Genomic DNA, 72,089 nt, shown 5'->3' on the forward strand with positions numbered 1-72,089 from the left:
TTGTTATTGAGATATTTGATTATGTTTAATAAAAAAGAGTTCTACGAGCTATTCTTTGTTCATATTATTTTAAAGAGAATGTGAAATAGTTTTTTATATAAATTAATTAAAAAAAAACCGATAATACAAGAAACTAACTATAGATTTATAAACGACTTCATCTATTACATTTATCTTAAAAGATTTTTAATACTTTGTAGATCGTTTCTCGGAAAATAAATAAAAGAAAATAGCGCAGATACGTAAAAAAAATTATAACCTATATTGATAAATGAAACATTTTTGCAATAGTAATTACAAAAACGTACCGTACGTTATCCACATCTTGGGAGCAAATAAACAAAAAGAAATAAATATATTTAATATCTATATATTTCATAGTGTAAGATTGGAAAGGCACATTTAAATATTTTATAGTAAACCAAAGAGATACTTGAGATACGAAGGTCTGGTTATTGGGAAGAATATTGGCAATTTTCTCACGTGTACAGACAGAATGAAAGAGCTCGGGCTTGTATCGGCTTATTCCGGTCACCATAAACTTGCTCTGACCCCTCGTAAACTCAACATGCTTCCCTTATTTTTATCTAGACCCATTTTCTTTTTCTCGAACGTAGTCGAAGATGTTTCCATTTCCTACTAAATTGTTATCTCGAAAATATATATGGGAGAAAGTACTTATTTAATTACGTATACGTTGTTTTGTTTCTATATTTAAATTTGTTTTCTTTTGGATTATTTATAAATACATGCTAGTAATTATTTACCTAAAGAAAGGCAGATTTGTATTTTAATTTCTTACTAAAACTTATTCCAGAGCTAGTTTAAAATCATCAAGTCTTATTGATTATTCTATGTAGAAGTACGTGCTGTTAGTCCGAAGGCTTTTACAGCTTCATCTGAACTGAGTTCACAGAGCGGAAGGGTCTGTGAATTTCAATCATCGACCAAAGCTTTACGTGTACAATCTCGTATTTATCTAGTTACGTATTTGTATATTTATGTATTACAATATTGTGACATATAATTATCTAATTGATATGTTATGAGAAATATAAGTCATTTACGCAACCTTACTATTAACGCAATATTTTAAATTAGGATTGATTATAATACTAATAAAAAATTATGTAGTTTCAAACAGTTACGTACATTCGTACCGTAATTATATAATTTGTTATTCCGAAGGACACTAATAACATGTGTTCACAAGGATATTTTTTTAAACTCTTAAATATTTAGTACTAAAACTACACATATATCTTCAGTATTTTACTTGTCATCTTTATAAACTATCTGATTTTCAAAACAACGTTTTTTTTTAATTTCAAAATCAATCTAACAGAGACTGTCTGAAGTTAGTTGGAGTTCGGTTCTTTGATAACGTACTGGCAGTGGTCCAGCGCTTGGCGAAACCAATTTTCCGCTGGTTGGCAAAAATTCCAACGTCATTTAAAACTCATATTATAAATCCTCCGTCGTTACGATAGTTTGTAGTAACCGTCAAGGAACTATGAGGCAAATCACAATTTTAATCTTATTTTTATGTAAAATTTTAAAAACAATGAAAAAAACATTACTTACCTAACATGAAACATAAAACGACATGGCTCTTTGTTATGATGCTTGGAACATAGATTTACAGAATTGCACGGATTCACTGTGTTCGGGTCCATATATTTATATATGTGGCGGGATGTAGGTACTTTGACAGTTTTATTAAATTAAGGCTTTTGAAATTTTTGTTGAGTTTTCTTCTCTTTCACCCATCACATTTCCTTCACAAGCTTTCCTTGTACAGCTTTCCACCCTTCACCAAAATTGTTACACTAATACCTTTTATTTTTGTTGCATTACTTATTCCTATTTTGCATCCATCAGGTATGTAATGCTGGCGCTCTCTTTCCTCCTTACTAGCTGCATCTCACACTCTTTCTCTGTGTACCAAATACGGTACAGCGAACGATGACGTACACCGAGGTTTAGTCCACCACTTAGTCACAGATACACGAGGGACTCTCTTTGAGCTTAAACCTGTGGAGATACTCCAAGAATCTCCTATACCCCGTGAGCATTTGGGCTAAAACTCTGTCCAGCACGATTTTGCAAAGCACGTTTCGGCCTGACGCCCGGGAAAAATGTCCTCATTATCGAAGTCGTGTCACCTTCCACACGCTATGATGTTGTCGGTAGAAGCATCTTTGCAAAGTGTATACAAAAAAATAGATTCGTTAAACAGATCAAATTGGATAAGTATTTTTATAATCACTTTTACTATCATATTTAAGTAATTAAAGCAATTCATTACTTAGCATTATTATCCTTCAAAATATATTACGATGTAATAGAACATTATATCACGTCCATATTTAATAACATTGCACCTGAGTGTAATGTAAAACCGTTTATTTTTCCTACACATACAGTTACTAAATGTACATTATACTTTATTAAATTATACCATATATACATTATTTTCCTTAAAGTTCTTAATATAATTATTTATATACATCAAGATTGCAGCCTTACAACTAAAACAAGTAAAAATAATTCAGAATCTAAAATAAAATGTGAAATTGAGGTACATAAGATCGATACCTCAACGTCTTTCATTCCCGCGTACTTGCTTTTTTAAATTTACAGTTCATTGACTCACTTCTAAAGTCTCTCAGCGGAGTATTGTTTATTTATTTATCGAGCCACTCGAGTTCTCTGCCTAATGAAGTGTTAGATTAAATAAAGAAAAAGCGATTGAAAATTAAACTTTATTCAGTATAAATTAGATCGCGTTCGTATTTAATACTAAATAAAAACAAAATTTGATAAAATTATAGAAATTTTTATATTTATGAAAAAACATATATCTTATTACGGTGTCAGCATATAAAAAAGTGGCCTCTTTGGACTTAACTTCAGGTTATAAGATAATTTGTATCACCGGTACGTAGACATTTAAGATATATATAATTTTTAAATATTCGTCTTGTCGTATTGATCTCAGCCAATAAAAGCCCACTGCAACATATAGAAGACCTCTCTCAAAGATATCTATGGGGGTAAATATAATTACCATACTCAGCAGGCTGTTGATGATCGCAGTGTAGTGTATTATTATGGTATACAGGGGACGATGCTGTCCATCATCTGGAAACTTGTTTTAACTATATAATTAATGCACAAATTGTGTTTCGCGGTGATCGAACCCGTCAACTAAGATCACAAGTCTCAGTCCTCTACCACTGGACTACCAATGTTCGTGTATATTTGTAATAATATAACTTTTCAGTGCACTATTTTTTCTACATTTAATATATAAAATCTCATATTATTTTTAGCGATGGAAGTCTTTATAATCCGTTATCATAAAACATTTAACTAAATGTGAATACTTAAATGCATCTAGAAATAAAATCATTTATTAAATATTTTGATAAGCGCTTATTTTCAAAACAGTTAAAACAATTCGGATTTTTTTTATTCTTATATTTGTACGGAACCTATTAGATGAAGAAATAAATTTAAAATATTAATAGGTAAACAGTCAAATTATTATAATCTTATTGTAATGTAAACAAAGAACTTTAATTGAACAAATTTAATAAAATAAAACAAATTTTTATACACTATTGTTAATAATAATAAAGATAAACGACCAAAATGATAGCCGTAGTGCACGCATGCTTAATCTATACAAATAAATAAATTTGTAATATTAAAATAATCATTTAACCGAAATTACTATTTTAATTTTTGTCTGTCTGTTTGTTGCGGCTAATCTATTTATTTACTTTATAGGAGATAGACAGTAACAAAAGGCAGTAAGAAAGTACAAATTTAGAAGCTTAAAAATCTAAAATTAATTACAGTTGTTACCTTATAACTATCTCACTGAGAACACAATGATTTATAGTCAAACAATGAAAAAACAAATAAAAATAAAAACATTACTAGACAGGGATCAAAGACTACGGTTTATACATCTATATTATGTTTGTTTATATATTTATATTATATTTATATTATGGTTTAAATTGCCTTGTATGTACTCAGTAATTTGAAACGAAATTGTTTTTTAAAAGATATGAGAGAGCCCGAGAATATATCAATATCACTAACATATGAATTGTGGAGGTCACACATTCTGTATAAGGGTGCACATTTACCGATATTTGTTCTAGTCCTAGTCCTAGTCCTATTATAATGTAAGTGATATTTTTAATAAATCCCCATAAATTATATTAAAATATTAAGGCGTTTTAGAATTAATCGATAATTTGAAACTCTTAGGTACAATCCGGTATGGTCTAGTGGCTAGGATACCTGGCTCTCACCCAGGAGGCTCGGGTTCGATTCCCGGTACCGGAATGCTTTTTTCATATATTTTTCTTAGCAATACATTTTTAAATGAAAATAAAAATTTGAAAACTTTTTTAATTCTTCTTTTTCACAAAATTTCATTGTTAATTAAAGCAATATTGCATGCATGATATTTTCGTTACAGATTTCGAAGAAATTTTCCAATTGGCTTCACTAGATATATTTGCACGAGAGTATGTCGTACTATTTGTTCATATTAAAAGAAATATATAAAAAGGTTGCTTCAAAATCGAAGTATTAATTATTCATCCTAATTAATATATTTAAATTTTATTTCTAAAGCATTTTTCATTTTCCGACGTACTGTTAAAACATCAAATGATTTAGATATAAAATAATTTTTTTAATTGTAATGTTTGTAAGGTAAATACATTATTAAAAGATATAATTATTCTACATTAAGATAGCTCCGTTAACTTCAGGCTTTACGGATTAAAGAGATACACATTTATCTCGGGATAATGGAAGATAATACTAAATGAAAGCGAATATCGTAATTTTCTATACAATTATGTTAAGCATTAAAATACAATTGAAATAAATTGCGTAGTGATATTGCTTTAATTAAATAAAACTTGCTTTATATTGCTTTATATTTTAACTGTGGACTTTTTTGAATTTAAAAAAGAATGATTTTAATATGACGCTGATGCAGGCCGCTTTCAACCGGTCTGATTAAAAATCTATAAGTTGTGGACGTTCCATGTTCAAAATTATGATATCTTCATCTGTAAAGTGACATAAGGTAAGTTAAATATAACGTTCCTTTATATAGAGCTCCTAGAAAATGGAAATGTTTGTGCAGGAAAGCAAAGATAATCAAATTAGATAGTTTATAAGTGTTAAAAGTAGTTTAAAAACTTATTAGAAATGGACTTGCAGCTTATTTGTAAAAGGCTTTTAGACCCATTACCAATCAATTCATATAAAAAGTTCAGTCTGAAATATGTTACATTGATTTTTTACAAAGACAAATCAACGATCACGTGTATGGACTGGTGCCTATCCACCAACTCAACCAAAAATGAAGCTGTGCGGACAGAATATAACTATGAATTCACGCTAAACGTAACGCTCTGCCTTACGATTATAAGGATGCACTTTACTAACTTAGACTACCCCAGGAATGTTCAAATTAATAATAATAATGATTTTAATTTACAGGTAGGCACTTTGTGCACTACCCTGAATGTTAACGTCCTTATTAATTACGATTTTATATATTGAGCAGCGGTTGCCCAGGAATAAAGGACTGAGATTTGCGATTTTAGATCGCAGGTTCTATTCCGGGAATACAATCTTACGTAATTAACACCGTGTATTAATTATATAGGATTACCACTGCTTACAAACAAGTTTTCAGATGATGGACAGTAGCGTCGTTCTGAATATCATATTATCACATTCCTATCGTCAACTCGCCTTCCAAGCACGTCGATTATGGTATCTTATCCCATAAATATCTTTGAGAGAAGCCTACGACTAGTAGTGGGCGTCTATGGGCTGAAACGACCTATTATAATTGTTGTACTTTATTTTAATATAAAATCAGTTTAATTTTAACTATAATACTTGATACTTATTTCAAATAAGTTCTGATATATATTAAACTATCATTAATTTCGCGAATTCTCTGGATACGGGCAGCGAAGGATCGGTCATCGTAGTGACTCAATGGAGGCCTATGCCTTGAAGTTGGCGTCCTTCAGCTGGAAAGAAGAATAAATAAAATTTTTAGATCGATTTATTTGTTACAAAATCATCACGTTATTTATTACCTAACCATTGATTATTGATCGAGTATATATAAATTCTACAGAAAATGAGCTTCATTAAGGCTTTTAAATCTACAATAAATGACTCTATATTAAATCTTAAATTGTTATGTGGAACATTACTCCTGGGGTGAAGGTGTTTGTCGTAATCCTGTGATCCAGTTTTGCCGCGTCGATGAACAGACGAGTTTAAAGTTACCGCTCCGCTTCTATAAGGGTTACTCGTTTCTATTAATTTTAACATTCATTCTTCCGCAAAAAGATTGTGAAGTGAACACGTAATTTTGAAAATTTATTAATAAAAGATATCGTAAAATAATTTGAAAAGTTTCACGTCAGCACCTGTCAATGCGGTGCTTTGTTGAAATCCAGGAAGTAATAAAGTTCATAAGTATAAAAGTTATTATGAATTCAATTTTTAACTTTTTGTTTTTCGATATCGTCTTTAAAACTTTATATTGTATATTTAGTCGTCGTAACTTCTTTCGAAATTTGGTAACGTTTATGGTTTAAACAAAGTAAAAAAATCTATTAAAATATGGTAATATATTATATTATTGTTGTAATATTCTCACTGTACAGATAATCTGATTGGCGAATGGCCTATATGTTTCGAATTTTAAATTCAAGAATTGATTAGTTTTCTGTTGAATTTTTAGTTTTTTTTACATTATATTTTTATTATTTGATGTATATCTTCAAGCTCTTGTCAAAGCGTAGCTGGTGGCCAAGCTCTAGGGTCTCCGAGAGGAAACTTCGATTTGGACCCTCGCTAAGTACTCGTTTACATTTTGACTCAAAGGCTTTATTAGCTTCATTATTTTTTTCTAGTTTTCTTCAATTTCTCTTTTTACCTTTTCTTTTTATTACTTTTTCTGTGCGTATTTTAAGAATATACAGGAGTAGCCGTGTCAATGACAAAAATACTAGTAGTTATTTTAACTACTGCAGTTAATTACCTACCTATGTTTATGAACATTAATATACCAAAATATTTTATTTTATTTTATTCGCAAATAAAGAGAAAAAAATACGTTCGGAAGCGGGAAAGTTCTTTACTATTTCCCGAACTCAAAAGAGCAAGCAGGAATCCGATAAGAAAATATTGAATTCAATAGTCTCAGCACATCTTGAGATTTATTTGCACAATAAATGGATTGAACCCTGTTTCGTTTCGCGACGGCCCAATATAAATTTGATATTTCCTTTTTTGAAATTCTTTCTTTCTATATATATTTTTGCGTGTTTGGGAATTTCTGAAATGAGCCCGAGATTGTGTTTTAAAGAAATTGAAATAAGTATTGTTTTAGTAGTGGAAGCTTTTAGATTTATTAGTACTTACTTAAATTAATACATTATGATTACGTATTTAAATAATTGTTGTGTGATATAAAAATGTAATTAGGAAAGACATGCTCGGAGTTTCGCCGCTAAATCGCCCTAAAATGACACTGGGCGGAATATAGTGCAACTGTCGGTTGGGACAGAAAGGTTCTCGAATGGCAACCATCAGCCGGTAAACAAGGCGTGGGTAGGCGCTACACTAAGTAGCCTGAAGATATGGTCAAGATCACATTAAGTCGCTCGATGCGGGCAGTACAAAATTGGTCATTGGCGACCTTTAGGCGGAGGTCTATACCTTGCAGTGGGGCGTCTGTCTGCTGTCATGATGTGACGGTTTTTGTTCTGTACTCTCTCACGGCTAAATTATGTAAATACAAACTCGGATATTTACTGAATTAGTTATTATTTTAAAAAATCATTTTTGTATATAGTGTAATTTAGATTAATTGTTAATTGTTCCGTAATGCCTAAATATAAGTTTGTCATTACATAAGTTGCAAATACAGGAATTATAAATAAAAAAATAGTTGTCCACCAATAAGACCTATATTCACCCCTTTGTAGCTTTCACACCTATAACAAATCATCCTGTATATTATTCAAAGATATCATTCTTAGGTAAATATTTTTTTTGTAAGTCTGCCATTAAGCATGTTGTAAATACAGGAATTAACCAAAATATAAATATTGTACAAAAATGAGCCATAAATTCATCGCTTTATAGCTTTTACACCTATAACAAATCATCCTGTATATAATTTAACTTAATCACCGTTTACCAAAGGTTTTTTTCAACATAATATTTAGAGGGAGCACAGAGAGAACATATTTGATATGAGTAAATACATTTCTAAAGTCCTTTTTATTGATGTTTCATGTTTATAACAGTTCATTACCTACCTTGAAACGAAGATTGGAACATGTTAAATTTTTCAGAATGTTCATGTTTTATTTGTTTATTTCGCTTGAGTGTAAGAAAATTAAGTATCGGTGTGTAAACAAATATGTATAATAATTAATGTATTATATTTTACAAAAAAACGATTGATTTTTACCGCTCCGGCGTTGAAAATTTGTATACTATATAGCAAAGGTTGATCATAACGAAGGTGAATATACTGATGATTAGAAATAAATACTTGTTTAAAAATGTAGTCATGTGAGTTTAACTTAAGAAAGCGACATTACTTTCCGGTCCCCCTAATACTTCGGGATTTTTTAATCATTTCTTAAGGAAAAAAATGCTTTTTCACTAGAGGCTGTTTGAGTAGAAATAACTTGCATATTATGGCCATACTACCAGGTTAGTTAGTTACCTTAGTTATTCTATTTTAACTAAGAGAAGTCAACAAAGAATATTAAGTACGCGGTAGACTAAAATATGCAAAGACGAGAAATTACAGAAGAAATTGGATGAATAAATCAAATATGAAGCTACTAAAACAACACACACTTGCACAATTGTCTACCTGCGGGTCTTAACAGATGAAACAATATAAACAAACAGAGTAACTTCGAATACTAATACTTAAAGTTCAACATGAAACCGCGACAAAAAACAAAAAATCAAACGTCGTCTTAACGAGCTATTCATACCATACGTGACTTTAGAAACCCTTCATTCTCGCAAGTGTATTAATAGCTATTTTTAAAATAAAATAATTCGTAATAGCTTTCCATGTGTAACAGTCATGGAATTTACTTCACACAGCAGTTAACACTGTTAACTTTTCACTTTAGATAGAGAACCTATCTCCTAAAGATCTCTATTCCTATAAAAAAATCTCTAAAAACTCAACAATAATTAGCTAACGCTCCGAAACATCTTCTCTTCAAAAATATCACAAAGAGAGAAGAAGATCTTTGAATAGTGTGATTACAGTGATGACTTATGGATTCGAGAGGTGATCATTTGCGGTGGGCCTTATAGAAAGGCTTTTAGTCGGCTTGAAACTTAAATAATTGTAGATATATATGTAAATTAAATGTATGTAAGAAAAGGACCAATATTTAGCCACTTCCGCACATGCAGTGCTAGTTGTGCAGCAAAGTGCACCGCCCGCCAGCCCGCTGATAAATGCGCATGCGGCAAACAATGCGAATTACACAACTGCCACCGTGAAATCACTCAACACGTGTTTCACCCCTCCACGGGGCATCTTCAGGAGTTATCTTACACCGTTTAGTGCCAAACACAGTCACTCTCAAAAATTCAGTGACTACCACTGCATGTGCGGAAGTGGCTAAATATTGGTCCATTTCTTACTTAGGATGGACTTCCACAAGGTAGCGCTTTATTCCATTAAATAATTAAATGTATATTATAACTGTACCAAAATGAATTTTTGACATTCAAGTATTCAATAGTGAAGTGTTCCAACTTGACTCCGTTAAACATTACTTGGCACTTAATCAACACTTGTTCAGCAAAAGTTCCTGTGTGCTTATTATACGCTCATTTGATTTCATAAGTGTTAAAATATAATAGTAAGTATTTTGTTATGGAAACAGGTAAAGACAGAAACACTGTGATTTCGTAAGCTTTTTATAATTATCGTAAGTTTTATATGTCCAGTACCACGACTGAACTAAATCCATGTTTATCTTCATCTAGAGTTATCAATACAGTGTGATTAAGGTGAACAAGCTTTAAAGGAGTTCGTATCAGAAAAAAAGGTTTCTTTTACCTCTCGTAAGCCCTGTTCAAAACCAGATAGGGATGTCCCTATCTGGTTTTGAACAGGGCTTTATATTTTTAATATGCTGTGTATTTCGTTATTTTATAATCGTTGTCACATTTTTTCACTTTATATAAATTTATATATATATGTTTTATTATTATCATCATATTTTGTTTACAATTATTGTATTATTTTTCATTTTCTCCTGTTCTTACATGCTTACCCGACCTGTTGTAGGTTTAGCACTGTTTCTTTTGATTACGTTCTCAACTATGACACTGCAGTATTTGAGAAACACAGGCCTATCTTTATCGTTATTAATAAGTGAGGCGATACTACCCTCACTGATCTTTTTTTCTAGTAGGAGCTCGGAATCTTATCTGAATCCTCCAACTGCGGGACAACTGATATCCCAACCACCCCCAGCTAATAGAACACTTATAATATAATTACTTTGTAATATTCTCTATTAAAAAGCGACATATCGATAACGTTTGATGTCTGCAGGGACAGCAAAAATAACTAAGTTTAATTCATAGTTATCCGACTTTAGAATCTGCTTTTTCTTATTATATTATATTTACGTTATTTTTTTTTAGTCATTTTTAAACTGTTTTATTTAGTTCGACCCGTACGGAATTTGTTTATTTGGGTCAAATTTAGAAATTGAAATTTAAGCACCTTTCCGTTATCAGATTGATCCGAAATTTGGTACACACATCCATAGAAGTCATTATATTATTATTTAATAAAATTTAGGAATTATTTACAATAATAAGAATTAAAATAATTGTTAATAAACTTTTAAGTATGTATTTGTAGAATTTACTTTGTCTTGCACAATCCGGTATGGTCTAGTGGCTAGGATACCTGGCTCTCACCCAGGAGGCTCGGGTTCGATTCCCGGTACCGGAATCTCTTTTTAATAATATTTTTTATTTTATTGTAATGATTTCATTTATAATCTGTGATATATCTTTACCGTGTATATATATATATGGTTTATTCACAAAAAAGTCTCATTACAATTATTTTTATCTAACTGAAATAAACGGCAGGTTTTAATTTACATTTTCGAAAAAATTCGTTATAATTTAAAATTGATTAAATTCAAATTTTTTAATATTTTATTCTTATTGTTATGAATTGTTTACTTTGATTTTAAATCATAATTTATTGGATATTTTTTATGATCGTATATACATTAAATTTTTTACGATACTGTTATATTCAATTATTGTCAAATCTTTAATAATTATAAATTTTCAATAACGTAATTCTTATTTTTTTTACATTGGAATGCGGCAGCTTAATAACTTTTGGCTATACAAAGACTTATAAGAAAATAAACGATAATAAAAGGAAATAAACGACAATTATAAAAAAAAAAAAACAGCGATGTCATAAACGTTACTGACCGGAAAATTATTACGTGTGTAATCCTCGAATTGATCTTCAAAAATTCCGTACAAAGAGGTTTTACGTCATACAAAATTGTTAAGCCGAAAATCGTCTATAATTTTATTAAACAGGTTCATAGATTATAGATGTAAAAGTTTTAAATAGGTGAATGTAAATCTCATTTGTCAATAAAAAACTTCAAAGCTTTTTATTTGAAAGTGAGCGATGGTTTAAATTCTGAAGAGATATATATTCTATAACAATTCGTTTTGACGCTTTTTCCTATTTTATAATCGTAGGTTATTTAATACGCCTAAAACAATTGATTTTTGTATAGGGTGTCGTCGTCATGTTAGCTAATGACGGCAACTGCAAGGCATAAGGCTCCTCCAATATCTATGAGGAGATATACCAAAAACTCCACGCTTAGCAAGCAATGTACGCTGCTCTCTATCCTCTGGAAACTTATTAGCAACGGAAATCCTGTATAATTAATGCACAAATGTATTATTTATTATTGTATCCCGTGAATTGAACTCGCGACTTATAATCGCAAGTCTCACTCTTTCATCGCTGGGCTAACGCTGCTGAATAGGGTGTACCATTTACTAAACAGCATTTGAACTATACATACACCTTATTATTGTTTTTTTCATGTATATTCATTGTGGAAGGATAATGATAGAGGTAGATTTGTACGACATGCGAAAAAATGTTTACTAAATTATTTACGATATTTTATTGCAGTCCTCTTTATATATAAAAATTGTTTTTTATTCTGTTTACTTAATATGTTAATTTTTTATGTTGTATAATTTTAATGTTACTACCTTCATAAACAATTCAGCTACGTTCAAATCAAAGTTTTTACCGGCAATGCACAATATGATTGTACAGTATCATAATTGAAATTAAAAAATTATACAGATTAAAAAAACATTGTTTCCTATATACATAGTTCTTTTCATTACATGCTATATATATGACAATATGTTGAAGCAAAAATATTACATTTTTATGCAGTGTAATCATTTTATTAGGAGTATATATAGTATATTAGGAGTATCAGAACATCATTATTCTTTTCAAAAAAAAATTGTATATATATATATATATATATATATATATATATATATATATATAAGAGTAATTCAAACAATATTGCGATAATTAAAAATCACTTACAAAAAAGTAATGCAAAAAAATTTTGCTAGCCCCTAGGGTAGAATAATATGAATAAAAGAGTGAAACAAACTTTGCCTACTGTTCATAATTATAATTTTCCGCTATAAGTTGCTACTATATAATGTTATTCAATTAAAACTTTTAATTTGGTAGCGAAATTTATTTATCATGTCGTTCGCAGGTAAGTAGGTTAAAACTCGAGATATTTTTGCGAGTCAATTATAATTTTGTTCCTATTAATTATGTCGGCTTCGAATGGCTAATTAAGATATCTTATAAGGCTTCTAAATAAGGCTTACTTCTGATTATTCAAGACGTTTTCATTACCATTTTTAAATTTACGTTTAATGTATTTCAAAAAATAGAAATTAATCTTCGAGGGTGAAACACGAGAACGAATATTCTTGTGAAGAAAAAAAGGTAAGGAATTTCTAGTAAAATACTTAAAACTTTTAAAGAGTTAGTGTCTTATTAAAAGACGTTTGTAACACTTTAACAATTTATTTAACACACGAACAAATTTTTATTAGCGCTTGAGTGCGAGCAAAAAGGACGTGCATTCGTCGTAGGACTCTGGGGCGCAATGTGCTCCGCGACCGAGTGAAAGCGGGCAATAGAACAAAGGTGCAAAAGAAACAAAAGAAACAAAAGTAACAAAAGGTCTGCGCCCGCGTCCGGTGCGTGCATGTGCCCGCTGCACTAATTCGGCACACTAAGTTCGCCCGTCGGCTACGCTCGCTCACAAAATCTTACACCTATTATTCATTCAGACATCACATCAGTGTATATACGACTCCCACACTTTTCAAATAGTCACTTTTCAATTTCCATGTAGGGTCCACTGACCACCATTTGAGATTCTGCTGGAATCCAGCACAATTTTACGTTGCCCTGGCGACACAAGATTGCTTTATGTAATGTTACACTACGAAAGAAACAAAATACTGGTGACTATGCAAGTTAATTCGGATCTACAAATGTTACAATACAGTTTTCATTGCACGCTATATATATGACAATTTGTTAAAGTGAAAATCGTAAATTTTTATGAAGGTGTAATTAGTATTATATAGTATTACGAGTACCAGATTACACGAGACATTATTATACTTTTCATATATATATTTATATATATATATATATATACCGTAGTAAATACCGTTTGTTGTCAAAAATGTTTAGAGTCTACATCGTTAAGAGCTAAATTAATTATTATAAGTATATCAATTTTTCTTTACTTTATTTATTTAAATTCATTGAATTTCATACGAAGTCTCAAGGTTATCAAAGAATTGCTTGTCTGAAGTTTCAATGCACCGGGCACATTGCTCGTGCCACCAATGGCCGATGGTGTCGAAAGGTTCTTGAGTGGCGACCACGAGCCGGTAGACGCAGTGTCGGTAAGCCCCCACTAGGTAGACCGGTAGACAAAATAGTTAAGTCTGGATACAACGAAGACCAACCATCGTGACGATCTTTGGGGGAGGCTTATGCCTTACGTTGGGTGTTCATCGGATCAAAAGTAGGAGAGGAATATCTTTCTTTCTTGTTGTCAACATCATCATCACCATCATTCCCCTAATCTCAATCCACGAGACTTATACTGCTGGAAATAGGGCTCCTAGATTTCCATTCTAGGACCAGTTTTCTCAAGACGTCTATCCACCCGGAGAGTTAATAACCTAAGTTGCGCTTGCCAGTTTGTGGTCTATACTCCAGAACCTGAAGGTATAAAAGGATATCTATCATGCGCAACATGTTGTCAGTCCATTGCCATTTCAACTCGACAATATACTGACCAATGCCCGTTTGCTTTCGTTCTTTTTTTTTACTCTTTTTTGTACGCATACCAATGTACTAACTAGATGTTTTTTGCACATTTTCATTTTCATTTTTTTCTGTAATATGTAATTAATTCTGATCGAAATATTCAATTCAAGATGTTGTATATATATCTTCAAAAGTCGAAATAAATCTGTCGAGCTGTATTCCGTCTCGATTAATTGAATAAAAAATAAAAACTTGAAATCCTTGCACTTAAATAACAAGTACGAGTTAGTATCTCCGTAACTAACTACGAAGCTGTTTTCGCCGTCTCATAACTCCGGCGAGCAAACTAGTTTTGCAAGCTTTGCCCATTATCCGGGACACAGTGTGAAATTTATGAACGCCTTGCGAGACAATACCTTTCAGTTCCGTACTTCTAGACACAGACTTCTAGTTTTAAATTCGTTTAGGATTGCATAGAGACGAAACTTTATGCACTCTCTTATCGTGGTTTATATTTAGTTTTGGTATTGGTTCTCAGTGTCTCTCAAAGAATCGATATGTCATAAGAGATTTTCCGTGATCGTGTAGGTGGGTTATTTAGACAGCCTTCTATGATTTGATATAAGATAAAAGAAAAACCGAATGAAATTAAAAGAAAAAAGAAAGAAAAAATATAGTTAATTGAAATCATCTGAGGTGCGTGAAATGTATTATATTATAATACATTATATATAATATACATACATACATATACATATATATATATATATATATATTAAATATTTATATATATATATATATATATATTAAATTCTCGTTTTAAAGTTTTGTGTAGAAAAGATTCTAACAATATATTATCGATATACTATCTGTGATAAGTGTGAATAAGAATATCAAAAAATATAATATAAATAGTTATGTATATAAGATTAACACTAGAAATATAGACAGACTGGTTATACTGGCATGAATATCTAACTACCTGAAAATATCTAAATTCCTTGGTAAGTAATACCAGTTAGCAGAAAAATTAACTGATGATATTACCAGAAGTTTATTACAGTACGAATGATGTTGTGAAGAAATAAAGCTTTGAAAAAGTTTGCATATAGTTACAACATTCAAAAGGTGGCGCGCAGAAAGCTTTCAATTGGAAAAATATTACGAAAATAATATTTTGCACCCCAGCTCGGATTCGGAGGGGTACGTGCGGATACTGAAATAACTCTATTTGAAATACGTCGGAGCGAAGCGGCGTCCTAACGTGCGGAAATCATATTAAGTTGCAATATACCGTTCCGTGTAAATTTAACGAGCCATCTCACCCAACTCCGTTTAGCGTATTCACTGCGTTTTAATATTCCTATATATATCGGATTTATAACAACAATTTTGTTTATGTTTAACGAAAATATTTTGATAGAACTATTGAAGTTCTTCTCTCCCCCTTTTGGGGTACGTCTTACACTGCACTTTCTGTTCTGCAGTCTCCACTCTACTTGTTCTGTGCGCTATGTTACATGCCCACTGTTACTTCAACATGCCAATCCGCAGGGTCATATCGGCTACTTTCATTCTTCTTGGTGTCATCTAATTGCTGATTCGATCCAGCAGCCATCAGTCTATTTTGTATAAGAATTGATTGTAGTTTAAAACTCAAAATGGGTGACGTTATTGGCAAATTAGGAACGCTTTTGATTTACTCCATAGTCAACGTGTCTTTCTTTATAATTGACAACACGTATTTATTAAAAACAAAAAAAAATGGAACAATCCTTAAACATATTCTTTCATTTATTTTAATTGACAAAAAAACCTCTATTTAATAGGGTTTTTACACGACAACCGAAAAATCGAGTAGTACCTGATGGTAAAGTGACAGGGAGACAAGATTATGTGATACAAGGTTCATCATGGCCTTCTTTGGCGGAGTCCTCCTATGCCTTGCAGAGGGCGTCCATCGGTTGAAAAGTAGAACTTTGGAATAAATTACTTTAAACTCTTTTTAAAGGATATTATAAGTCACCGAAAAACTGATTGAGTTTGTTATGGGTGCTTTTTAGATAAGGGCGCGTAGGGCACTCTTATAGCTTCAAGTTGAAGGAGGCCTTTGAGGGAGTTTAATCTGATCCTATTTTCTATGAAATTAGCTCTTTTGGATTCTCATTATGTCAATCAAAATCAAAATCTCAATAAGTCACTACTATAATTGTTCCCGTGTTGATAATAATATGGATATATGAGAATAATTAAATAATGATGATGACATTTTACATTTTGAGCACATTTTTTTCACATCTCTGTCACATCTATCTTGGGAGGGAGAGGGACTTCCTTTCTTTATTTCTCCTTTTTCATGAATCACGTTTTTCTATCTTTTCGTCACTATTTCTTTCGTACTCTTTTCATTCTTATCCTCCATTCATACCTTATGTCACTGTCTTCTTCACAATTACCACAGTATCACAATTACAATTTTTCGTTAATACACTTTCTTTAGTCTGCTTAGTATATCACTTTATTTATCAAAACTTAAAGTTTTACATTTTTTTTCTAATATATAATTGGTATACTCTGTTACATTATTATATTTATTTCACTTATGTTCGGATTAAATATTAAGTTCCTACCAGATCGTATTTACTTCTATTTATAGCCTCATTGATTATCTTCTCACTGAAACATCTGAGAAAAGCGGGGGCGATGTTCATCATCGCTCATTAGAGAGTCTATGTTGTCAATCTCCATCTTTCTCTTAGTTTCGATTTCTAAACCATTCCAGAGTTTTTTCGGAGTCGGATCCACCTCCGGGTCACAGATCAAGGGAGATTTTCCTCGAGGCGATGAAGGTACTCTGATAATCTCCTGTGCCCCGTGAACATCTGAACCAGTACCGTGTCCATCTCCACTTGAAGAAGTACGCGATAGGCCTGTGTGATTCTCTTGAAAAATATCCGCTTTGATGAAGCCGTTGTTTCGTTTACATACCTCCTATTCCATTCGCCGCGCAACTATAACCTTGGTTGTCGCTTGAGGAATGAGACAAGGCATGTCTCATATACATTTTATGCGTATTAAATACACGTCTATAATAACAAACTTCAGACCAGCATTAGTAATTGGTTCAAACTGTAATTTTCCGGTAATCTGTCACCGGGGGATGGTAATGGGATTTGTAGCATTGCCTGCGGCCATGACACCGCCGTTCCACATTGAATTACGGATGTAATCATCGACACGTCGCGCCGGCGGCCCCGGGCTGTGGCGGACCGAAAATGTTATCTCCAAACTTCTGCCGTACAGCTAAACAAGTTTTATATGAACACGATTTCCTAATTTTGCACATGTGACACTTAATTGAGAAACACTTCTGTTATATCATTGTTTATCAAATTTAAATCGGGTTACATTATGAATTTATACCGTCATTTTTAATTCAAGTGTTTGTTTTTGTGAAGATGATCGTAAAAATGCACGCACAGAGATGGTAAAAAGGTGTAAATCTTTTTTTGCTTTAAAAGTGGTGAATGTACAGCTCATTTATCAGCAAAAAGGTTAAAAGTTTTTACACTTTTGTCCACCATCACCTATTATCATTAATAGGGTCATCAAGTTTTTTTGTAGTACACCGCTTCTGGTTGACTGGTAGAGAATGCCTATACGGTATTAGGTGCCCCATTACACATGTCTAAAAACAGTAAAAAGATATCAACGAGTATCAACTTATTTACAGAACAGGCATCCAAAGCAACACTGGTAGGATCTTGCAAAATTGGGTATGAAAAGGAGTCTGGAAGGAGAAGGTGAAAGAACCAATGCAATTTAGAAAATGCACTTTAAGCTTGCTATACCTGCATGGTGAATCCATGGACAGTCGAGAAGATTGGTCACTGGTAGATAGGGCAGATTTTTAACATCTAAAGAGTACATTGGATCACATATTGGTTTATTTTTCATTGCTTAGGAAAATTTTTAAAAAATGGTACATTAATATACATGTTTAATTATTTAAAAAGGAATTTAATACTAATACGTTTTTGGAGTCATTGTTAAAACTGTGGTTAAAATCGATGATAAAATAAAACCAGGGTGAAAGTTAAGAAATTTATTAGAAATCATATTACAGATAGCGCTTCACCATTCGAAGTAATCTATATGTGCGCACGAGTTGACATTCCCGCAATGCTTTCTGTCGGTTAGAGAGGGACAGTGGCGACCATCTCCTCTCTTCTCGCGTAGGATATGACGCGTTCGGAACTGTTCTCCAAACCCACAGGTGGCCGAACACGGTGTCCATTCACTCCATTCGGATACTAAACAGTCATCAGCTGAAATTAAATAACAAACACTTGCATATAATAACTTTATGTACGTATACATAATGAACAACTAAAAAGTTATTGAGTGTCATATTTACAGCATAAAAGAGATCTTGAAATTGGCGATGAAAGGTCTGTAACAATAGAAGTTCTCAGTGGTGTTAAATCAACCATTTGAACTGCTTGTACTAACATACATACATAAATACACATAAATTTGCACTTGTTCCTCAGGTACGAGTATTCAGGGACATTGCTGCATATACACATTATTATTAAACTGTATTTTGTGGTTTTTGTACAAACGTAGAATAAGGTATAAAATTAGGGATTCAAATTCAATTTCTAATAGCTTTCTTATGTAATAATATCTTAACTTATTTTTACATTATGTGTAGTAAGCTACTACCGGCTCGCAATGTTCATCTGCTAAGAAGACCTGCTAGAAACTCAACGGTTGTTTTTTTTGTTAAAATTAACAACTTTTTGGTGCCTAAATAAATTTAAATGTATGATTATAATAACGACCACGTAAAATAGTATTAATCAACTGTGAACTATTTAATATTAATCTTGTGGAAATTTATTATATAAGATAAGCAAACATTCAGATCTATGATGGTTTTGTTAACTATTTGAAGACACAAATTTAGGCGCCACTGTGTTAAAGTGGCAATCTCAGTTCCGCTGTTATGTCTGATGCTTTGAAAGTGTAAACCGGTTACCGGTCCTGCGCTGCCTACGTCCAACGACTTAACTACCATAACTATGTCATTAGTCCACCTAATGAGGAGTCTTCGCAAGGCGTATACCAGCTTGTGAAGAACCTTTGGATTTCCACGGACGTCGGTTGCATAAACCATGTGCCGAACCCACTGCGACTTCCGCTATGTAGCAGTAGTCGTGCAATAAAGTGCACTGGCCGCCAGCCCGCTGATAAATGCGCATGCGGCAAACAATGCGAATTACACAACTATCACCGTTAAATCACTCAACACGTGTTTCACCCCTGCACGGGGCATCCTCAGGAGTAATGTTACACCGATTAGTGCTAAACAAAAAACAAACCGAGTATGGGGGGCGGGCTGGCGGGCGGGCTGGCGGGCGGTGCACTTTATTGCACGACTACTGCTAAATAGCGGAAATAGCTACATACATATTAGTCCTTTTCTTACTTAGGATGGACTTCCACAAAGTAACGCCTGAATCTATTATATACCACTGCGACATCATATTAGCAATTCCTAGAGCTACGTCAGTGATCTTGGTTTTTCTGAATATATATACATGTATGTATTTATTTACCATATCGAAAGAAATGCGCTCACAAGGTAAACTGACGATCGACCAGAATATTACTGCCTGGTGACACAAACAAGATATACTACCGTTAAAAATATTATACATACGTTGTATTCTGTTAACAGCGTGATGGAGCCGTGATCTGAAATGTCTTGGTAGTTTCTTCTTCAGTCCAAGACGGTGACCATTTGCGACCGCTAGTACTACGTCATCCATATTTTTTAACTCGCTGTCAAACTCATCTACGACTGTCATTGGGGTCCTATAAAAAGAATTAATCTATAAACATTAAAATTAATCTGTATTTTCCTAGGTTTCTACGCTATTACTCCAGTAAGGCTTTATTAATTTCAATTACATGTTGTAAAAGATTATTACGAGAAATAAATCAATTTTACAAAGGTACATGCCTTTTCATTATCAGAAAATCTCGAAGGCAGTAGTTGGGTGTTCCAGCAAAAATCTTAAAGACCTATGTTTTTCTTATTCATGTTTTGAAAATTTTTTGAAAAATCATGAAAAAGTATCGAAATTATTTATTGACATACACATAACATAACTTCTCCCTCCTCCGCCCCTAGCCACTTCAGCCTGGGCGAAGCCACTCTACCCGTAAGGCAAGCCCGCCACTCTCCCTATCGCCCCATCGGTTGCTCACGAGTAACCGAAACCCTCCAAACCCCAAGCCGGCCCCTTCGCCTGCCGAGGAACTAGAAGCCCTTGCATAGTACCTAGCCAATGTAGACCTCGACGAGGTCTGCATTCTCGCCGCAAAACTCCGCAAAGCCTCCGGTCCGCTTTCTCTGTATTGCGGAGCACTCATCCCTTCTCGCCGCCCGTAAGTTAAATAATATCCGCTCCCCCGTATCAACGCCAGAACACACGCTTCACATCGAGCCCCGCCGGTCTCGATGCACATGTCATGTACTGCTCACCTACACATGACACGGCGGCCGCGTCCGCCTAACCCGCGTGCAAGCGAGGGCGGTCCGGAGAGGCCCGTGTCTCTCCCAAACGCCGAGTAGTCCTCGCTTCGTGCTACATACTCAACACCCTACTCATTACACTATACACCTACACGGTTATAGTTCTCCGCGTGTGGACGTTTTCGTCGTAGCTGAGGTACGATCCCCAGCATAAAATTTTTAGTCCGTGGACCTCTGTTTCTACGGGCTCAATCTCGGTGAAGCTGTACAAAGCCTGGAGCGGCTAGCAGCACAACATCAAATACATCAAATAGCAATAAAGTTAGGAAGGGTTTTTAATAATAGTTGAGAAAATCTTTGTTTTTTCATTTAAATGAAAATGTTAATGATGAAAATTATTACTACTACGCAAACAAAGATAACATCAAAAATAAATTAAATATAAATTTTACTTCGTCATGTCATAGGTTAAATATTGAAACAACATCGGATTTTATGTCGGAACATATCAAAGGTTTTATTCAAAAGCCAGCATTGAATTTTCGTATAGCCAGGGAATAATTGTTATTTCATATTTAATAATTGTAATTTTCATCAGACTTAAAAAAGATGTAAAATATACTTTTAAAAATTTGTACTTTAACGAAAATATCTTCAAAACACTTGGTAAGCAAAAGTTTAGATCGCATTATAATTCTTTAGAAAAACTTTTAGGGTATAATCAATAAGTAAAGTGATTTAAAAATCTGTAACTTACGTTATGGGTGAATTAGTTATTACTTCGACTTTATTATCAGGTAAATTTGGCCGAGGAGTTCCTACAGGTTCTTCTTCTAAATCTACCAATTTATGGAAATTATCTTTGGTTGACGATTCAAAAATATTCTCCGTAAATTGGCGTCTTTCATATGATTTCTTTTTCGGAAAACCTTTGCTTATATCTTTCAAATGTAGTTTCTTTAACAATTCATTTCTTGCAAGATCGTTTACTTCTTTCGATGAATATTCTTTTACCTGTGAAATTAACAAACAACATATCTATTTAAAAGGTGAAATAATGATATTAGGTATGCTGTGTTGAATTTATATTTTGTGTTGTAACTAAACTGTTAAAAATTATCTGCTGTTTTCTAATATATTTTTTTAAAAATTTTATCATTATGCGGTGAACAATACTGTTTTTGTCAGTCATAAGGCACCCACTGCTAGGCATTGGTCTCCCTTAAATATTTCCAACAGGACTAAAAGGTAGCATCATCCGACAGACAACCTTTTCCAGGTCGCAAGTCCATCATCTCCACTCCGGGGCCTTAAGGCTCGAGTAACTATTTGCTCTGCGCAACATGTGGTCTGCCCAATACTACTTTAACTTGCAAGCTTGCACCGCTTTACGTACGTTCGTATAGCGCTCCGAGATAAGAATGGATTACCAGTTTCGTTTGCAGTGAAAGGTCAAACAAAAGAACATCGCATCACTTACGGACAACTAGGAGAGTCGCACGACCTTTCTAGAGTACTACAAAAGGGTCATTGGAGAGACCATTAAAAGGAACAGGCAGCCAAAAAGGAAAACTTGAGAAAAATAAATAAACAAATAAAAATAAAGCAAAAGGAATTAAATGCAACCCTGTAGTGTTCTGGTAGGAAGGCGACGAATGGAAAGTGATAAATGAAAGAATTAGAAAAGAATGAGAAGAAATTGCAAGCATTTGTGAAGAATAAGAGATGAATGAAGAAAGTAGAATGAAAAAAATCGAGAACGCAAATAATGATATCTGGGTTAAAACTTATTTTGTAAAAATAGTCTCTGTGTACCCACGACAAGGGAAGTACTAGAGGTCCTCATAAAAAGCATGGGTTGAGAAACCGTCAGTTTGACAATGAGGCCAGAAATGAGAGACCATGATTCGTCACCATAATTCACGTATGTTTACTTAAATGATACACATTTGTCATTCTTAATTATTTTCACTCAAATAATCTAATGAATACTTTAGATATTTAAAATAAGGTGATACCTTTGTAAACTCGACTTTAGCTATTGGAGGTAATTCATTTCGTTCCGGGTAGTAAAATCCAGCGGCGGGGTGGTTCGGTTGTCGTGGCCTGTGTTTCGAGACCACTTCAGGTGGAGAATTTTCCCACCGAGGTGCTGTAAAAGTTAGACCACTAGCGGCGCCTGCATCTAATGGCTCTAACTGAAATTAGATGTAAATGATTTTATAACTTGCACACTGAATATTTAATTATGATATAAGTTAATAATATATTTTAACAAAGAATTTGTGTAAATGGGAATGTCAATTGAATGGTTAATTGTCATTACATACACTTTTATACAAAAATATGTTGACAAAAATTGCTGTAATGTATTTTTAAACAACGCCTAACTGGCTCGTGGACAAACGAAAACCTTTCGGCTATAACGATCTGTAGCCGATGATCTGCGATAATTGCTGCAATAATAGGTGGCAAGATATTTTTAAAAAATTTAAAAAGTTACTTACGTCTAATACCAGTTGATCAATCCAAGAAGAGTCTATGCACAGGTCCAAGCTGTCCAGTCCAATAAACCAATCCGGTGAAGGTATAATCCGACATATCATAGACACCTGTGCGTTTAAAACATCGTTATGTATACAAAAACAACGTTTATGTTATTAAAATTGTAATACCTGTTTATATATTAGGGATACCGGAAAGTAATGTCGTTTCTGCGTATGTCGATATTTGATTGTCATTTGGTAGCTCATTACTTGGAAAACGTTGTACACTTGATGGCAAAAAGTTGTTGATAACGATGGTGAATTAATGATTAGAAATAAAAAACTTGCTAAAATGTAGTCTTGTAAATTTAACTTAAGAAAGCTACATTATTTTCCGGGCCCCCTTAATATAAATGAATAAACTTTAAACTATTAAATTTTGGTTATAGCAAACAAAATAAATTTTGGTGTAATTGTAATATTTAAATATAAGTGTTTAAATATTACAATGTACGTATAACGGCGTACTTAATCCTGAAGACATTGTGTACCAGTTAACCGTTGGTTGTTCAGAGATAAATTAATAAAAGTAGTTATAATAAGTAAATATCATAAAAGAGAAAAGAAATGAAAATCAAAATGAGGAGGAAAATTATAACGAAAATATAAAACCACGTAATATAAATATATCCAGCAATTTCAGGGATTTGATATATATCTACTTACATGTAGTAAAAAGAATTTAATTTTATATTAAAACATACACTTTAATTTTATTTATTTATAGAGATTTATGTATTGTGAATGCACTTCATTTTCAACTACATTGAAGTTTATCATATTTTTACATTAGTTACTATATTTCACAGTCACTACGTTTATAATTTTTCAGCATTATAAATAAATATTCTTCCTTTTTGTTCAACAGAAATCATCAATTGAAATACATGTATTTTTCAATTCATTCATAGATTGTCTATAAGAAACCGCAGTTTCAATGTTATGTCTAACGTTAAGTTTGTAAATAAATAAATAAATACTGTTAATCTATACTAGATCCACTTACCTTACTATATTCACCATCCACGAACAATAAATTTTCTGATACTCCCGTACCACTTCCTATAGCGGGTGTTGAGAATTGATCGTAAATTCTAGAATCTTCTTCGCCTTCTAATACCAGAGTATCTATTTTTCCGAATTGAGCGAAATTCCGAACCGAATTTCGTGCTACTTCTCCAATACGAAATAACGTATATGAGTTATTGTGAGATTGACCTTGAACACAAAAAATGTTTATTTATTAATGTACCATTTTATATTATATCTCAAGGCTTTTATTATACACCCTGTAAAGTGAAATGATTTTTATATGTGTATATTGTATATCATGTATCGCAATATACTGTTAATATTTGGGCAACGGTAGAGATTTAATCCTTGTATATTACTGGGATATACAGGGTCTGTCATAAATAGTGGATAATCCGTTAACAGGAGTTAGCCCTGTTTGGCTACAAAAAAATATAGTTCTTAACATAAAAGGGTTGGCAACACTGTGTTATACCTAAAATAGTAATTTTCTTAGATAGTAATAAGCATTTCTGAGTAAATTAAAGAAAAAAGTAATAAAATATACCTTAATTTGTAAAAGTTATGAGCAAATTACTAGTCGTGGTAGAAAAGTTTCGAAAAAACACAAAAACATTCATAATTGTCAGTGTTGCCAACCTTAACATAAAAAGTTTTTTTTTATAGCTGGACATACCCCTACATGCTAACCCCAGATAATGGATTATCCACTATTTATGACAGACCTTGCATATGGATAGGATTGTCACTGTCCACAAACATTTTCTAAAGGATGGGTAGCAGTGTCTTCTGCGTACTATAATACCACACTCCGATCGCCAATTGTGCTTACCAAGCGTGGCATTTATAGTATATCCCTCATAGATATCTTTAGGGGAAGTCTGTCTTGCAGTGGTCGTAGTATTCACGTCTCAGGAATGAACCTACTTTATATACGTGGACACGATAAATGAACTATTTCACCGATATACATGTACATAAAAATGACAAAACGAAACGTTTAGGCGATTTTACACTCTACATCTTACTAAATTACATTCTTTGAGAAATATTTATCTATATTTTTCAAATCTTTTCTAAAAACTTAGATTTTTAATTAGTATAAAAAGAAAACGCAAGTTCATATTGGTTAGCGTAATTGTCGAAAAAATATAAAAAAATACGTAAAGTAACGATTTAAAACGTAATTTAAAAAAATGCCGCATGATTTTAAGACTATCAAACTTTACTTTTTTAATATACATACCGAAGATATAAAAGATCTTAGAGGTGTAAGACCTCAAAGGCCATTAAAAACAGTATTTCACAAATTTTGAAAGTCAAAATCTATGCAGTACTGCCCAGCATTTTATGTGTTTAATTATATATCTAATGTCTTCATATATACCTTATACCTAATGTAATGCCTGTGCTGTATATTCCATTACTAAATACTACAATAATTTAATCAAAATCCCAATGTTTTTTTTTATATGATTAAAATTTCTGCTCCATAAAAGTTATATATGTATATGCTCTTTCAATGAAACATTTTTTTTATTCTCACGTGTTATTTTCTATCTAAGGAACGAATAGAAATTGTAGTTAAATTACAGTAAAAAGGTTGTTCAGATAACATCATCACATTGCCCCTCTCAACGGAAGACAAATAAATACGTTTTTATCTCGTACAAGTGGAACCGTGAAATGTCTTAAAGCGTTATAGATAAGATGGCCAACTTTTCCTAGTTTACTTTGTTGTGGACTTTTTATCTTTCATTGTTTTCGTTGAATACCGCCTCTGTAAGTGTCAAGACTATAAGAAAATACCTCACGGCTTGGTATAAGAAATCTCTTCGTACATATTTTTCTTCTTTTCTTATCTCTATATTATATAGAAAAGATACGCCACGAATATAAGAATATAAAACTTGAAACTACTTTTGAGAAAGGGTAAATATTGTTGTACACAAAAACACTTCTTTCCATTAAATAACTAAATATTTAATATTTATGAAGCCATTGATATTTGAATAACAAACGAGGATGTTGCACATTGCTTGCACTTTTTTTTTGGGGCCGAAAGATTTTGGAGTTGTGATCACAATACAGTAGACGCGGTGTGGGCACACCGACCACTAGGAGGACTGATGACGTAATTAAGTATGCAGAATTAGTTGGATGCAAGCAGCGCAAAACTATTCAACGTGACAGTTTTTTGGGAGGCGTATGTATGGTAGCGCCAGCCTAAGGGCTTAAAAAAAGAAGATTTGAAGGTATACATTCATCCCTTTAAAGCATTTACTACCTATTCCCAAACAAAAATATCCCAGTATTGTATGTATGTAGTGATTCTAGTATCAGAATACGTATGAAGAGTATTAAAACCTAGTGTTTGGTAAAAATATTTCAGTAGATATTATATTAAACAATATTAGAAATTTTACTATCAATAAGCTCTCCTTCTGATTGATTTATTTAATGTATCATCGGTGTTTGTTTTCCGGAAGTTAAATTTTATTTTTCTTTATTTTATTTTAGAACCATTAGAGCGTATTATGTAGGTTAACTAATGTATTTTATTCACAGCGCTGTATTCCAATGTTTACTAAAAACCAGACTAGTGACAAAAAACTAATTTAACCAGAAAATTTTCTTGTTTTTCTGACAGAAAGACAGTTATTTCCATATGAATTTGCATAATAGATTATGAATTTCATTCAAAGAGTTTAGAAAAATCTTCTCTAAATTGTTGTAGCATATTACTGCATTAGAAGTTATCAACTACACTTAACGATTAAGTCTATGATATACAAAAACTTGGTGACAGATGGTGAAGGACGAGGTATCTTCTACTGAGGAGTGCCTTTAATGATGCAGGACCAGAAACTAAGCTTCTCATAGTCTGAAACTGCCGATAAACGTGAAGAAAAAAATGTTTGTCTAGAAATCTCTATGACTAGCTAAGATGAAAGCATGTTATGCAGTGATTTTGGGTTACAAAATCTATTGTATTGTAACACTATGTATACACATCAATTTTAACTATACAAGTTGCTTCGTTAGAGGTGTAAAAACTTTAAAGGAAGCTAAAAGCTTTAAATGTTTTACGTTTATTGTTAATCATTGTGTATAAAGTGATCACTCCGAAAACTAGTACAAGACTTATGGGTAAAGAGTGTAAACAATAATAATTTTTTGTCGTCGGATTTTAAAAACATCTTTTCTTACAATATTATCTATTATTATATTTTATTTATTGTTTCTGAAACCATTCATCTATTGATAGGGAATACGTTAAACTAATTTAGAAATTAATTATAATATATATTAATAATACAGAAGTTGTCTAGTAATTAAAAATCGCATATATTTTTACATATATATATTTACATATATATGTATAAATATGGGTATAAATGTATCATGTTCAAACTCACAGGACCATGTAGTCAAATGAGAGTTTAACTATTCATATCCGGTTAACAAATAGAGCATGAAAACATTTGTGAAGTTACGAGGTGTTAATATTTTAGTGTTATATTAATTTGAAACCATAAACTAACCAAAAACAGGTGACCATTGCGCTTTGGGACGTTGCATTGGGTAATCCTTCGGGAATGTGTCCTGACTCCATAACATCCGTACAGTCACTTTATAAACAGCCATGTCGACGTCACAACCATAGCATACGGAGAAAAAAATAAACATGGCGGTCATTTGCAATCGAGCCATTGTTAAAGTCACACGCATTTTGCGCACTCTCAAATAATATTTGCGAAATTATTTACGTTAATATTAATTTTTCAACATCCTCGGAAACTTTCACTACTAAAGTCGTGCGTATACTGACTCCGGAGAGAGTGGACTTTTCTATTTTCAGATCTCTTTGCAGCCCGGACAGAAATAAACGTTTGGTGACGAATGTAGTTTTAGTATGCTACGTTTTATGCGTGCTTTGATATTTTTTATTCAAAATCGTTGCGGCGTAGTGTCGATTGATAAAACAGATTGATAAATATTTTATTTATCAAAACTTCGTTCCTGAAAGATCAAGAAAGAAAATTGTTTGAAATATTTGTTTGTTTTTAACGTAATTTTATTAATAGCTTACTGTCCCTTCATATACATATGTATGTATATATACATACATATATGTACGTATATACATACGTATGTATATATATATACATATATATACACACACCGAGCTATCAAAATCTATAATGACTCTTGAAACTTTGGGGTTTCAAGAGTCATCATACGCTCGGAAATATTGAAAGTTCCTGCGCTTTTTTTTCTCTGTCTTGGACAATATATTAGAAAACATGAAGTACTGAAAAATAAAGAAAGAAAAATATTGATTAATTTTTATCCAAGATGATTGGATATATGTAGGTGTGAAAGCTTTACATGGGTTATATGTATTCACCTCTTTATTTTGCTATCAGTTAAAGTATTGTTCAACCTGAATTACTTTGATAAGTTGTTGCCCTGGTGTGTTCCAATAGATAAATTATTTTTACCTATTGCAGAGAACTTCATAGAAGATGATTCGAAAAACATATAAAAAAAGCTTTTTGCTGACAAATAAGATGTACTACATTCATTTTGATTAAGCTTTTACATTTACAACCAATGAACTTCTTGTAGATAATTGACTTTCAATATTTAATTAAGTAAAGTTGATAATTACATTGAGAACTAACTTAACCTAATCTAGACTAATATGTCGATTAATTGTCGAACAAACAAAATTTTTTATATTCCGATATATGTATATTTTAAAAGCATTAAAAATATCGTTATTGCATATTGTTGTTATAAACGCATCAGTCAAAGTCTATTTTAAAGCAAACAAAATTATTTCGTTGAAATGCAGATAGTTTAAAATTGCGGAAGTGTACATTTTACGACTGCGAGTTGCACAAGCGTCGAAGTCGGCTCTATTCTTGACGTTTTAAACTTTTTTTTAGAAACCGGAAGCGAATGCGGACCATACAACGTTTGTTTTAAATGTAATCCGTCCTCTTTATAATATCGAGGTATCCAAGATTGGTTTACGGATATTACTTGTAACATTATAATCACTGGGAGGGGAATTTTCCAAGAATGTTTTTCTTTTCTATCTGATACCCTGTTAACTTTAGACCACAATATTCGACGTCAAAATAAAATGCCACTACATTCTTTTTTTAAACTGAATGTTAATGAAAGAAACACTTCTGAAAATATACATAGAGATGTGCAAATTCTTGTAGTTTTAATGTACAGGGTACATTAGATAATTTAAGTAAAAATGAATCCTCTATCTCTCAAAATGGTTTAACAAGAGCGTCTATTTTCACTAAAAATAATATATATAAGCATTTCAGTGCTTATGTATATAAAAATGATTTTGGTTATTATTAATGTGTAAAAAAAAAACTAGTAAAATTCCCGGCAATACTTTTTAAATTCTATTATTCATTAATCAGTAACAATGTTTATATTATTCAATGATTGTTTATGAAGTATTATATTTTCTCTAAAAGTATTTTAACGAGTTTTCAATAATTAAAATCGAAAAATCATATAAACAAAAAATTAGTTCCGGTACCGGGAATCGAACCCGAGCCTCCTGGGTGAGAGCCAGGTATCCTAGCCACTAAACCATACCGGATTTCTCTTTGCTAAGTCTAAATTATGATGTTATTATAGTTACACTTGTTTTGTAAATAGAAACAAGTTACTATCTAAGTACATATATGTTTCTTCTTCAAAAGGAAGAAGATGATACTTAGTAATGATCGAAGAAAGTGTATTTACATTGATACATACCAAAACAGCATCAAACACATAACTGACGTCGTGAGAATTCTAATCGGCATTTTAATTTTAATTCGAAATAGAGAAGAAAGAAACATTTGAATTGTAACTTGTAAAAATGTTTCAGATGGGACACTTATGATTATTCTTTGTATTATCTTTTTATATTATAATTATGTTACGTATAAAACCGTATGCAAATAAAATACTATTGAAATAAAGTAAATGAGGTAATGGTAAATCGAAACTATATTATGTAATTACATCGCATAATTTATCTCATTTCCGAGTGGTATGATCCCGTACACGCGTTTTTTAAACAATAAAAACAATGTGTATTAAAATTATAATCATTTTCGTCCTTTCTGCGCATAGATGCCCACACTAAGGCATAAGCCCCCCCCCCCCCAAAATATGCATTGGGGGATGTACCATAATCACCACGCTTGGCAGGTGGGTTGGCGATCGTAGTGAGGAACCATGGTGCTCAGAGGACGCTGCTGTCCATCCTCGGGAGTGTGAGCGAGCAGTGGTAATCCTATAATTAATGCACAATATGTGAATTCTATAAGATTGTGTAAATTAACCTCTACTGCTCCATCGGTAATTTTATTCAGAATCCTATAAACGAGCTTTATATCTCCATATGTTTCGAACCACTGAACTGTATTTTTATGCTTATTTATTTAATATTAAGTTAGTAAATTAATTCACATATTATATGACTTTAATATACATTAAATACACAGTGAACCCCATTTTTTGCAAAACTAGACGTAGTAAATAAAATATTATCTTTCCGTTATATCTTTTGTTGTTCGTTTGTCTTGAATTAATACTGAAAAGAATCTAAAATTTTAGTTTATATTATGTCTAAGTTTAATATGTTTTACACAGAAGAGGTTGGAAAGCTTTTTCTAAAATAAACGAGTAACACAAAAGCTTCAAGATTAAAGTTCAGTGACCTGAGTCTTATGGACGCTTTATCTACATCTTGACAAGGAAAGATCAAAAGCGTGAAAGAGTGACGAAAGAACCTTTTACGACTTTTCTTCTTATTCATGTCTCTAAAGGTCGTTTAGTGGTAGACGTTTTTTTTGCTTTAACAAAAGTATTAAAAAATAACCAAAGTTGGCTGCATTTTCTTGGATGATTATATACCAGACGACATTACCAGTAATATTTTGGTAATTCCAAAAAATGTTTTAAAAGTTTTTCTTGGAACACTCTAGTAAGTTGAGTCTCATGCTAGTTATAATCGAAAGGAACTTAACTAAGTATGTAATACTAAAAATCCCCCTGTGGGGAACCTTAAATCTAGTCACATGGAGCCTTCCAATCAGATAAAATAGTAATATGATCGGGCCTTAGCTCCGCCGGGAGGCTTTACAGTTCTTGCTATATATATGTATATGTATAACTCTGAACAGAATATATACAGATAATTCTGTACATAAATACAGTAACTTATGAAAAAATCTGCTATATCTGTTAAAATAGAAGATATTGCGTAATGATAATAATAAAAAATAAATAGTTAATATAAAATGGATAAAGAGTTAATAAAATAAATATATAACTTTTTTAGTTTAATTAAGGTTGTCGTTATACCATATAGACTCCCACTGCGTGACAATAAAGATATCTATAGGGCGATATACCATAATCGCTATGCTTGGCAGGAAGGTTTTCGATCGCAGTATGGTATTATGGTACAGGACGCATTTGCATTTTGCCCATTGGCAACTTGTTTGTTAACAGCAGCAATTCTGTATAATTAAAGCATAAAGTGTGATTAATATATTTGAACTGTATCCCAGGAATCAAACCTGCGACAGTTCAATTTTCAGTTTTTTGGGACAAGGACTTTGATTTCACTACGTTTTTCATTCAGTTCTTCACATTTTATTTTCTTCTGGCTTTAATTTATACGAGTATACCTTCTATCTGGGCTGCTTCAGCCAAAAACCTCAGGCGACCAGAGAGGTTCGATAAGTTATTTATTGTAGGGAAAGAACCCAAGTGGGCGATCATCAACTTGATGGACGGACCCTGTGTGGGTTGATGACGGGTCTCAAAATAACAGCACTCAGAAAAGCAGGTCATAGAGATTTTTGGAGAAATCCTCCACTAAGGCTTGAAAGCACGAATTTTAGCAATGAAGATAAACTACTAAGGATATTAAAATATATAAAAATTATATGAAAAAAATATGTAATAAATAACTACACAGAATTTTATGAAATTTGAAGAAATATTTACATTGAAAGTTCAGATAGATTACGAAGTCAATCAGTATCTATTTTCACATTGACAATAAAAAGGGTGCTTAAGAAGGGCAAAAGCAAATATTACAAAGAATTGGGAATGCTTTTTAGTTATATTTTTCACGACGGTTGACTTTGTCGTACGCTTTATCTAAGACCTTGTAAGCAGCTTATGAAATGCCCTTCAAGTATATTTATTATAAGCTGCAAGCCGAACACGACATTTTTTCAAATAAATTTTATTAAATTTACATACCGTTACAATGATTACTATATATACTTATTTTAAAGCATTTAATAATAATAATATGAGGGGTGGTCGTTAGCACAGGCCCGTCGTCCCGTAATAGATAATTCGATGTAAAGAAAAACACTTGCCGGATAGTTAAACTTATAATATCACAGAACAATAAATTTCAATTTGAGTTACAAAGATTTTTCTTTGTTGAACAGCGGTTGAAGCGACACGTCCGCTCGGTATCGCGGCCCGTCAGAGAGAGGGCGAGATATACCGAGTGTAAGAAGGGGCATGCCAAAAACAGATGCGTTCACAGATAATAAATTTGGGTGCGTTCTAATGAACGCCACAAATATAATAATAGTAATAAAATTTATTTTTGAATCTAGTGAGTCCATAGAATATAAGTTAGTAACAAAATTTACTTAAAGGCTATATTAGTTATGAATTAATGTCATACAATTTAAATATAACACTAATTTAAAAAAGTAGCTGAATATAAAAAATCTTACCTAAGATAATTTTTAATAGTAGTTATTTGCCATTTACACTCCGGTGTATCCAGTGGTGATAGAGACAATTTTAGTGCACATAACGCGCGACGACAGTTAAAATACCATTGTAGCAATGTTACGTAACCTGTTCCACGTACAAGCTGCTCGATATCGTAAGATGTATTCAAGAAGTTTTTAATTATCTATGTCACGTACTTTACCACATTCATTAACAAATTGTTTTCTACGAAATTAGAAAATAGTGTTCACATTGACCAGTTAAAGTAAGCCCTTTGGAATCCGTCTGAGAATGGTGTGGAGAATTGTAGTTGCGGATGTTTAGAATGGCAGTTTCAAACTTCCTATAGCTTTATGGCGGTTTTAGAGCGTTGATGAATCGATGTAGTCTCAAGCCATCTTCATAGGATAACTAGGGCAGCGTAATAGCTTTTAACGGAGTACCTAAAGCAGCACAGCATGTGCTAATGCGTTGAGAAACTTCCCGAAGGAGTTACCAGAATCCTTTACACCAACTTGAAGACACCACCGAAGGATTTTGGTAGGTAGGAATTCTCCGAAACTCTGTCTACTCGCCAGGAAGCTAGGTATCTCGACTATTCAGAAGATTTAATTCCGGCCAACGACAAAAAAATATGTCTTTTTTCAATTTTAACAATGGTTTACTCTCTCACTTATTGAATTTTGAAACAAAATATACGAGCAGAAATATCAGTCTAAGTATCCCACGTTGATGTCACCATATTATAGTTGATAAAGATGTCGGACGAAGACAGAATACTCTGTACTTTATATTAGAGAGCAAAACATTAGGTAGGATTCCTGAAATAAAACCTGGTGGTATAATGAAATCTAATTATTTTGATGGTTACTTTAGTTTGTCAAGCAACAAGCGACAAGAATCTTCGCTCTGAATGCGCAACGACTCTTTGTCATCACATCATCATATTGAGGAGAAGTCGACCCGTTTCTGGGGACTGCCTCTTGCCCCCTAATCGCGAACAGCGTGGGCGATCCGAGGTATGATTTGCATCTTCTCTCAGATTACCAAGTAGTTCACGCTACGGTCCCAAGTCGAACACAAAACTTCACATATCTACACTCGTAGAAGTGTCACATTCGTGTGAATGTCGTCATGCAACCGGAGTAGGAGAGTCCAGTAAAAATTGACTACAAAGGTTCACAGACCGCTTCCTGAACTCATCCCAGATGAAGCTGCAAAGGCCCCCGTGTTAACAGCATGACAATCATTAGAAACAATACTCAGAAGAAGTGTATTTCAAAGTCGAATAGATTGTATTGTAAAGGAGTAAAGAAATTCAGTACTACGAAAGAGAAATTTAAGTATTTAATGGAATCAGGCGTCACCTTGCGGATGTCCATCCTAAGTAAGAAAAGGACCAATATTTAGCCACTTCCGCACATGCAGTGGCAGTCGTGCAACAAAGTGCATCGCCTGCCAGCCCGCTGATAAATGCGTATGCGGAAGAATGCGAATGCAAACAATGCGAATCACACAACCACCACCGCCAAATTACTCAACACGTGTTTCACCCCTCCACGGGGCATCTTGAGGAGTTATGTTACACCGATTAGTGCCAAACATAGAAATAAAAAAGTGATCGAGGAGCGAAGTGTTTATTTAGACAATTAAAAAGATTTTTGAAATAAATGACATTATCAGTTTCTTTTTTCAATCTAATTGATGATTGAATTTCTCTGCAGATCGTTTTAAATACCAGGCACCATGTTTCGCCGGAAGCGGAATGTAATTCCCGACAAGCACGACAAGTTTAAGTGCCTCTTCGGATTCGGAAAATTTATCGGTTCTAAATATCACTACAGAATTCGCTCGAAATTTTTATCATCTGGATATTTAGAGCGAGTTTTAAAATTAATAAAAAATTGCACTTATATGTCTATTAACTTTTATGAAGAGATTTCAAATAATTGACTAACTTTTTTACCAACAGATCGACCTCCATAGCAAATATTAGAAAATGTCGTGTCGGAATAAATTGTATATAAGTAAAAATTCAGTTAGTCATCTAGAAACTAAGTCAAAAGTTTTATTTTAAAAATAATAGTAAATTATTAGAAATGTTAGCTAATTATATGTAAATTCAGTAAAACTTCGCAATCCGGTATGGTCTAGTGGCTAGGATACCTGGCTCTCACCCAGGAGGCTCGGGTTCGATTCCCGGTACCGGAATATCTTTTTTATGTAATTGTATTGTTTTTTTTTTTGGTTAAAATTAATGTCAAATTATTGTTGGTTTTGCCTTTAAACAAATTTGTTTATCAAAATGTTATCTCTTAGCCTAATTGCTAAAATGTTTGCGAATAAGATAATGTTGGGAATTTTAGTTTCTTGCTGACGTTATCTTTGAATCTAATTGTTTTAATGGATTTCTTGCCCGTAGAGGTCAGGTTTATAGGTATGATTACTACCTTTTAAAACCATCTCGGTGGTCGCTCGTTGTGTTTCCTAAGAGATTTCAGTATTTAAAAACTAAATAAAAAGCTGTCGTACCATTGTGAAAATTAATAAATTCCACATTTTGGAGAAATTTTCCTACTGCACGTGAAACGCGAAGTCGTGACAACTAAAAAAAGATTCAAGAGTATATGTGTGACATATTTATTGGTTTTATTGACCAACAACCGTAGAATTTGAAAATATTGCAGATTATATTATTACAAATTCGCTATGTGAATAAAACATAAAGGTTTTTTTTTTCAAAAGTAACTTTGTTCACTTAAGTGTACAAAACTAATGGAAATTTTTTTTCACAGAAAACTTAAAATTTATAGCCAAGTTGACAATATAAAAACGTAATATTAATTTTTCTTTAATGACAAACTGTTATTTTAAATGAATTAAACTTTTTTTTGATTTTCGCACATTTTTTTTTTCAAATACAAAACAAAATTCTATTTGATAAAACAGTCAATGTTATTTTTTAATTACAGAATGTATAGCTCATTTGCCGAAAAAACAGTGGTTTAAAATTTAATAAATAAAGTAATGATATTAAGGAAATTCTTTAACAGTATATGAATAATTTTAATACGTAGTAAACATATTAAAATTATTTAATTAAACGGTTTTATTTAGTTCGACCCGTACGGAATTTGTTTGGGTCAAAATTAGAAATTGAAATTTAAGCACCTTCCCCTTGTCAGATTGATCTGAAATTTGGTACACACATTTAATTTAGATGACAATACAATATAATAAAATCAATAACATTATAAATCTAAGATGGCCGCCGATACAAAATGGCGGATTACATATTTTTCCTTAACCCCCTCAATATGGGTATCAAATGAAATGGGCTACACTAGTAAAACACGATGATTATGTCAAAATTTAAAATTCAAGATGGACGCCGTTCCAATATGGCGGACTAGGTACATATTTTTCCACAACCACCACAATATGGGTATCAAAAAACCGTTTAACTTAAAAGTTTTTAAATGTATTTTTTTTTACTATCTATACCTGCAGACTTTTTACTGTCAGCGATTACTGGCCTATCGAATTTTCTAACACCTACGAAATTCACCCTTTAACGATGTCATTTGTAATAGTAAAATATTTACCTGTACTGTACAAAACACATAAATCAAATAAATGTTCTTACATTGTTAGTGAAATATATGAAATATTACAAAGCTTGATATTACTATAATGCCATTAGTTCGACCTCCATCATGCAGTAAGTCAGACTTAGTTTTCATCACGTGACTTGCGCCTTTATTCAAACTATTTCACTTAATGCGCAAGTATTTGAATCCGTGTATACCGTTATCAGAGGTTTTGTATTGACAAGCGTCTTACTGTGCAGATCTAGGGTTAGACTTCCTGGTGGCGAGCGCTTATATAAATGATTCGCCATATTCTTCATCATAGACTAATGGCTATCTGTTCTAAGTGCCAAAACACGGACTACTGGAGCCTTAAGGTTCTGGCCTGGAAACCATGGACTGGCAAGCGTATTAACGCACGATCCACAAGGTGGACAAACGAAATTGTCCAGGTCGATGGAATACGCAAGACTGGTCTGTTTGGAAATCTATAGAAGAGACCTATATCTAGCAGCAGACAGTGAAGTATATCATGAAAAAACTGAAATGTCGTAGTACTGATAATTAGAATATTGCGGCTCTTTATTCATTTATTAATTTTATCCACTTAGGATTTATAGTAAACACTTATATGTCACAGACAAAATCCTAGTGGATCCCAATTAGATAGAAACTAACATCAGAGAAGTGGTAGCTCAGCGGTAAAGGATTGAAACTTGCGATCGTAGATCGCGGGTTCAGTTCCCGAGATACAATCTTATGTAATTAACATTTTGTGATTGCCATTTCTCACAAACAAGTTTCCGGAGAATGACCAGTGATGACGCTTGATTACTTTGATTTAATTTAGGCTATATATAATAAAGTATGTTTGTATAAACGTGTATTTTTAAATTTGATTTAAAAAATGACTTTCTTTCTGCTTCTTTTCACAACTATACGCCTTGCGAAGCAAAGTAGAGATAAAAATAAAATAGATTAAAAAAATTATGAACTGACGATCAATAAGATTACTGTTAAAAGTTACAATGTTGAATAAATATTTTTTTATATAAAAAGATTGCGAAAGATTGTAACTAAGTCCATAAAATAGATTTAAATATAATATTATAATAATTTTAAAGTTATAAGTATACTGCAGAGATTTCTTGCTTCTTGTTTTCTGTTCCTTGATATACCGATGACGTTTATATTTCGATAAACACGTCCGTATAGCAATACAGCGGTGGAGAACTGAACTGCGAGCGACGCTAACTGCCGGCGTAGGGCATGATTAATGCCGGCCTTTCTCCTGACACTTTTTAAATCATCCTTTATCACGAGGCCGGGAAACAACGTGAGTTAACAAAAATAAATAAGAAAAAACATTTGAGGATTTTAAAAATAAATTCTTTAAGACATTTCGGGTCTCAGTGAAATGACTGTAATGTAATATAAGTTGGCACTTATTGCTATTAAACCTTTAAGAAATAAGTATTTACTTAAACATGGTGTAATAGGTTTATTTATGTTATTATTATACTAGTTATAACCTTTCGCTTAAATCAAAATGAGAATTATTTCTCGAATACTGATTATACCGGCTGCATAATTTTATATACCTTTCTCTGTCGCACACACCTTTCGTCACTCTCACACAAACGACACGTGTAATTGGTTATAAAGTAGGGATTGTGATTGGTTGCTTAAATAAAGTTAGTCATGGGATTGGTAAACATAGATGTAAGGTTTTTGATTTTAACTCCAAGAAACGGTCTTTTTAAAACCTTGACAATTACTATTTATAATTACTAAATATCGTTGATATTGTTTAAAGTACTTTTATCTCTGAAAATTATACGTTTGAAATGAAATACTGTAAGTATAGAAAACTTTAAGTGGTTTTATATTGATTCAGAAGAAGACCTGATGAATTACCTGATAATTACTTATTCATTGAATCAGAGAATTGATTCACAGTACACGAACAATTAATGTAATTTAAATAAAGTTGCCGCTGCTTGAATCGCATTTTGGTTGCGTGGTATGTCACACGTTTACACCTACCGGAATGGAGAGTCCCATGCTACGCAGTAAACTAGTAGTGGTAGAAGGTCGATCTAAATCTCCACCATTTGAATATGTTGCCATCAAGTCGTCTGAGTCATAATGAAATGGAAATACCTACCGGAACTAAATCACGCGACTCAATTAATACATTCGATCACATCTTTGAATTTTATGTGAGAGACTTATGTCCAGCTGTGGATATACGGCTGAAATGATGATGAAAATGGTGATTTGATTATACGCCCAGTTCAAATGCAGGCCGCTACCAACACATCTTTTTGGAAACAACGAGGGAGACTGTCCAGCTATGGATTTGCGGCTGAAATGATGATCATAATGGTGATTATACTTTCACCGGTCCTTTATTCATTCTCACATTTGTTTATACCAGAGTTCCCCAAATTTTTTTGTATCGTAGACCCCTAGCCATATATCTCCGTGTTGGGTAGACCCCCTACTTATCTGATATTGATTTCCTGTAAATTTCTAACTGTAGTGAAGTTAAGTTGTTAAAACTTAAAGTAAAACACATATTAATATATACATTTATTAATTGAATTTAAATTAAAACTACTCAAAATAAAATTTTGTATCTGTTATGTTAAATATACGTAACATCAAATTAACATAAAATAAACTATAAATTATATAAATAAGGTATAAGCCAATATTTTTAGTGAGACGGCTGAACCTGATTCTTTAATAATAAATTATTAACATTTGGCATCAATTTTGTAAGGGTTAATCTTAAATCTCCTCGGCTAATTATGTCCAGTCTGTGGACACCCATTTTCATTTCATGGACCCCCAAATTTTTTTTCGCGGATGTAGACCCCTTGCAGGTTGTCATAGACCCAAAGGGGTCGATATATATTAGATCACTTTGGGAACCACTGGTTTATACTATCATACGGTCACACTTTCACTTGTTCGTGGGTCAATTTAATCATTGATTCGTACTTTCATTCGTTCGTTCATAGGTTCATTTATTTATCCGTGCTTGAGTTGTTTCGTTGTGTTGTATACGTTGGAAATGAAAACATATTGTTAACATAAGAAAGTAAAAGGGACGTTCTTATTACGAGTCAATTTCTTACAGAAAAAGTATATACATTGGACGAAATTGTTTAAAAAAAGATTAAACATGGAATATACTTTTTAATATACACAAATATAAGTATATCTGCAATTATAAATAGTAATTGCTTTACTTTTATATAAAAAATAAAGTTCTTAATGAATAATAACTCATTGAACGTTGATTAATATAAATGTTTAATCTATAGGAACATTTCGAGTTTGGCTATCATAACACCAATTAAGGAGCCACTACACCCACCCTCTCTCTCTCTCTCGCTCTCGTAAATCAATCATCGCGCAATGATATCAAACGTTCCGACCCTATTCGTGTCAATTATTCAAGCTATTCACAAACACATACGTATTATCGCTGAAATAACATGTAAATATCATTTGCTATGTTTATGTTTATGTTTCTTTTTATTTATTTTATTGTAGCTGCAGTAACTTTCATATTGTAATGTTTGAAGGTCAGAAAAGTGTCTTGAAAATGAAGATCGCACATCGTCATAATAAATATAATATTTATTGCAAAGAAAGTACACTTAAGTGTAAAATCTTAAGTAAAACTAAAGTATGACCTAGCTATGATGCTGTTACGAAAGGACTGCCTTTATTAGAGGGAGGAGTACGGTAGGGATAGAAACATCTTTAGGTATCAAATACTTAGCGACCCAAACTGTTTCAAAATATTTTATATCCGTCTCCCATAGCCTAGGACCTAGTGAACATACTGAAGTCTTATATTCTACAGTAATATTTCATTTCATATTTTTTATTGTACACGCTAGAATATATTTAAATAGTTTCATAATATAATCAAAAAAGTATAATGTGCGGTCTTATCACACGAGGCAATCTATTATTTTATGATACTATTTATTCTTTAATTAAACAACCCATTGGACTTTGTTCTGGCAAACAATCACTTCCAATGTATTGTTTTTAACTTGAATAATAATTTATTAGTATATAAACATAATTTGGTTAGAAAAATATAAGAACATTACAAAATCATATTGGTCACTTGCTAATTCTCGGGCCCGACCAGCGCCAAAATAATGAGTTTGTTGATAGACGAAGGAATTTGAGCAGCGGCTGAAATCCAATAGGACGATAACATGGCGAGTGATTGTCGGAATTTTCTACGATATTATTTTCGCAGATGTATAAATAGCCAAGTAACTTGTAAGGATGAAGCTATAAAAGCCCTAGGGCTTACAGTAAAAAACTTCACACATACAATACAATCAAATATAATCATTCTATATTACATTCCGTGTAGAGCAGTCATGCGATGTAGTTAACCCGATTGTATTTTATTTCCATGAAAAAGGAAAGAATGAAATTCTCTCATAATCTAAGGTTCTCTACTCTTAAAATACGCATTGTACAGACCGCATTGGTAAAGCCGTGGATATCTAGAGTAAATAGTGGGCTCCCGTGCTCATGTTAAAAATTAACTAGTGTTATATATACTGTCCGTACTCCAATTATTATTATTGTTATAAAAAATCACAATATAGTAGTAATAATGTAGGAGTAAAAATTCCAGAGGACGCTAAGTCCGAACTTCTTAAAGTAACTAAGTTGAGTACTGTTCTAGAAGCTTCTGCTTCGCCTTTGTTAACATATTTGGAGATCTCAGAGGTCTCAGTTCCTTTAAGCGTACACTCCAAGGAGTGACCTGGTACAAGAACCTCTGAGAGGAGATCTCGGTTTGAGCAATATAACACTTGATCTCAAGTGCGACAGAGGAAGCCTAACTTCGACTTGGTCAGTAGCTATTGTCTGGTTAACATTACCAGCACATCAATGTCTGTTTCGAGACAAAACTTACTAAACTAATATTTTTATTATTCTTATCATTACTACTACTCTCTTTTTCTCTTACTCTCATTACTCTCTTTCTATTCCTGTTCTTTATTTTTATTTCCTAGTATATTCCCAGAAGTGATGATTAGATACATTCGTACAATGAATTATAGATGTTACCGTGCGTAAAACAACGCATAGTGCAGTTACTTTGTATTGTAACGGGTGTAGTGTCCGACATTTGCTCCTGTCTCCGACATATGTTTGTAATGGCCTCATAACCGTGACGAGGGTCAAGTGTTGGTGTGACAAAAGCTATTAGCTAGCTCAAGTGCAATATACGAAGCTTACCGCATCCCCAAATAACATGGTCTATTCTATTTTCTATTATATTTATCACGTCTCCTAAAAAGGTACAAACCGTATCAGTCCTTACGGCAGACAAGAGTCATACTTTTGTTCTATTTTTGTGTTATAAGGTATCAGTTTCTTCGTGTTTTTTACCTCGACCGGCGGTTGAAGATAAAATTACTCGGTGACCAAACTTCTCAGCATTCCGTGGATTCATTGTGCAGGCACTGAGTCTATCGCATTGTAGGTGAAGAATTTGTTTACGATGCTTGGGTTTAATCACCCCGTAGCAGGTTTATAAGGCCTTGCAATGCATTGACGTTCAATTTCATCGACCATACTTCTTTTACAAACCAAATTTTAAATAATAATACTAATGCTGCTTCGAAATCCAAAAACAAGCTAATTTTCGATCTTGATATGCCTATAGGCAAAATATTAAACAGGTTATAGAGAGCTGTTATACCTCTCGCTCGAACTTTCATTGCTTACAAATTTCGTCGTTTCAACCCATAGACGCTCTGGAAGGAAATAAATTTATGGAAGGATACACCATAATCGCCAAGTTTTTTAGGCTGGTTGTCACCCGCATTGTGAAATTATAGTAACTAAAGGACCAATATCTAGCTACTTCCGCACATGTAGTTGTAGTCGTGCAACAAAGTGGACTGCCCGCCAGCCTGCTGATAAATGCGTATGCGGCAAACAATGCGAAAAACACAACCGCCACCGCCAAATCACTTAACACGTGTTTCACCCCTCCACGGGGCATCCTCAGGAGTTATGTTACACCGATAGTGCCAAACACAGAGTTTTGTGAAATTATAGTACGCAGAGAACGCTGCTTGCTGCACATCCTCTGGAAATTTATTTGTCATCATTGGCAATTATTTATAATTGCGAAAGAAAAAGTGTGAATTACTGTGTGGGTTGCATCTCGGGAATCGAACCAGCGATCTGTGTTCGCAAGCCTCAGGCTTATACCGCTGAGCCACCACTGCCTTTGCTTACAAATTTGTTTTTTTTTTTAACTTACAGATAACAACTTAATTTCACGCATAATAAAGTTATGTATACTTGTGGTTTGTGAATGAAACTTTGTTATCCCGTATTTAAGATTTTATTGATCACCTCGATCATGTGACGCCACTATTTCTTTTTTTGAAGCATATAAGTATATACTTTCAAGATCTGGTACTAGAGGAGAAGGCAACTTATCCCGCGGATAGCGAAACGAGAGTCTCAATACTCAAGGAACTCAAAGTGACAATAAAAGTAATATAAGATAATTGGAATAAATATATTAGTACCACCCAAATAGCTGAGTGGCAGTGAACAGGACACATAGCACGCAGGTCAAACGGCTTCTGGATCCTTAAGGTTTCGTAGTGGATACTGTGGAATAGAAAATGAAGCGTATGACGTCAATCCATAAGGTGGACAGTTGAACTTGTCAAAATCACTGGCTAACGCTGGGTGCAATCCACTTCGATCTTATTGGAAATCTATGTAGTATGAATCCTGAAGTGAATAATAAGATCAAGATAATTAGTTTGATTTACAAAACAAGTAACTGAGAAAGGACTAATATAAAGCTACTTCTGCTATGTAGCAGTAGTCGTGCAATATGGTGCTCTACCTACCAGCCCGCTGATAAATGCGCATGCGGCAAACAATGCGAATTACACAACTACCACCATTAAATCATCAGTCTTAGCACTAATCGGTGGATCATTACTCCTGAGGATGCCCCGTGGAGAGGTGAAACACGTGTTGAGTGATTGTCGCATGTGTATTTATCAGCGGGCTGGCTGGCGGTGCACTCTATTGCACAACTAGGGGAGAGTAGGGTAATGAGAGTCAGTGGGTAATGAGAATTACCCACACATCCACAAAACAGTACACGAGAGCGACTCGTAAATGAGGCCCTCTACCCTGCCCTGGTCCCCAGGCGTTGCCTCGAAAGTCTCGCACCAGTTGGCGCCCGCACTTCTGAGATATGGCTGTATTTTGTTTTTTCGCTCCGCTGATCTAATTTTTCGTCAATGTAAATTAAAAGGTAAGTGTCGAATAATTTGCAGTATACGATTAAGACATTCACACGTGATTAGTTAGACATTCAAAATTGTGATGTGCAGTTCTTAGCGTGTTAATATGTTACAGTTTTATTTTCATTCATTTTTTTTCTAATTTGTGTAGAAGTGGGTAATGAGAGTCGGGTGACTCCCATTTCCCACGAATGATCATGTATCGAAAGAATCATAATCACCAGTTCCGAGCACATCAAAAGAATTTCATCCCATAGTACCGAGCACACCAAAACAGTCAGTGTCTGCGATTAACTCATCAGATCCTAGCACTTCAAGTCAAATTACATTGCATGATTTAATCAAGTTACCAGAGAAGACACGTATTATTAATACAAGACAATGCCGAAAAAAACAACATGCAACACTTTTAACTTCAACGCCATTAAAAGAAAACCATGTAGAAAAAGAAAATAAGAAAGAAAAGAAAAAAAGAGAAACACAGAAAGAAAATAAGAAATGGAAAGGTAAAGGTCAGGGAAAAAAAGTAAAGTAGCGAAGAAGACTCCTGAAAAGGTAAAGCGTCAAATACTTCAAGAATCGAATGAAACCTCTGTATCTGATGTTGGTACTAACGATTTGTGCCAGCATGATGAGGATGATGACCTAAAAGATGTGGGAAAAAAGTGCCCAGTATGCAACGATTTCGGCAGAAACAATGAGATATGGTTCAGATGTACCTCATGTGGTCTATGGGCTCACTCGGAATGCACTGGGTGGGACTCAGCTCAAGGTTATGTCTGTGATATGTGCTAGATTTTCATTGACTCTGATTGCCCCCAGGGTGACCACCATTACCCTCATATCGGTGCAATGGGAGTCAAATCTGTTTTTTTTTTAAACTTGAATAATTTTTAAAGTTGATTGCCAAAGTGATTGAAACTGATCTCAATTGATAGTATATTAGTTATATTATATTTAAAGGCGGTTGCAATAAATATTTTGTTTTATAATTAATTTTTATTTGATTTCTCGCTTAAGTGACTCCCATTACCCTGTTTTACCCTACTGCTACATAGCGGAAGTATTTATATATTAGTCATCTTCTTACTTAGTATGGACTTCCGCAAAGTAACGCCTAAATCCATTAGATAAAACAAGTAACGTTAGAGTCCTTAAGAAGCTGCGTGTAGTTATGATTCAAACATATATGTAATACGACGCTTGATATATCATATAAACAACGCAGAGGTAGATCATAATTGCTAAGTGCGAGCGAAGCGACATGGAATAGTTGAAATTAAACGAATATTTTCAGGATAGAGCGAAGTAATGGATTCCTACTACGTCTGTATAAATAATATTCGCGGCAAAATATTGAAGCGTTTTTAAAACTTATTATATTCTTTAGAAGTGATCTCCAGGCAATACTGCCGTCTAGACAGAAGAGAGAATTTTAAAGTTTCTTATAACTTTTATCCTTCATTATTTACGCGAAGTTTTTTTTGTCTCTCCGATCAAAATAAATGTTTATATTTTATAGACGCCGTAATTCAATTATTACCGGAAGATTTTTTTAAGAAAATAATTTTTTTCGAGAAATTTTCTTTCATTATGCCACGTAAATACTTGATACATTCTCAAAATGATAAATCACAACAGAATTAATAAAAATCGTATATCTTATTATATAAGACTAACAAAACAAAGTCCAATTAGTGTTAGTAAAGTAAGGGAAGATTAATTGGAAATATATATAGCACTGTACCAGAGTACGTTGCGCGCCTGTTCAGGACAGCTTGGACAGCTTCTGCTTGTAGGGAACGGGAATTGTAATATAAAAGTAAAATATTGGAGGATTTCCTTAATGATTTTTTGTTTCTTGGAATTGATATTAAATAATACGATCATACTTTTGCGTACTGTGGGTTCTGCCTTCAAATAAAACACCACTGGTTCACAAAGAGTTCTACATTCACAACTCTAAGAATACTACTTTAACAAAAAGTATACTTTCGCCTAGTCCAAACTTCGAACCCAAATCGTTCAAGAAATCACTGTACAAATAACTTACTAAATAGTCACTTTATATCACTATGATCAGTGATATAAAGAGATCTTAATCTTATAAATTAAAAAAAAACAATACTGAAATGTCGACATGGGGAGTAGACCTATTTATATATACTACGGAGAAGGTTCTAGTAAGTTCGCGATAGTACTCGGTTAGAATTTCCGAGAACCGTATACAAAAACCTATAAATAACTTCAAGGTCACGCGTGTTTACGACACTTTTTGTTCCTAGTGTTCCGCGTTTATTGTTTAGACGGTTCTGTAACACGTGATTTGTAACAATACATTCAAGCCGGCGTGTTTATATGAAAATTCCATTTTTGGTGTTTGTCAACTGAGATTCTAACATACCATACATCGGTGATAGTAAACTCCTGATGGTACTTTTAAATATTTTATCGGAAGACTTGTCCCAGAAGCGACGTATTTTTAGAAACGTTGGACTCTTGTGTTCTATTGGATTCAAGATCCGGAGTAAAGTATATCAGTCTAGCCAAGTTTTTCTAAGTTGGCAAGCAATGTGAGTAATGAGAGAACCTAATTATAAGTTAAGGTATCATTGGTTAAGGAATCATTAAGTTGACAGTTATTAGGATAGCTTATGTGAACCCACAGTGGTTCATCGTCTACAGAGAGGTCTACGGGTCATGAGAAGAATTAGATAATAGTTTGACAAAAACTCTAATCAAAATCACGTCCTCTTATAATCATGGCATCAAATGTATAAATAAAAAATGCACCAAAAAGAAATAAATATAAACCTAAGAATCCTCTTATATAATCCGGTATGGTCTAGTGGCTAGGATACCTGGCTTTCACCCAGGAGGCTCGGGTTCGATTCCCGGTACCGGAATTAATTTTTGTATTCTTAAAAGAAAAATAATAATAATATCATAATATTTAATAAATTGTCATTTCCTTGAATCACTTAATTTTCCACATGATTTTTTTCTGTTTATCTATAAAAAACTGTCAATACCCTTGTCAAAAGAAAGTGTATAAGAATATTTTTTCAAATAACCCAAAGGGAGTGCCAAACGAACAACGAAGCATCTGTTTAAGACACAAGTTAGCACTTGAGGCTATAAATCTATGCAAGTTGGTTGCTCTGGGGAGTACCCGTTCCAAAACTTATCCGCAAAGTGTTGAGGTATTGTTGCAAGATTGCGATGACAATCTATGTATTCTTTGAATTTTGTTTACATCATGTCCAGGGGATATTTATAGACCAGATAAAATAAAGATATATTTTTCCTGCTTCCTGTTCTTTACATATCCAGAATTTCTTTATATATACCGTCTATAGATGGCCACAGTCCTCCCTTAAAGAAAAGTCCGGGTATAAGCGACCTGCATTCTTTGTTTTAAGTCGACTTTAAAAAGGTCATCGACCTGCACATTGCCAATTCAGCAAGAAAAAATGATACTATGAAGAAATTTGACGACGTAAATAAGATTTAGTCAGAGAGATATATAGGGGATTGTGAAGAGTGCTTTTTATTGCCAAGACATATCAACATGACTTCCCTTTCAAGAGCAAATGACCAAGATGAAGCTCTCTTCTACCACCCACTTTCGGTCTTTTATCCTCATTATTATATCAACCGTAGGACAAGCTTTCTCCAGCTTCGGCCTCTCTTGTAGATTTCCAATCAGACCGGTTTAAAACGATCTGCAGGTGCATCTATCCACCTTGATCCATAGATCTTCTTCTTCTACTTTCTTATGAATAAAAGATTCTCCACCTTTATTGACATGACGTCATGATAGATATGTGGTAATCGTGTTACTCTGCGTCATCTAGCGGAGTTGCCATGAACGAGGTCGGGTGCAAAGCAAAAAGCCGTGTGCGCAGGCGGCGAACATCTATGACGTTGGTTGCTGCCAGCAGCGATGACGTAGATGTTCACAAGCATTGATCATCCTAGTAAGAGCTCGGGCACGGCGGCGAATGTATTTGTTTCTTATGTTTATGTTGTTTGTCTTACAGCGCGTCCTTTTAAAAATTGTCTAACATACCTTATGAACGAATTTTTACAAAAGTGTTGTTTACAGTGTATATCTAACTAGTATTATCCTATTGTTATCATACAGATACACAATATCGTGACGACTTGGTAACGCGGAAGTCAATTTAGGGTAGACGATAAAACATTGAAGTCATTGTAGACAAAATTACCCGGTTTAATAAAAAAGAAATGACGCGGTTAAAATAGGCAAATAGTGGGATATACGTTTAGTATATAAAAGTGGGCTACGATATGATAGTCTTCATATGAACGTGGAATGGTCACGTGTGATCTCATACTTTCCAGTCTGTTCAGGTTTTCGTTATGAAACAGCCTTAATCTTAAGGCTGTAATAATATAAAATGAATACCAGCCTTCTATTTTCGAGAGCTAGCAAGCTATAGATAATTTAATTTTTTCTTAATACCAGACAGTATGTTATAGTTGACGAGTTTCTTCAACAATTCCAATACAAACATTTTAATAATCCCTATTACTAGTTGTATCAGTTTAATCCTTATAAAAGTTTCAATGCCCGCAATAAAGCTCAACTTTTATTACGCGTCACGTGTGAGGTAATCGCGCGCTGTTTCAAACCTAATTTATCAAGCGGTGTCGTAAAAACTTAGCCGGGTCGGCGTGAACCGTATAATTCAAATGCTAGAAAGTTCTGGAATGAGCACAGGTGATTAATGCAAACTTGTCGAGTACATTTAAAGCAATAAAATTGGTGTTATTAATTATTACATAAAGGCAGAATACTTCAGAATTATAACATGCCAGGTTATTTTTACGATACCTTCCTTTTTTCTCTTTCAACATGTCAATATCTATAATTTATTTGACCGGTATTCTTCAGTATTTCTTACCTTCATCTAATATGATATTCTAAAAATGTTTACGTGAAAACAAAGCGTTTTTATATTTTATTATATTTTACAATATTATTACGTAATAATGATTTTTTATTAACGATTTATTATTTATTTTATTGTTTGAGACCATAGACGCCCACAGTACGGCATGGATCGCCTTCATGTCTATGTGGGGTATACCATAATTGCCACGCTTCACAGGCGGGTTGGCAACCGTAGTGTAGTTTTATGGTACGCAGAGGATGATACAGCCCATCCTTTGGAAACAAGTTTGTGAGTAGTAGCGATCCTATATAATTAATACATAAAATATTGATTATATAAGGTTGTATTCTGTGAATTGAACCTGCTACTTTCAATCACAACTCATCTGTTTAATATTTATCTACCATTTACTTATATTGTTATGAATCTATATATGTATATAAATATATATATTGAGTCATCATTATGATTTGTTTTATGTCTATGCGATGCTTATAAGTAATTTATTAATCTAAAACTAAATACTTAAAGACATCTAATCTTATTTAAATTGTTTTAAGACCTCTTTATATAAAAACAAAGTAATACCATTTATCTTTGTTTCGTATGATGTATCGGTCTAATGTCTCTCTAGAGATATGTACGAAAGAAAATAAAATTAGCTTAACTTTTTGTCTGAAAGAAAAGGATAAAGGGAAACGTAGGGTTCAATAAACCTAATGATAAATGATCGTAGCAATTTGATTTAGTACGAGCTGATATTTTGCTAGTTTATTTGTATAGGTTAAAAATATATGTGTTCTGATTATAAAAATAAAAATCGCACCAACAGACAGCAGATAAGGTTAGGTTTAGGCTTAGGTAAGGCTTAGGTCTTTTCCAAAGACGTGGTCGCGTACGATTGGCTCACGGTCACCAAGAAAGCAATGAAGAGGGCCATGGATGGAGCTTTGCAACGACATCGAATCAGATACCAGGAGATCAGTAGAAGAACTAAGATCACAGATGTCTCTTGAAGAATTGCTGATCTATAGCGCCAGAAAGCGATTCATATGCTTGCGCAGCTGGCGGCCGGTGGGGCTGAAAGGTTCATGTGTGGCGACCACGAGCCGGTGGACGCAGCGTGAGTAGGCACCAGGTCAACTGACGACATTGTAAAGGTCGGTAGAAGTCGCAGGGTTTGGGCAGTGTAGGACTGGTCATCGTGGCGATCTTTGATGGAGGTCTATACAATGGGCGTCCATCGGCTGAAAAAAGAAGTAGTGTCAGAGGGCGGGGCACATCCCTTGTGCAACCGATAGCTGGTGGGGCCGAAAGGTTCATGTGTGGCGACCACGAGCCGGTGGACGCAGTGTGAATAGGAACTTGGTCAACTGACGACATGGTGAAGGTCACTGGAAGTCGCTGGGTTTGGGCAGCGTAGGACTGGTCATCGTGATGATCTTTGATGGAGTTCTATGCAGTGGGCGTCCATCGGTTTAAAAAAGTAGAAGTGGCAGAGGGTAAGGCACATCCCTTGTGCAACCGATAGCTGGTGGGACCGAAAGGTTCTCTAGTGGCAACCACGTACCGGTAGCACCCACTAGATCAACCGACGACATGGTAAAGGATGTATGAAGTTGCTGGATGCGTAGGAACGGTCATTGAGGCATCTTTAATTAAAAGAGGCCTATGCAGTGGGCGCCCATCGACTGAAAAAAAGAAAAAAATACCAGAGGGCGGAACACATTTCTTGTGCACCCAACAGCCGGTGGGGCTGAAAGGTTCTCGCGTAGTGACCACGTGGTAGTGGACATAGTCAATGTCGCGGGAAATCGCTAGAGCTGACTAAGACCGATACTAGCGAAATAGATATTATTTCTCTAGTATTTTTTATATTTATTTATTAATAGATTATTAGTATGCTTACAAATTGGTATACGTAGTGTAATTAAAATGAATTGGTATCATTTCAAAATCATCAAACATTCAATTTACGTTGGCATCATATAGTTTCGACCCGAAATTCATTGTATATTTGCGCACAAAATTGCCAATCAAATCATGTTAACAGTGTTTTCAAATTGGTTATATTTTGTAGAGATAGTTTCGATTCTGTTTTAATCGAGAATATTTGAATAATAATATTATAGTATCGTTAATTATTGCGCTAATGAGTTTAGTTCAAAATTTAGATCAAACAAAAATGATTAATTTTTTATTTCGGCATAATTGAAAATGATGAAACTGATGTAAATTATATTGAAAATTAAAATAAAAATAGAAGAAAAAGTCTAATTAGTCGAATTACTGTCAAACTGTATTACTACATGAAATCAGCTTATTGCCTAATATAAAATTAATTACAGAATTTTTAGATCGTGTTAAAGATAAAAGCAGACAACCAAACTCTCCTGATGCTGATCGGTGCTGTACTTTCTGCCTCTCCTTACTTCTTTAGGTGTAATAAAGTTTAAAGCATAAGCCTTCATAGCTAAAAGTGTTATATAATATAGCTTTTTACTTCAAATAACTATGTTTAAGTTACTTGTGTATTCGCGTGTGTGCCTACCCAACTATAAAGTGTGGGCTATTATTTAAAATATAAAGTTAAGTTTTCTTGTGAAAGCTGTCTCAAGGTGATTTATACTTCAAAATAGAGATTTAGTATCTGTAAATTCATCTATTTACTTCTCATAATTTGAGGTGAAGGATGTTCCAAATTCTGCCTAAAGTATATTTACGCTTGATAACATATTTCAAAGTCAAATTCAAAATAGATTTATAACTGTCAGCTTAAAATTAGGTTTACGTTAGTTCGTAATGCACCATCTTCTAAGAAGAATTAACAAGAACCTCTGTGGAGTGTATATATGGCGCTGCATATTATTTATGTACATAACTACTTGTCTCTAGAATTTGACTAGTCATATTCCAATGGAAAAAACAAATTAAAAATCCCCCTGTTGAAATTCGAATGTAACAATTCAAATCTACTATCTTTTTCCAGCGGTGAATCATCGTTTATTTTCAGGCTGAACTGAAAAAGGTTTTTAATTCAGATTAAGGAGAGATCATTTGGTACTAAAAAGATATAAATAAAATCATCGCAATCAGTCTTAATTTCATAACAATTTACCTTGTATAACAAGATTTTTCATGACAAATATTTTATGACTTATTAAATTAAAATAGAAGATAAAATAAAGATAAATAATTCAATATATATAATCCGCCAAGAGGTTTTATATTATAACAAATCTATGGGAGAGCCTTATGTCCTGCAATAGACATAAGACTGAAATGTAATAAAGTATAATTCACAACAAACTAATACAATTCTATTTAGTTTTATTCTGTACATTTGTAGGGACTCAACCCTGGAACTTTACAGTCAGATCCTTAATCACTGGGCTACAAAGTCATATTTTGATTTGCATAAATTATATCGAAATTTGCATCATTCGAAATATTTTATAATGATTTACAATTTCATTGTTGTAGCAAGGAAAAGTAATTTGGTTCGTAATAATATCGAACGTTATCGAATGGAAGACCGCACGGCGCGACGGGTAACTGATTTAACATTAACGAGCTACGCGTTTAACAAGAGATAAAACCGCATTAAACGGTTCATTAACCGAAGCTCGTGTGTTATTTTTAAACCATTGTCCACGATAAACTCTGTTATAAATTCATGGAAATATTAAAACTAAATAGTTATTTTATAATGTATTTACGGTTTAAAGGTAGATTTAATATTTATCTTTTACCATTAGTCACTAGTCTTTCTTTATTAGTCATTCCTAGAGCGCGATTTAAATAGTAGTAGTAGTATTAACAGTAGTATATTAGTAGTAGCAGTAGAAATAGTAGTATAGTAGTAATAGAAAAAATAGTATAGAAGTAGTAGTTAATACTTATATATTAGGTACGTGCTACTGTGATAAAAAGTGTCATTTCAAGTTTAAATGTATTTACCGTTTTAACAATAGGTAGATTTAATATTTTAATTTTTTTACTATTAGTCACTAGTCTTTCTTTATTAGTCATTCCTAGAGTGCAATTTAAGAAGTAATAGTATTAACAGTAGTATAGTAGTAGTAGCAGAAGAAATAGTAGTATATTAGTAGTAGAAATAGTAGTACAGAAGTAGTAGTTAATACTTATATATTAGGTAAGTGCTACTGTGATAAAAAGTGTAATTTCAAGTTTAAATGTATTTACGGTTTTAACAATAGGTAGATTTAATATTTTAATTTTTTACCATTAGTCACTAGTCTTTCTTTATTAGTCATTCCTAAAGCGCGATTTAAGTAGTAGTAGTATTAACAGTAGTATAGTAGTAGTAGCAGTAGAAATAGTAGTGTGGGCGCCTGGCCTCTTTGGTTTTTTGACATGACGTTTGTTAAGCCAGTTGGTTTTACTCGTCAAAGCAAATTTATGTTTTATAATAATTTGTGTTTTTCTAAAATATAAAAATTGATTACTAATATCTGAATTTTAATAAGGAATCCATATTGGTGACCCCGACGAGATCAAATTAGACATGTCGAACAACAATAATAACGGCGCAGCGACGTCGCCAAATACACAACAAACGTCACGTCAAAAAACCAAAGAGGCCAGGCGTCAACATTAATCCACAGTAGTATAGTAGTATAGAAGTAGTAGTTAATACATATATATTAGATACGTACTACTGTGATAAAAAAGTGTCATTTTAAACTCCTGGGCACTAGGAAGGCAGGCATTTTTTTTCTAATTTCATAGGACTGTTTATTCATTTGTCAAATGTCTGTTTATCTAAAGTTGGAATATCATTTGGCTCAGCCTAAATCATTTTGAAGGATCTTTTTTATTTCATACGTGTCATGTTTGGATTGGTGCCAAAAATGCCCAATTTTGTAGAAAAAAATCGTCAAAACCTCGATTATATCGTTCCGGAACCACTGTATTCGCCTGATGTAGCTACGTGCTACTTTTAGCTATTCAGAAAACTCTAGGGCCAATAGGGCGACGATTTGACATAATTGAGGAGATAAAAACCGAATCAAAAAAGGTCTTGAAGGATGTATTGGAAAATGACTATTCCGGCTTTTTCATAGAGTTGAAAAAGCATGGACAAAAATGCGTTTGGAAGAATAAATAAGGAATTAACAATTTCTGAACAAATTCTCTACAGTTTCTGACCAACATAAACATGACTTTCATAGCTAAACGTATACTTTTCTCATCGATTTAAAATGGGTTCAGTAGGAAGCGATGTATATCTTTCGTTTTTCGACGACATTGAAATCGACATCTGTCCACCATGTGAGTGGACGTCCACAGCGATTGCCGGTCTGTGGTCTTCACTTCAGGGCCCTAAAGCCTCCCTACTGCCATTTCAACCTCCTAGTCCGCTAGACTGTATCCGTTGATATATATATATATATATATATATATATATATATATATATATGAAATATATATATATATATATATATATATATATATATATATATATATATATATGAAATATAAAACATCGTACATGAACTAACATTTCGGCATTCAATTCGGCTGCTAGATATAGATTTGGATCCTCTTACATAACACTAGAAAGCGATAAAACGAACAAGATTTTCATAGCTGATAACAGATGCGGATTATTGCGTAACAAAATCCTACGTAATACTTCGTGTGTTATTGTTAGATATTTCTAGTGTAATATAGAATTTTGATTAATAAAATGTGGGGCTAAAAGAAAATGAATAGAAAAACTCGAGGTTTTTTTTTAAATGTATGGGAGGAGGGAGAATAATTTTTATTTAATTCGATTATTAAAAAAAAAAAACTAATCGGCATATTTAAAATTTCTTTAAAATGCTTATTGCGTTATGAAGCTATCGTGATTCGTATAAGAATAAATCCACGTTGGAAAAAGTTTAATACAATTATTTTTTATGCCTTAAAGTTTAACTTGACACGTCATTTAAACGGCAAGTTTCACGACCAGAAGTTATTTTCATTGCTTTATTCGAAAGGAAGTACCTTTTGCGGACTGACAAATATACTGTGAAACTCTGTGTAAGCTGTTTTTTTTGTAGGATCTAAATTCCACAGACATAACTGTCCATGCCTTTTTAACAATTACTTTGTTTCTGCATGTCGCAGTGTTTACTAAGCCTCGTAAACTCCTGTCTCCAGTTAAACTATTTCCTAACTTAAATCCTGAACTATTATATATATATATATATATATATATATATATATATATATATATATATATATATATATATATATATATATATATATACTAGCTGATCCTGCAAACGTTGTTTTGCAAAAAAATTATTTTTAATTTTCAATTTAAAAATAAGAGTTGATCGTAAAGTTTTGATGAACAGACGCTTGGCAAATGATATAGACAGTCCTAACAATTTGGAAAAAAAATTCTGCCTTTTTAGCGCCTGGTAGTTTTAAATGACAATTTCACCTTCACCGATCATATTATAATATTACTAGCTGATCCCGCAAACGTTGTTTTGTAAAAAAAAAAATAATTTAAGTTTTTATTTAACAAATAAAAATAAGGGTTGATCGTACAGGGGTGAAAATTTAGGGTTGTATGTATTTTGCTTATGCTGTATCATAAAAAATAAAAACAAAAAATTTTGTCAAAAAAATAAAAAAATAAATTAAGGGTGAACAACCCTTATCACTTAGGGGTATGAAAAATAGATAGTAGCCGATTCTCAGACCTACTAAATACGCATATAAAATTTGGTAAATATCGGTCATGCCCTTTCAGAGGAGTTCAAGCTCGAACACCGTGACACGAGAATTTTATATATTAGATATATATATATATGCAATAGTTCAAGATACCTAAATAAGAAATGGAATATAATTGCTACATACCAAGATATCTATGTAAATAAATGTATAAATAAATGCAAAGGCAATCGTATGCAAACAAAATATAAATAAAAGCCTTTAAGTATGCTTCATACAAAGTGTCTTCCGGGTTCGCTAAATCTTTCACCGCGAACGGATAAAATAGTAATGGACCGTAAATATTGACACTTCAAGACGTGACCATGCACCCTTATGAGGGATCAGCGGCATTCTTCAATTGGCTACCCTTCATTTTTCTATACGAAGATCGATAAAGATGTTTTGTATGAACAACAATGCAATATTGGACACCTTACTGGGTGTAACATCATATCTGTTTTCTTTGTATAAACACATTTTCATGGTGTCTCTAAGCCTGTTTAATTAAAACAGAATTATCACGGCTTAAACAGGACGATTGCTTATATAAAAGCCTTAAAGAAGTGAATATGCAGGTCTTTTTTCAGCAAAAAAACTTTAAAGCTTTTACATATATATACGATCACTATTCATAAAGTCATTACTCTGAAATATGTTACGTTAATTATTTTTTTTCTCAAATAATGCGACAGGCTAATCACTTCTGTCTCTTTCGTTAATAAAAAAGGACTGTAAGAATTTGTTGCTCTTCAAGATGCTTTCTTAACGCATCTTAAGGTACCTACTTATAGACAAGTGAGTACAAAAATATAACTCTTTCGCCCAGTTTCATTTCATATTGATTTTAAAAATAACAGTAAAAAGAGATTTATGATTAAAAATTAATATAAAGATTCAAGTGTATTGAGAAATCAAATAATAAATAATAAAGTTTTTTATCGTATGCTTATTTGATTATAAAACACGTATTAATTCATTCGAAAAATCTTTTTTACTTTTTTTTCTAGAAACTTTTAAAGCCACACGAACACTTAAAAGACTTGTCTTCAAATATTTAGGGCTTTTATTTTGTTGTGATAGTAAAATTAAAAAGTAACCAAAAATGTTTTTATGTACACGTGTACACATCTCATCGAATTATGTTTGGAAGCAGACTTAGGACAATGAAACGTGGTTCCTTACTTCGGGCCTCATTGGCAAACTAACAGTGGTTCAACGAACCAAAGGCTGTGCTCGTGATTAGTCTACAAGATCTAAGAAGTGAACGATCAACAATAATGTTGTATAATGCTCTTAATTTCTTATTAACAACTAGACATGGCAGAGAGTAGGGTGAACTGATCACCGCTAGTGCCTTAAGTTTCTGGAGTTGATACCACGTACTGGCATTCGAAGTCCATCTACAAGTTCGATAGATGACATTGTTAAAGTCGTTGAAAGATGCTGAATGCTGGCAGCGTCGAGCCGGACTTATTAGAAAATCTATGGGAGAAGTCTATGATATCCTATGGCTGAAATAATGATAATGACGTCGTTACAATCTACTCCTCCAAAGATATCTACGAGAGGATATACCATAGTCACTACGCTTGGCAGACGGATGGACGAACGCAGTGTGGTGTTATGGTATGCAGAGGACGCTGCTGTACATCAAAATCAAAATTAAAATATTCTTTATTTAAATTTTATTAACTCTTTTTTTGATAACGTATCTGTAGAGATACATAAGAATTAAAAAAAATAGTGGCATCAATTTTGAACGCAAATTATGTGAATGTTTAGGTGATTTTTTAATTTTCGAACGCTTGTTCAGTTTTTTCTGTTGGCATTCTTAAGTCTAAAAGTCAAGTGGTATGAATATTAATGTAATATTTAAAAAAATCTGCCAAGTTTAGGGCTAATTTCCATTATATGTTTTTTTTAATATTGGTTTAATATCTTTCTATTTATATATCTGAAATTGTTTGCGGGGTTTTATTGCACATATGTATACTCAGTCAAAGTATATAGACTCATTTAATGTTTGATGTTAAAAACTAGGACTATACAGTTTATTTTAAATACTTTTATTAACAATGTGTCTATAATTGTTTTTGTTATTTGTTGACAAATTAAATATTATTATAGATATATTACTACGCGACTGTAACAATATCAGCTTTATCAACTTCTCGCAAAATCCCGATCGTCCACACAATAAATTTAAATAATACCATCTATCCATTTAATACATCCTCTGGAAATTTATTTGTGTGCAGTGGTAATCCTATATAATTAATACACTTTGTCATTGTATGTAATCGAATCCGCGACCTGCGATCATAAGTCTCAACTCTCTTCCGCCGGGTCCACTGGCCACACTGACGACGATGCGTCGAATTTAATTCTTTATGTAGAGACGATTATAAATTCTTTGTCACTTTTCAAACTAGACCACTACATCAATCATTGTGTAGATCCGACTTAATTTGACACGTCCCTCAATTTCCTCCTACCATTAATCATTTGGTACTGGCACTTATTATTAAGACCACTTGAAGGGTACATCTTGGCTATTAGCTTGATATTTTTTTTTTGATATCGTTAAGTGTTTTAACTTTAAACATAAACATGTTTATATATACTTTTGTGTATATATACATGCTTAGATTCTACGGCAAATATATAAGTTTATTTAAAGCTGTAGAAACAATACGTTTTATTCGTTATTGACATGGTTATCATATATGCAAGGGTAAATACTCCCTTGCGGGTTATGAGGTAGTTTCAAGAAAAAAAAATGTGAAAATTTAATTTTTAGTCACAACAAAGTAACTTTACACCTTAGACTGAATTTGTACGGTTTTATAATACGCCCGCTGAATTATCATATTATGTTTAGGAGTAACAATGGCGAAATATTACGTTGAACAACGATTTGAAAGTGCTTGTAATACCCTATTCGAATAAAGAATGTTTTGAGTAAGATTTGATTTTATAAATTAAAAAAGTTTGTTCTACAATATATTAATACATAACTTTTACAGTATAATGTAAAAAATCAGTAAAAGTTTTCAGAATGTCTTAGAAAATAAGAAAAATAGGGAATGAAATGTTTTAAATGGTATAGTTTTATCCCGTGGACGCCTATTGCAAGGCATATCCTTCCCTCAAAGATCTATCTATACGCTTGGCAAGCGGATTGTGGATCGCAGTGTGACATTATGGTGGCAGAGGACGATGGGAAAACATGTTTGTGATCAGGGGCAATCCTGTATAATGAATGCATGAATGAATGACAAATCATTTATTATCAGGTCTGTGAAATGAGTTGTCTGTGGCGCTTAGAAAGGTTAAATTTCAATCAGTTTCCCATAAGCTAGTATGACTTTAATAATTGTTACTGGATTTTTTTCATACTAACATGACAAGTATAGATATATACCATCACGTATCAGTGGAATATGTAAATATTATATTTCGTCTTAGTCCATAGACGTCCAATGTAAAACATATGCCTTCCACATATATATGGGAAGGCCTAGCGTTTGGCGGGCGAGTTGGCGATCGCAGTGTGGTATTATAGTGCCCAGAGAACACTGCTGCCCATAATCTGGAAACTTGTTCCAGAGCAGTCACAATCTTTTGTAAATAATAAACAGAGTGTGAATTATTTAAGATTGTATATCAATAATCGAACCTACGACATACAATCGCAAGTCTCAGTCTATACCTTTGGGCTATTACTACTCAACTAGCTACTATATTAAGGATAATTTTGTAAGTTCGTACAAAACATTCGCCTGAGTTCGTGTTGAGTCCTCTTAGATGAGGGTGCGTTTGGAACAATCAAAAAATAAAAATGAAAAAATTTAGCTCTTATGGAATTCTTCGTATGACACTATTCTCCGAAAGTGTCTTATTAAAAAAAGATATAATATAAGATATTTTATCGTAGAAACACTCTGCTGCTTTATATTGTAAAAAAGAAATCGCTAATAGGTTTAATATATTCACTATAAGATACACAAACAATACAGAAAGCTTTTCCGCATCAATGCAAGCTAACAATGCCACTATTCAGTGTGCGATGCATAGCATTTTATTGTTCCCTTTGTTTTCGAAGTAAAGCCTTTCTTTAAAAACGCAACTCGGAATATTCTACGCTTAAATATATATTATTTATGCATGTTTTAAATAGGCTAGATATAAAATTATTTCAAGATTTATTATGAATTTATAAGCCTTTATTTTATAAATATTCTAAATACAGAATGATTGGTTATAGGCAAGTTAGAAAGGGAGAGTTTAGAGTTGATTTGTTATCAATTATTATATGGTTCACACTATCTAAAATCAATAGTTTTAGAAATAATAAATAAAGATAAAAAGCACGTTCGAAATTCGAATTTGTACATTTTATAATTTACAATTGTTTATTATGTATTTTTTAGTATTTTTTGTAGTTCTGTCGTATTGCAATAGAAAAAATAAATTAACGTAACATATTTATAGAGCGATCACTTAATACGACTGATCACAAATAAGCGTAAAGATTTGTAGCTTTTTACTGATAAGTGAGATACATTTAAACTTTTAAAGCTTGTGCGGTGCGGTGGTAGCAATGTGACGTCACCCGAAATCGTGCGTGTATTACAAGATTCATCGATAAGGCGAATACGGCAATTTTATGGCAACGTTAAAATTGATCAAGAGACTTAGTAAACGCTGAAATATGCAAACACGTGAGTGAACAAAAAAATTCATAAATATTTTCAGAATATAATTTTCATTCATATAATTAGTATTATAAACTTTGATTTTCAATGAAAATAGACAGCACAGATGTGGTTGGCAAGAATCTGTAGGTTAAGTGTACATAAACTGTCCAATAATAGTGTAGAAGTAAAATTTGATAAAGTAAAGACATGTAACGACAATTTATCTCTAAACTGGTAGCAGAAGTTATTTCACCGAGCGTGCCGTTCCTGTACTCGTGCGATATAACTTTATAACTTCAGAATGTAGTGTTCGAACGTGAGACAGCGCAACATGTGTAAGTGGGAGCTAAAATTTTTTATATTGCCTATGGAAAAATTTGATTTTGGAACGTTATTTGAAATAGCTGATCATACATCAATTCAGATATATAAACGCATATGCTATTTTATGTTATATTTACACTGGTTACGGGTCAATGAATAAAGCATATTATATATATATTAATATTTACATTAACACGTGTAAATGTGAAGTAAAATTTTATTATAGCCCGTGAATAAATTTTATTTTAAAACGAGTTGCTATTAGGCATTGCGTTGCGTTTATTAAAACGTATGTGCTATTTTATGTTATATGTCTATCGATTACGGGTCGATGAATATATCACATAAAAAATAAAATAAATGCAAAGAAAATAAGAACTGAAATTTTAGTATTATTATTTTTATAAATTTGATTTTGGAACGATGTTTGAAATATAGCACAATAGCTTAATAAACTTATATGCTATTTCAGATTACATGTCTACTGTTAACGGCCCGAAGAATATAGCATATTACAGCGCATAGCAAGATCATAGTCGCACAAAAAACCATGAAAATAACTATGCTCGAAATATTTTTACGCGGTCAAATTAGAACTAAATAGATCTTTAAGCGAAGGAGAATAACACAAGTTGAGGTAGCAGTAGGCAGGTCACAGGCCTTAAAGTTCTGGAGTGGACCATAAAACAGCAAGAGGAGCACAGAACCTCCATCAACAAAGTGGAATGACGATCTGGAAAATGAAGCCTGCTTCCGACAAGTCACTATTGGATATAGGCCTCCCCTTTTTATTTCCAAAAAAATAAATTTTCCAAACAGCTTAAAAGATAATGATTATCTTTTATATTCATTTTAATGTACTTCAAATCAATTTAATAAATTAATTAATTTTGGTTTATTTTACATTTACAAGTTTAAATAACTTAAAAACACTCAAGATCATTTGATGTTGAGTTTGCTAAATAAAGCTTATTCCATATGGCCGAACTTGAACGTATATTTGTTCGAATGTTTTGCTTTATTATTTACATTCATTGATTAAAGTAATTCAGTTAAAAAAATTAATATTTGTATAATTTAAATAAAGTTATTTTATTTTAAGAAATATTGATTAAGAGTGTCGTATCTGATGTAAAAAGACGATAAGATACCAACGGAATAACGCAAAATGTTTTCATAATTAAAACGACAAACACTGACAGTGTTGAAAAGGCGACATGGTAGCCAAATTTATTTTAATGAAAAAGTCAAGAGAAATTCTCCTACGTCATTTGCTTAGACATCTTAATTTCCGGGAATAATTTGAAGTGAATTAATGTCACGGTATGACTTTGTGGCGCGGCGAAGAAAATTTAGACGGATGTTAATAGGCAAAGATGAACAAAGTAAATGTTCTTTTCTTTAAAGTCTTCTTACTATAATAAATCACGAATTTATATCTTAGCTTAAAGCAAGCATTGTATAATATATTTAACATTCACAATGATTTCTTACGTTATAAGAGAAAAAAATATGGGTTTCTAAATCCGCTGACATTTATCCATTTGCTCTGTAAGTCGTTTCCAAATGGTTCAGAAGGAACTATGGGGGAAGGCATCATTGTTGACTGACCTGTGCTTTGAGGACTCCGCTCTGATTCCGAGACGAGAAAGAGGATCGAGAAAGGCAGCGTTATCTCCCTAATGGGCGACAGTAAGTGTCACCCCATATTGTTAGAATTCTAGAAAATAGTAGTACAATATACAATAGAATAAAATTACATTGAGAAGAAATTAAAAAAGAATGTAGTAAGATCTCAAGTTAGTCATGAATAAAGCAAAATAGGTTGAGTAAAAAGGAAAAGATAATCAAAATTGTATGAAAATAAAACTAGAAAAGAGAGAAGGAAGGTGATGCACTGGAGACGATTTGAATATGAATAAAAATAGAGATTGTGAAGTTTCTTCTGTAATATTAGAGACTTAAGGATGAAAGGAGAAAGTGAAATGAAAGAATAAAATAAAAAAAAATGCTTTATCCGAGTTGTGAGTTTCTATGTTGTGAGTGTTTGTTTAAAGTGTTTTGAGGCCATTAAAAGATATTAAGGCCAAAAAAGGTATTCGTAATCATTATTAGTAAATTTTGCACTTTAATTTATTTTGCTACCCAACATATATTTAAATAATTGATGTACACATATCATAAGATATTTCAGATTTTTGTGTACATATTCTAATTACAGAACGTTTGCATATGAACCGTAAGTATATATTGAGAAAATCTCCTTTTATATACCGCGTATTAAAAGATATTCGTTAAAAGATTTGACGTCACCGAACGTGCGAACATTAACATAATTATTGTTTTTAATGCAAAACTAACTATTAATGTAATATCCATCAAAACATTTATTTCTTAAAGACGACTACTGAAGAAAATCTAATTACTGTAATACATATGCGTATAAAATAATCTGAATAAATATTATTTAGACATTGATACAAGCATAAAAGGATATTCGGAAGCTCCGCTTACCTCGCTAAGTACAGCTATATTTTATTTCGAAAGCTTTTATTAAACTTTTTAGTGGGACGTGCCTTATCTTCAAGATTGCAAAGCTATTTTAAAAGCAACGATAAATTTCGCGCTTAATCGTTTTCCTAAGCATAAAATGCCAGCTTAAAATTCAGTAGTGAAAGTCATTTAGTTCCCGTTACGCCTTGCATTAATTCTAGGATTTTAAATGGAAACTACTTTTTCTATTTCTTTCTTATTAAACACATAAATAACATTTTTTTGTGATTTAAAAGTATTTGATTAGTGCAATCTATACGAGTACAAACTCGTAATATGACTTTAAGGCTTCTTATACAGAGTGATTAGTTATAGGTGTGAAGGCTTTGTGTAGCAGGGACAGATAGTAAATAATAATTTAATATTTAATTTAATATTATTGATTTTACACGCTACATAGTTGTATAATAGTAAAGAAAAAGTACAAAGGGCGGTCTTATCACACGAGGCAATTTCTTACGGCAATCATAGGACTGCCCATTTTCACTTAAACTTACTAATTCTCTAGTTGTATCGAGTTCACTTGTTCATTTACAGATCTCCTCTTCCATGTAATGATGATGATGATGATGGAAACTTGAGAATGATTTAATGGAATCAGGCGTTACCTTGCGGAAGTCCATCCTAAGTAAGAAAAGGACCAATATTTAGCCACTTCCGCATATGCAGTGGTAGTCGCGCAACAAATGCACCGCCCGCCAGCCCGCTGATAAATGCGTATGCGGCAAACAATGCAAATCACACAACCACCACCGCCAAATTACTCAACACGTATTTCAACCCTCCACGGGGCATCAACAGGAGTTATGTTACACTAATCGGTGTAAAGGGGCTAAATATTGGTCCTTTTCTTACTTGAGAATGAGTTGCTCTAAAATAAATTATCAAAAGGCTAATTTTAATACCTTTGTACTTAATAATTCACAGTTCGATTCACGAAATTTCAATCCTGTATTTAAAGTTGAAGTCTTTTGTTAACTAATTCAACGAATAAACTTTCAGGTTCGAATAGTCTTTCATTCGTTATAAATTAGAGAATAAAACTTAAAGTTCCATGTTATGTAAAGGGCTATAGAATAATCGAGTATGCTGAACAGTTTAACGTTAAGTTTATACGTGAGACGTAACGTAATTTATTCCACGTATTTGAAAGCGTTTAGAAGCGATTTCTGAAGTACATTCGTGTAGACTTTGATTTTGAAACGATTTAAATAAATTATACGCTTCAGGTCTCTTTTCATGAAGTTTAACTTTGAATAATATTTAACATGAATTTTATAATTTAAGCATAATTAATTAATGTTAGGCTCCAAACGTCGTAACTTTATGTATTACTCACATTTACTTACTGAGTGATCATTTCTAGTGGTCATCTACGTCACTAGAAAAATATTAGATTAGTACTCAGGTCGGTAGAAATTAGAATCAGAATAAGAATTAGAATCAGCTTGCCTATATTAGTATCTTTCAAAATAAATGAACTCTACGAGGCTTCTAAAAACAAAATCAAATTATTCTTTATTCGAATTGAGTAGCACTTTCGCTACGTCAATCAACCTAACATGTCGACATTGTTGTCCCTACAGGAAGCCACCATCGGCTCGGAAGGCAGTTCTGCTAAAAAGTGCCAGAAAGAAATTCAACAGTTGCTCTTTTAGAAATATAGTTTTATAGTGCTTGACAATAATTAGCTTCCTGAGTGAGCATCTACAATATTTAATTCCACGCATTAACATCAGTATAGTGTTCTTGGATAGAATAACATATTTAATGGAATCAAGCGTTACCTTGCGGAAGTCCACCCTAACTAAGAAAAGGACCAATATTTAGCCACTTCCGCGCATGCAGTAGTAGTCGTGCAACAAAGTGCACCACCCGCCAGCCCGCTGATAAATGCGTATGCGGCAAACAATGCGAATCACACAACTGCCACCGCCAAATCACTTAACACGTGTTTCACCCCTCCACGGGGCATCTTCGGGAGTTATGTTACACCTACCCAGTGCCACTTCAACATAAAAATCCTTTGAGCACCACACCTCTTAGTGTTAGATCATGAAGAAAATTTACAAGCATATCCCTCGTTATGGTTCATTGAATGACTATAAGCTTGCCAAAAAGGCTTAGAGTAAGAAGCACAGATTTGCATTGATGGCAGAAACTTGGTCTCAAATTATGGAATCTGTACGTCGCTTTCAAAGAAGACAAAGAAAAAAAAGAATCACTCTGTGTTTGGCACTAATCGGTGGTCCTTTTCTTAACATACTTCTTTCAACAATTTTTTTAAAACTGGTTTTCATCTCTTCAGTTGCAAATTTTAAATTAACTGGGGAATTTTATTGAACAATACCAGTACAGTACCTTGTGTCAAAAACGATTTATTTAATTATTGAAGGCGAAACCTAACGTGACCTTTCACGTAAAGGGTCCATAACAAACTCAGACAGTTTTTTTGCACGGTATATTTACGAGATTTTGCTACATGCATTAGACGGTAGAGTATTATTAAGCCGTACACAGTTTCGTATGAAAGAGTTACTAATATTATGAAGCTTGTTGTAAAGTATTATAGCTTTTTTATTTATTTTTACACTATTTACGTACATACAAGTTTTTATATTTATTAGAGACCTTATGCACATAAACAAATCACATTTTTTTTTCTCATGTGGATTGTTCGAATCATTATCTTTTATAATACACCAATCGTATCGATATCTGCAGCATTACGCAATAAAATTAACGAGTTGAAAAAATTATTGAAATAAAGAGAGGATTGTATATAATAACGAATATTTTTATTTCGACGAATAAAATTTATTCCTATCCTCCTAAACATCTTATTCTTCGCATGAAAAAACACCTTAGTTGAATTTGTGTATTGTATAGAAAGTGTCAATCTACACACGTGTTATTGTATGTCCGATATTTTTTTTATTAAAATCGTTAGGTATGAACCAACGGCATTGAAAAAGCAATTTCCCGTATTGAACTTCGCTTGTCAGTTTTGTGGACAGGATGTCTACATTGAAGTTGTATTAAAATGATATCGAATAATATGGGCGATTTTTTTTTTAAAGATTGACATATTTATTTTGTTACGTTCAAACATAAACTAATAATTTTAATTCCATGATTTAGTTTTCACTTTTAAGGATATATAAAAATTGACGTCACATTTATTAAATAGATGTCGTTTTATGAGTAAGGCTGTACGTATGTATTTCTAAATAATAAATGTTGAAGATATCTAAACATTTTTATTTAATCTAATTGACGCCCACTGTAAGGCATATATCATCCCCAAAGATTTCTATTGTGGATATACTATAATCGCTACTCTTGGTAGGCAAATTGACGATCGCATTTTGGTATTATTACACGCAGAAGACACTGCTGTCCATCATCTGGAAACTTGTGTATTTAAGCCGTGGCAATCCTGTATTATTAATGCCAAAACTATGAATTAGATTGGATATATAATATAACATATATATGTGAATGAAATTGTATTTCTGGAATCGAACCCGCGACTTATGATCGCAAATCTCAGTAGTCTACCGCAGGGCTGCCGTTTCTCATTAATTCATTATAATTATCATTTCAGCTGAAGAAAATGCACTGCTAGACATAAACCTTGACTGATTTGTATCTCTTTATCCATTATTTACATTATAAATAGAATTTGTATTTAAAAATTTCCGCAACATTACATCAGGGTTTAGATAATTCATGATAGAATCTAAATATCACTTCAACTCATCTGGTATTCGTCGTGGCGTGAATTGAGAATTTGTTTGTTAATAATATATGTGAGCTATTAAAATATAATAAAAAGTAAACGTATAACGTTGCATACTACCGCTTATGAAACATTGTATAATTAACTACTGTTTGTTTATGACATTTTTATTCTATACTACTTTTAATTCAACGTATGTAGAGTTAAATTCCACTGAAAGTTTAGAAAAAATCCAACCGAAAAAGTTTGTAAGACCCCGTACAAATGCATTAGTACAGAGGAATGCTTTCAGTTCGGCGTTCAGAGCCGAGATTGACCTCTTTCTGCCACTAAGCCGAGGTTAAACTATGTTAGACTACATTTTCCTCTTTTAGTTCAATTGTAGAGAGCACTCTACATTGTTTGGTTAAAAATAATATATCTAAAAAATATATATTATTTCGAATTGCAATTTCAACTCATAGACAATCACAGCAAGGTTTAGGCCTCTAAAGATATCTTTAGTAGGGATATATCCGCTGCTTTCGTAGGCGTGTTGGCGATCGCGGTGTGATATTGTGGTATGCAGAGGACGCTGCTGCCTATACTCTAGAGATTTGTTTCTAAGCAGTGTCAATTTTGTATAATTAAAACACAAAATGTGAATTATATAAAATTGTATCCCGGAAATCGAACCCGCGATCTATTATCACAAGTCCGCTGGGATACCACAGGTCAATAGTAAATGTAGTCAAGTTTATATAAGTCAGAAATGTTGATACATTTTATAGAAAACATTACGTTGTTTTATTCATTCTATGAAATTATAGACTGTAACATATTTCCATTGTTTTTTTTTTTAAATAAATTATACATTCGTGTGTGCTATTCGGTTTATAGAAAATTTTAGTAAATATTGTAAAGATATAACAAACCAAACAAATTCCGAAACAAGCTTGAGTGCAAATGAATCCGAATCTAGTTTCGAGAACCCGTCCGCTTTGTATCGACATTGTTTTAGCAAACAAACCTCTTTACGTATCACGTTCACGGTTTCAACAACTATTTCTGAATACTTTTACGTCATACAACCTTGTAGTTGTTTGAGGCTTTTGTTTTGTTTCTTTCTTCTTAATTTTTTTTTCATCAACGATTAAATCTGTTAACATTAGATTAGTAAAAGCTTTCATTCGTCAGCCAAACGGAAACATACATGGTATTATTACTTTATCTTCTTCTTTTCAGTTGTGAACGCCTAATGCACGATGACTTCTCCTGCGTTGCCCAATTCCAACTAATTTCCGCAACCCCTACCTATGTGACCTTGATCCTTCTTATAAGACGATAGTTTGGACAAAAAGAGGTTGCAATCTTTATTACTATTATTTTATTACTGTATCACTATTTTGTCATCATTCAACAAAATAGCACCTACTACGCCTAGTCCTGTTAAGCAAAGGTCCTTTAGAACTAAACGTTAAAAATTAAGTTCAATCCTTCCATTCATACAGCAAGCTTGATCTTAATACAATTTGCGATAAATTCGATGTAAATGCCTTTAAAACGATTTACTGTTAAGCTACCATTGCTAAGTATTTTTCTTCTCGTACTAACTTAAGTCGTAGACAACACTTTAGTAATAATACACTTAATATGACAATGAACACGTTTACAATAATTTACTAATAATTATAATGTAAGATAAATGTGTAATACCTAACGTAAAGAGGTGGATCTTTCTGTTTTGTTAATTAGTTCATAATTGCCATGCTTGGCAGACTGGTTGACGATTGCAATGTGGTGTGGTACGCAAAGAACAATGCTAGAAACTTGTTGATGAGCAATGGCAATTCTATATAATTAATGGCAGAAATGCATATCGTGTATAAGATAGTGTCTCGGTAATCAAACCCGCGACCTATGATGGCAAGTCTTAGTCCTTTACCAATGGGCTATCACCGCTTGCTACATATATAGCTTATTAACGGCTAATTGTTCTATTTTGATACGAGATGTAATGTCAATCATATTCCGCTCAATTAATAATACACGAAATATAAATACAGAAAAATTTTCATTTTATAAATAAACTTTAGTTATTTTTTGATGTGATTATTCCTGGTCATTGCTCCTAAATAATTTCATGTGGCCGCCCTTCTGTTTCGGTAACTAATAGTCAAAATATAATCACTTCCTGTATACATGTAGCAACTGCCTACTCAGTTGCGTGGGCAAATCTTTTTTCAAATAAAAGAGGCCACAATTTGTTTGAAATCCGTTAAGTAATTGAAATTATAATATTAGCTATGTATATATATTTAAATACACATATATAAGTGTGGGTATACTTAATATCATATTGATATATATAGTTAGATATAAATAAAATCGAATAAAATAATCCGTCTAAGTTTTTTGTGGACACTTTTTTGATCGGGGAATATTTGTATCAAGTAGCGTTAAGCAATGCCATTGTTTGACAATTCCATCAAAATTCTAGTTTTCCTTAAAGTGAGATCTTCGAGCATTATTATTATGATAAGTAGTCATTTTGAATAAACTTTATTTGTTCATGGTCAAAATCTTTTACCGTACAAGTCGTTTGATTATGGAATAAGTTACCGCTGAATATAAGACAGGCTAAGTCACTACCTATTTTCAATAAAATGGTTAAGAAATATTTACTGGACCATTGTTTGTTTATCCTTTAATTCATTTTTCAATTATCTGTATCTTTATTCTTTCTTAGGAAAGTTTGACGCAACTTCGTTTGACATTTTTAATATGTTTTTTATAATTAAGTAGTACACTGTATTTTTTATAATTATATATGAATTAGTGTATACCATATACATATGTATATCTGTCTATACGCAGACGTTAACTACCTGTTATTTATCCTTCTACTATTTCCATACTTTGGTTGTCTGAAGAAATTGCCTCGTGTGACAAGACCGCCCATTGTACTTTTTTCTTTACTATTATGTAACTATGTATATATATAGCGTGTACAATAAAGAGTATTAAATAAAGGGTGGGCCATAAATTTTTGCACTTTGCGCCCCTTACTCTCACGGTTTTGGAAAAATCAAGTGTTGCTATTTGCAAAAATTTTTGGCCCACCCTATATATAAATGATTCTTTGTAGATAATGGTATGAATATTATTAAGTAAATGACGCAAGGAAACTAAAATCTGTTAACAGAGAAAGATGTATTTGGTCACTGGAAATAAAAAAATGCTTCAGACTCCACGAGCAGTTACAACAGAGTAAATAAACAAGCGAAGTAAATTTATATAAGTCAAATAATCTATATGTAATGTTATTTTTAAATGAATACATTTTTATCGTTTCTTTAAAACAGTTACAGCAATTGTAGTTAAAAACATTCTACTATACTTACATTTAAACGCAAATAAATTGAGCCTGAACTTGAATTTTTTTTGGAAGAGCATTCCTATTATATTCGCGTTTAGCATGTGTGTTTAGTTTTTTTTTAATTTCAATCATGGCCGGATGATGCGGCTGTCCATCATCTGCGAATATCTTTCCTTTAGAGGAAAGAGTAAAGATTATTCTTTGTACAAGTACCACCACGGTAAATATAATTTAAAATGAACTAGAATAAAAATGTAATTAAAATAACAACAGTTGTCTCATTAATGAAGTTAAATAAAAATAAGCAGAAATATAGCAGCGACAGCTGCAATCCAGCTTAAAACGAGTTAAGAAAGTTCTGCTCTCAATGAATTATGTTCGAGCAGCTTGCCTCTTGTTACTTGAAAGTTAAGAAATGTTTTCAGCCGGATCCTTAACAAGTTTAGACGCCGGAAGTTTTGCACGAAATGTCTCGATTGTATTGGTTCAGGTTGGAATTTCATAATTAAACGATTTCAATTTATTGATTATTGTTGAAAAATAACGTTTTGACTTGTATATTTAATAAGCAGGGGAAAGTCTTTTCGCATGTTTAAACTTTTAATAAAACCTCTTGGGCCGTACTATTTGTATCTGGCTGGGTTTAATGGCATTAAAAATAACAAGTTAGTTTTGTTCTCGTCTATTTTGTCTAGTGATAAAGATAAAATTCATTTGTTCGACATTGGAGCTTTTAACAGAAATCTTATAGATAGACAACTTATTTTTTTATTCTATTTTATTTTTGGATCTACTCCGCAAGATGTTATAGTTGTGGAGAAGAAGTAGTAAGAAATTCCATAATAACACATCTTTTAATAAAGTTTAACAATACAGATTTATAATATATTATAAAAAACATATTATAAAAAAGTTCAACAATAAAGATTTATAAATACTCACTTTATCAAATATAGTCTTAATGAAATCAAAATAATCAAGTGACATCACCGCCAAATATCCTTGAAATTTAAATATTTGTTTATTAAATAAGAAACCTTTTTCGTCAATTTAATATGCGTTTTTAATTTTGTAAATGGTAGTCTAATATCGTTAAAAAACGGAAATTCATTAATTACAAATGCATTACAAACTTTTTGCAGTCGAAACTTTGGTACAGTCAGTATTTTACAGTATGTTGAAATGCAATATGGAGGTCCCTTATATTTTTGTATTTATTATAATTGTTGTAAACATACAAAATATTTTTATAAATATATTGTGAGACCATAGTAAGAATAGGCTCTAAGTCGTAAATTGCTTAGATGGCTCTCTTTTGCGAATTGAAAAGGTGGGCTATCAGCTGTTATTACA

At 32.7% G+C, this 72,089-nt stretch overlaps 1 protein-coding gene and 5 non-coding genes across 6 annotated transcripts; 4 read left to right on the forward strand and 2 right to left on the reverse strand.

The window, feature by feature from the left end:
- Nucleotides 1-4,293: 4,293 nt before the first annotated feature.
- TRNAE-CUC (transfer RNA glutamic acid (anticodon CUC)) lies at nucleotides 4,294-4,365 on the forward strand. The gene has a single exon. It is a non-coding gene; the product is annotated as a tRNA-Glu (tRNA).
- Nucleotides 4,366-11,020: 6,655 nt separating this feature from the next.
- On the forward strand, nucleotides 11,021-11,092 carry TRNAE-CUC (transfer RNA glutamic acid (anticodon CUC)). The gene has a single exon. It is a non-coding gene; the product is annotated as a tRNA-Glu (tRNA).
- A 7,534-nt stretch (nucleotides 11,093-18,626) lies between these two features.
- On the reverse strand, nucleotides 18,627-28,560 carry LOC137918352 (spondin-1-like). Its single transcript, XM_068761129.1, has 7 exons — nucleotides 28,204-28,560; nucleotides 24,633-24,844; nucleotides 23,588-23,692; nucleotides 23,099-23,278; nucleotides 21,838-22,094; nucleotides 20,262-20,416; nucleotides 18,627-18,861 (listed from the first exon to the last, which is right to left on the reverse strand). Exons 1-7 carry the CDS (start codon nucleotides 28,388-28,390, stop codon nucleotides 18,668-18,670), a joined length of 1,290 nt encoding a protein of 429 aa, XP_068617230.1. The 5' UTR covers nucleotides 28,391-28,560; the 3' UTR covers nucleotides 18,627-18,667.
- A 1,667-nt stretch (nucleotides 28,561-30,227) lies between these two features.
- TRNAE-CUC (transfer RNA glutamic acid (anticodon CUC)) lies at nucleotides 30,228-30,299 on the reverse strand. Its single transcript has one exon. It is a non-coding gene; the product is annotated as a tRNA-Glu (tRNA).
- Nucleotides 30,300-35,602: 5,303 nt separating this feature from the next.
- Nucleotides 35,603-35,674, forward strand: TRNAE-CUC (transfer RNA glutamic acid (anticodon CUC)). The gene has a single exon. It is a non-coding gene; the product is annotated as a tRNA-Glu (tRNA).
- An 11,556-nt stretch (nucleotides 35,675-47,230) lies between these two features.
- Nucleotides 47,231-47,302, forward strand: TRNAE-UUC (transfer RNA glutamic acid (anticodon UUC)). The gene has a single exon. It is a non-coding gene; the product is annotated as a tRNA-Glu (tRNA).
- The last annotated feature ends 24,787 nt before the right edge of the window (nucleotides 47,303-72,089 follow it).

Source organism: Battus philenor, unplaced genomic scaffold (genome assembly GCF_028537555.1).
Source record: "Battus philenor isolate CCGP_79_NKW_IND1 unplaced genomic scaffold, ilBatPhil1.0.hap1 SCAF_14, whole genome shotgun sequence".
NCBI classification, from domain to species: Eukaryota; Metazoa; Arthropoda; class Insecta; order Lepidoptera; family Papilionidae; genus Battus; species Battus philenor.

Bases quoted from the DNA above. Each gene is read 5' to 3' on its own strand.
- LOC137918352 (XM_068761129.1), bottom strand. From the start codon at position 28,390: ATGCGTGTGACTTTAACAATGGCTCGATTGCAAATGACCGCCATGTTT. The intron at 23,693-24,632 runs GTAAGTGGATCT...TTAAACGCACAG, and splicing joins TGGATGGTGAATATAGTAAG to GTGTCTATGATATGTCGGAT. The intron at 20,417-21,837 runs GTAAGTTACAGA...TTCTTTTTATAG, and splicing joins ATAACTAATTCACCCATAAC to GACCCCAATGACAGTCGTAG.